Raw genomic sequence first — 72,089 nt, forward strand, 5'->3', positions numbered from 1 at the left:
TTTAGGAATAAAATCACAGAATAAAGTTTTATAGATTCATCATAGCTTCCTTCACTGAAAAGCTATTTTAAAAATACCCTGAGGAATGGGGTTAGCTTTTAAATTTAGCACTGTTCTAAAACTCTGGCCAACTGTAAACTGGATTAGGATATCATACCTAGTCATTTAGGTCCTTAGTCAAAAAGCAAAAAAGTAATCAGGTTAGGTAAGTATTTTTATAATTCAGAACAGAATTTTGACATTGGTGCCACAAGATCAATTTGTTCATAATTTTACAGGAGATGTCTTGCAGACAGTCTTATTTCAGTGGAGACAGAACTGTCCATTTTTTTGTGTGCTAGTTTCTTTAAGGAAATTGTAACAATTAGCAGGCTATCTAACTCCATCTTAATATTTACCTAGAGTCAATTTTTGAGAACACAGAGTCAATTCCTGGGACACTGGCTATAAATAAACTGCTAAACAGACCATGACCATGGACTGACCCAAGGCAAAGAGGCATTTTCTGACTTCCACCCACCCTGTAGAGAATGAACCCACTTCGCAACGCAGCTGCCTGCAAAAGAGATAACTGGAACAGTCTAAAACAGAGCCAGGAAGAGAGTGAGTAATCAAAGAGCACTGGGAAGCAGAGAGTTGGAACAAGAACTCTTAATTTAACAGAATACACATACCCATGTGTATATACCTAGAACTTGCATGCTGATGCTTAGGCGAAGGACACTGAAAATAGGTTGCCTACCTCTATTTCACTGACCACTCCTATGCTAGCAGTAGTGTAAATTATATCAATAAGAGTTTATTTCAATATTTGCCCAGGTTGCAGTAACAAAAATTTCTCGGAGACAGTAGCTGCTGCCCAGCAGAATGATGACTCAATATATTAAACTGTCCAGGGCATTTACATTATGTGGGCTGAGGATATTAACAGAATAACAAGTTTTGTAGAGTGCCTTCAAGCTGTAATTTGACCACTGTTGCAAGTAAGAAAATAGGCATCATGGCTGTAACTCCTTTGCCACAGCAGGGAAAGGGAGAGCCATCTTTCACACTAGCAGTTAAAAGCTATGAAAGAGGATTTGAGTCATTTTACAATAAAATCTTAAAACCTCCAACTGTAGATTTAAAGCCATAACTCAACAACAACAAAAATTAAAACAAAACCAAAGCAACAAAGAGGCAAGTTCATTCCAATTTTTTCCTTTCCAATAACTAAAGCACGATGAACTACTAACCCTGTGAATTATTCCATTTCATGGACCATGCACTTATTTGTACTCCTATGAGATGAAGAAGAATCAGAAAACTTTTTCTGCAAAGTAGTCACTTCAGAGCTGCCAGCTTTCCACCATTAGAGTGCTAATGGAATTGTTCTGTCCACCTGCAGGCATGGGAGATGCTTACCAGTTTCCCCAGGGATTGCTTAAACTCAGCAGCCAAAAAGATTCAGATTCACTCAAGCTTCAACTATAGTCAATGGCAAGAAGATACTGACTCTCTGAGGAGTACCAAACCATTCAAAAGATTCCTATTACAAGTGACTGCTCCTGCTATGTGGAGGTCATCACAAATTAAATCATCTTTGGTAATGCTCAGCTGTAATCTACCTAGAATCCATTAAACAAGAAAGGGATTCACCTGCTGGAAAGGTATAAGGAAACTGCTTCGGTGAGCTGTTTGCAAGTAGAATTTCTGAACAAGAGATCAACAAATATGCTGATTTACTTGAACTGTGACACTAATGCTCTTTAAAGTCTCTCTCTGAATACATTAAAGCTCTAGTTTTTTTCCAAAGGTGAAAATAGATGCTTTTGAGGCAATTATCTGCAACATATTGAACAGTAAATGCTTTCTCACTTTCTAACCTAAACTGAATTGCTGCCAGCTCATGGACTATTTTCAAGTTTTTCTTGAAAAACTACTGCAGCAGTTTGAGTTAGGAGGATCTCACTTTGAGTTTTTCTTCATTTTCAACAAAGTGTAAATTAACATTTTCTTTTGTTCTGGAAAATACGACAACTATTTAAGCTCAAAACAAGCTAGAAAAATGTATTCTTCTCCTAAATTAAGAAAAAAAAATCCTGAGTTTTAACTAATCTAAGGAGCTAATCCTACCAGGTCTATAGCATTTGTTACCACACTGCCTGCTGTTTGTCACACTGGGTGTGAGAGCATGCAGGAAGAGTTACATGAAAATACATCTTGTAATCCAAAAGTTCAGGGTATACAGTAATTTTGGAGGAAGAGCCAAGCAGGCAGGAGGTAAATACACTTAAAATAGAAAGAGATAGAAAGATGGAACCATTCAATGGTTGGGGTTGCAAGAGACCTAAAAGATCACAGAATTCCACCCCCCCACACACCCACTAGACCAGTTTGCTCAAAGCCATCCAACCTGTCCTTGAACACTTCCAGGGCAGGGACAGCCACAGCCACAGCTTCCCTGGGCAACTTGTCCCATTGTCTTGCCACCCTCATGCTAACTCATTTCTTTCTAATATTTCACCTAAATCTACTCTCAACCAGTTTAAAGCCACTACCCCTTGCCCTATCACTACATGCCCTTCTAAAAAGTCTCTCCCCAGCTTTCCTGTAAGTCTGTCAAGTACTGTAAGGTTGCTATAAGGTCTCCCCAAAGGCTTCTCTTCTTCAGGCTGAACAACCCCAGCTCTCTCAGTCTGTCTTCATAGGAGAGGTGCTCCAGCCCACTCATCATCTTCATGGCTCTCTACTGGACTTGATCAAACAGCTAGACACAAAGCTGGATAGAGGAACAGCACTTCTCCTATGGCTTATAGCATGTGTTCATTTCCCATTGAAGTGGCTCATAAGCATATTCCCCAGAAAGGCATGTCTCTAATACAGACCTCCCTAGATCCTTGCTCCCACAAATCTTCCTTAATTTATAAATGCAGCACTCATCTTATTTATAAAACAATCAGTTACCTATATATCTAAATATATGTCAAAGTTTGGAAGTTTAAACAAAAGTTTAATCTATTCCTTTAATCTGTTCCCTTCTAACACATGCTGCCTGTGCTGTGCTCCCAACTTCCAGATGGTGAGCCATTTCCTTAAACGTACTGTTCTTTCTGGATGTCTCTCTGAAATACAGCTCAACCAGAAGCTACAAGTTTGGTGCAGCTATTAGTGGCTGGATTCTTTGGCTTGATTTATGCAGAAGATCTGATTAAATTATTATAATGGCCACTTCTGGCCTGAAAACAAAACCAACACAAAACAACGCATCATATAATATCTAATTCCCCTTTTTCCCTTCCAAAGACCACAAATAGCTCAGGACTAAATTTTTTCTACAGAAAGAAACCTAACAATATATGTTGTGGGTACACCAACCCGTGCCAATTTAGTAATCTTATTTGTTTCAACCCCATAGAAATTGCACAGTATTTCTGGGAAGCAGAGCTCTTGGCTCACAAACCAGGACCCACAAATGCTATTCTTACTCTTACACGAAGCTCTGTGCCACATGTGGTGCTCAGTGTGCAGAACTTAATGCTAGCAGAATGGTTTACTCATGGTACCTCAACCTTCCCTTTCACAAATGTGGCCCAGTCTGGATGCTTTCAGGTCTAACTCCAAGTGTGATGCAGCTGGGTAAAAATACAGAGTCTAAAACTTGGGAAGGGGACACTTCCTGGGAGATGGGCACTTATTTTCTCTGACAACCCACCTGAGATGAAGTATAAAAGGTGACAAGCTTCAGCTGGTTTCCTCCCCCTATTTTCTTGGCCTAGGTGTCATTAAGTCTGTTCATAGAATCAGAAAGTCACTCCGCCTGGCATTATTTAGCATCAAAAATATCATGCATGTGGTAGTTGTGCTATCTAGGGATTAAATATAATATAGTGCCTTAATGCATGCTATGTGCATGTTTTGTCTCAGACAGAAGCATTTGGATAATATCATAAAATGTTTTTAAAAGCCACAAGCCAAGCTTTGCAGAGCAAATAAAAAATTAACCATTGTGTAGTGCAACTGGATTTCTTGATTCAAAAAGCCAGATTTTAATTGGGCAGAAATGAACTAAACTCCACTTTCTGGCCCCAAGCCTCCTAAAGACAAAATCTCACCAAGGCATTTACCTCTTAATAGGACTGAAAAATGCATCCTGGCATTTGTAACATGGGGAGAATACCAAACAAGCCTCCTGCTCTCCGAGTCCAGCTCTGCACTGGCTCCAGACACTGCAGCTACTAATCAATGTCAATTTGATTTCACACTAATACTGCAGTTAATCTTCATGATTTCAGTTGCTGCAGACTCTAATAACACATCTCTAGTGTGCAAACAATGGCTGCAGAGACATAAGATTAATAAAACTATAGGATAAAGACGAAGATGGCTGCTCATTATAATTCGTTTTGCCATGCACATAATAAAACATGGCTTGCCAAAAGTAAATGTGCATAGCAGTAAGTCTGCAGTATCTTGCAACTGATTTTGGGTTTGCTAAATCTCATGAACCAAACCACCCCACAAGAACAAGTTTATTACTAAAAATTATACCCCAGAGTAAATTTTCTTCTTTATACTGGGTGCTGACTGAAGGAAGTGTAGGAATATGTTAGCAGTGAAAATGTTACTTTTTGTAGCACCTTCAGATTCAGCACAACTATTTGGTTGAGAAACAGAGATAATTCTTAGTTCACTTTGGTGAGCTGACACTGAAAAAAATAAGCTTGCATAAGCTGTTAGGTTTATTTAGTCAAGGGAATAGATTTATCTAACAAATGTTTATAAAGAAAAATCTCTTCTTGCCATTCTTCAATCAATATTCTATGCCATCCCTTTCCTGTTAACTAGATTTCTCAAGTCAACAAACATTTATTAGAGACTAAAGGAGTAGACACATGCTTTTTACTTGTAAAGGTGCTGTGGGATGCTATGCCTGATGAAACCAAAGGTGATCAACCCACAACCTTATAGAGGGATATGGAGATTTTGTTCTTTGAACCATAGTGAGAGAGACTCAGGGATTTTCTGTTGGAGCAAAAAAAGTCTTGCCCAAGTGAAGTATCCATACCAATGGGAAAATAAAGTGGACATCAGGTGAGCTTCATAAAATGAGAAAATAGGGTAAAAAGGGAGAAATGTTAACACCATTCATTGTATTAGCCAGTCAGATGTAAAGAAACAAAATGTTGTGACTTAGATATAGTGTCCTTCAAAGTATATACATATTAGCAACAGCAGATCAAGCTGGCAATTTATATCATGCAGAGCTGGTTTCCTCAGCTCTGATGTATGGGATTAGTTGTATGTGAGAAAATGAATTTTTAAGCTCTCTTTCATCTGAAGTTGCCTAGTGAAGTTTAAGTGAAGTACGTTTACATTTAAGTAAAATCTCTGCATGCAGATCATCATGTTGGTTGCAGATCTCTCCATTGCTTGGATAGCCCCTATGAAACATGTTGATAATGTGTCTACTTTGTCAGATTCCTTACAAATACTATTAGTACACTCAGACTATCCTAATCTTAAGTATTTGTTTATAATCTGTATTATGTTTACTGATGCAGGTGACAACATTGCAACTGGAAAGAGAAAGGACCTGGTGCCAAACAGAGAATAAAAAAGTTTAACATTTAGCAAAGTCATTGGTAAGAAATAACCATGTCTCTTTGGTGCTGATCCTGTTGGTGTTAGTAAAGTGCTACGAATGGCTGAACCTCAACAGGCAAATTCAGGACTGATCGATCCTTTTCCACATCCCTTTCATGAAATCCAAGATTAAATGCTTTCAAGGTTTGCTAAGAGGGACTTGGTTATTCTTTCACACACCCCTTTCATTTTCACATGCTTCTCTGATTTCTTGGCTCTGACTCGAACCAGAAGCAAGGGCAGGATGCTCTCATCTTTCCAGCCTGACTAGAAATAGGAAATACTAGAAATCTAATGAAAACCATGGCCCTTGGAGATTTCTAGCCCAGTTTTGCAGATGCAGCTGTGGTTCAGATGATCAACAAGAATTCTTCATGCTTACTTGAATGAATTATTTGGTTGCTTTGCAACACTAATTAAAGCATACACAAGATAAGGTTGTTGCTGTGGATTAATGGCACCTCTCACTACCTGCAATCTGTATTTTCAGTTGTTTTATGAGGTGCAAATACTCAACACACTGATGTCCTCAACTCTCACCAGCATCACTCATTTTCTAAATTATCTGATCCCTAGAGAGCAGTACTCAAGTAAGTTTGTTTTACTTAAATAGCTCCACAGTTCAGAGAAACTGCTGTTCAGCAGGCATTTAGCCTATGCCATCCAGCTTGTGCTTTGCTACAGCTTCCTATGTCCCTGTCTCTTTTACTACTGCTGGCTGGAGAAGCTCATTGCCTGGGTACCAGACAAGCCCATATACCGGCTGGCCCTGGGGAACAAGCTGCTTCCCCCCACTTTGTAGCAGTCTCCATCTCAGGCAGCTCAGTATCAGTTGCTCTGTCCATGGGTGCCTTGTACAGAGGGCTCCCACTGATGTCAGGATGTGCACCAAACACAGCATGGAAAGGAGTGGAGAATTTTGCCCTTATTCGGTGAGAAGAGCTGGGACACATGTTGAACTGATGAGCTCAACTGGGTGTATAGCAAACAGCTACAGTCATTTGCCAAGCTTTATTTAACACCCTCAAAGAGGTTTATTTTGTTAAACTTGAGCCATTGTGAAGCCTTTTGACTCTAAGCTGGAAGCAGAAGAATGTGTGAAGGGGAAAGCCGCACAAAGTATCTGTAAACAGATCCTGGTGGTTACAGTGCGATCTGGGATTATTCAAATGGATTCTCTAACACATTCTTGTTTGACATAATTGCTTCAACTTGTTATTCTGTTGCACTACAGTAGCTAGCCATATGGTAGCTCACTCATTTTCGGAGTGTTTTTGTTTTGTTTTGGGTTTTGATTTGTTTGGGTTTTTTAAATTATTATTGCATTATTTATTTTTTATATCTAGTACAGAACATGCATTCCATGATAAATTACCCATGCATTACCTTAATGAATTGATATTTAGATCTAGTCAAGACACAGCCATTTTACTAATTAAATGTCAACAGGTGCCCAAGAGTGCAGCTCTTCAACATTGTAAATGTCACCAATTAGCAAACTGGCACAATCATCTACAGTTACATTTCTCCAAATTACCAGCAAATCCTGCTATGCATCTCCTGTGACAGGAGGAAGGGAGAGGGGAGGTGGTAGGACTGGCCAGCAGAAAGGCAGCAGCCAGGGGAGCCTGTTCCTGGAGCACTCCCTGGACACTTGTTTCTTCCCTGGCATTCCCAGTTGGTCATTTTTGTTGCCAACTGCAGCACAGAAAGGAGGGAGCCAAACAATTTGAACGTGGGTGTGCCATAAGGGGATGCCACCTTTGAGCTCAGCGTAATCAGCCAAATGAGACTGCCCAGCATTAAAGGTCTCACATAGTGGCCCCTAATGTAGCCACCAATCTTCATTTTAGTGGGTTTGAATTAATTCTTTGGTCCTGTTGCTTTGAATGGTTTTGACAGAGTAAGTTTTGTAGCAAAGAGAAAAGCTTTTGCTGTCTGTCCCTCCCTCCCCTGAAGAAGAGTGAGCACTTTCCTAACAGAGTTCAATAAAATACACATTGGGACCCAGAACCACCAAAGATTTTCCAAGTGAAATCAGCTATTTCTGGTCTTCATTCCCTTAGGGCACTTTATCTGCAGCAGAAATAATCAGAAATAATCAGGCTCTCCAGCCTCTCTTTGTACCTCCTGGTCTTATGCTGCCTGATTCCACTGATGTTAACTCCCATCGTTTTAACACCAGCCCAAGTTGATCTATCAGCCCCACAGAAATTAATAAAAATTATTTCAGCTGCCAACTCTGAGCAAGTAAGTTGATATAGGGAATTATTGCTTACTCTGGCAATGTTGATCAGATTCTCCACTGCCATTACTTCTCTGCTGAATGCCTGTTGTTGGTTTTGGTTTGGTTTTTTGTGGGGTTTTTTTTTGGTTTTTTTCTATCTTAAACATATCAGCAAACACTGCCTCTATTAAAATAATAAAAAAATAGACTTGTATAAGAAAATTTTCAAGAAAATATAACTTCATGCAGTAACTGTAAGCTATCCTCAAGTTTTCCATTTTGCAAGACTGATTCTGGGGAAAATGTAGCATCTGAAAAGTCACCCAGCAATTCCTCTTCGGGAAAAAAATTTGCCCTTCAACCCTCCCAGAAGGCTGTCTTTCCAAAGCTGCTCTGCACTGCCATCTTGTGACACAGAGAAGTCTTCAGTGGCTCTGCGAGCTCAAACCCATCACGCAGCGACTGTCAGAAGTCAGAGAGAGAAATTCACTGCAAGGACCTCAAATCAAACACTGGTTTGCATGTTGTGAGGGCATCTGAAAGCACTCTACGGAAAGCCTCCATTCACACTGCAGCAGCATCTTAAGAAGGTGTTCACAGAAGGGCACTGTAGAGTTACTCTGGATCATCTTTCTGATGTTGATACTAGCTATTATTAATTTGCAAATTGAACCCTGAAAAAGTCACCTTTTGACTGGGTTTGCCCCCCCTCAAAGAAGGTGGATTCTCCAATATATATGTCGCCAATATATACATACAGAAAATTTTCTCAGCTGCTGCCTAATCCAGTAGAACCAAGGTTAGAATCATAGAATCATAGAATCATAGAATCGACTGGGTTGGAAGGGACCTCAGAGATCATCAAATCCAACGCTTGATCCACTACTGCTGCAGTTACCAGACCATGGCACTGAGTGCCACATCCAGTCTCTTTTTAAATATCTCCAGGGATGGAGAATCCACTACTTCCCTGGGCAGCCCATTCCAATGTCTGATCACCCTCTCAGTAAAGAAATTCTTTCTAATATCCAACCTAAACCTCCCCTGGCACAACTTGAGACCATGCCCTCTTGTCTTGCTGAGAGTTCCCTGGGAAAAGAGACCAACCCCCCCCTGGCTACACCCTCCTTTCAGGGAGTTGTAGAGAGTGATGAGGTCTCCTCTGAGCCTCCTCTTCTCCAGGCTGAACACCCCCAGCTCCCTCAGCCTCTCTTCATAGGATCTGTGCTTAAGTCCCTTCACCAGCTTAGTTGCCCTCCTTTGGACCTGCTCCAGGACCTTGATACCTCGTTCTGTAACTTTAGATCTCCTGTGCTCTTCCAAAAACCATTTCAGCTGCTCCACCTATATCCATTTAACACCCAATAAGTTCCAATAAAACAGATTTTCTACCCATGTTCCTGGATCCTGCTGGTTTGCAGAGCACACAAAACACAGTGAGCTCTGCTCCAGTTTTGAGAAAGTATTGTCCCTCCTATCCCATGTATATTAGAATATTTTATTACCTCCTGTTTGAACTCTTCTCCTTAGCACAATTTATTACTCTGACCTAAATGAGAAAGTTACCGTGACTTTTGTCAAGCGATTAGAGAACATACTTGGTACATAGGAGGGCTGTGTTGTAGTTTCACTAAATAATTAACCCAAAACAGTGACATCACAAGTCTCAGAACCACTCACGCGAGGCAGGAGTTCAAGCATTTTTGTCAAATCTAGCGCCAAGATACAAAAGTGACATCCACTTCTTCAGCCCTTAATTAGAAACAATTTATTCTTACGAAGAAAGCTAAGCAAACCCATGCAAGTGCCCAAAACAAAAAAAACCAAAACGCCAACCAACACCAACAAACCAACCAAAAACCCAAAAAAACCCAAACAAGAAAACCCCACAAGTGGGGGGGGAAATGCCTAACCTTCCCAAATTCATATAGTAACATAAGATAGCAGCTACTGTGTAGTTTATTTTACTATACAACTAGTGTTCTGCTATTAGAATTTATTCTTATTTTTGTAAATTATTTCTGTAGGCAGCTAAAACATCTAATTTGTGGAAATCCTTCACATCCAGTTCTGGAATACACATTCTGCTAGACAGCCAGATGACAAAGCAGTGACAGTCTCTATGCTTTGCCATTATTGTGACATTTGCCAACTCCCCCAGCTATAGATATGACCTCGTAATGTTCTTTCACCACATCCAAGTATAATATGATTCCTGTCTTTATCACTAAGCAGACTTTGAAGACTTTAATGAAAGATGGTGTTTAAATGCCAGTCACTCCTGAGTGTATAAAATAAAAAATACAGTTTATTCAGAATGATCTTTAGGGGAAAAAAAAAAATCTGAGATAAATGTTTCAGTCCTTGTCCAAAATCAAATGACAGAAAAATAATTAAGGTTTGGCCTTTGGAAGGCCTTCCTTGCAAGAATCAAACTGCAACAATGAGATTTAATGCTAAATACATTCTAGGATAAATACGCATTTCTTTGATATGATTTCTGTAGTTATAGGAAAGAAAACTAGTATTGATTAGACAGTCTGAAAGAATTTAATACCTTCTATTCTCAAGAAAAAAAATCATTTAACTCTTCCTTTACCATAATTCTTTGAATAAATGTCAGCCATCTGTGCTTGGGAGATTTATGCGAGTAAAACACCCTTAAAATAAAGTAAAACAAGAACTGCAGGCCTGAGCACAGTTGCTGGAATAAAACATTTCTACGGAAGAATCAGTGCTCATCATGGCAGGTGGCAGAGTTTTGAGGATGAGGAACCAGAGCAGGAGGGTTTTCAGACTCTGAGAGGGGCAGAACACAGAGGGGCCCATTCCCTTCTATCCCCTGCCCCACTCCCTTTTTGTCCACTCCTCGCTTCACTTCTGTTCCCCTGCGCTGCTTTGCCACCCCCTCGTCCCCGGCTCTTCAGAATCCGCATCCATCGGGTGCTGGGCAGAGCCGTCGATCCTGATCCTGAGCTGGCCCTACTGCTAGGGGCCCTCAGGCACCTATCCCTGCCAGCATCGAGATGGGGTTGTGTCTGTATTTAGACATTTCTTCCTCATCCCTTGTCTCACCACCTTTTTCCTCTGTTCCAGTAAATCAGTTTTAATTTCCAACTTTTAGGTCTCTCATCCTTACTCCCCTTTTAGCTTCCTTTGGGAGGGTGGAAAGGAGGGGGGTAATAGAAAAGAATTTTGTTCTGTTCTTTTTAGTCAGCCCAAACTCCTAAACAGTGACATCAGGTTACTGCAACTTATCAGTGGAAAATATTTCAGGTCCAGCCTGACAAACAAGTAGCCAGCTACCTGATCTAGCCACAAATGAAAGGTGCAGGCTTTCCAGACAAAACCCCTTAGATTTAAGGCACATAGTTTCCAAGGCACCATGCTTAGTATTGGTTTATTACTCAGCTCTACAACTATGCATATCAAAGTTCACAATTCCAACATGTTACACTGCTTTGGGGGCTACATCATCCCTGATGTACACTTTTTCAGTGTCTGCGGTAGCTTACAACAGACTTAATTTTCCACTACTTACTATTGACAGGAAAAAAACCCAAATAGACCACCCCTTCCTTAATCACACCCTCAAAAAAAAAAAAAAAAAAAAAAAAAAAAAAAAAAAAAAAGCATTCGGCAGTGGATTTTTAGATGTAAGAGAGACTACCAGACAGTAATTCATCTAAACAGAACTTTTTTCTCAGTAGAAACAGTTCTTAAGCTGTTGAAAATGTAAAATTTGTGTGGCCTGCTCTGCCAGTTTTATATTTAGTTACCTTGACCATAAACCATTACTCACTCCTTAGATTTATGTACATCTATGAAGGCCCTGACATTTCTGGCACCTTAAATTCAATTCCTCATGCAATTCTGATAGTTTTAAGCAAGCAAAACTTCACATAACAGTGGTGTTGGATAAAGTAACCACGATTTGTGAAGCTTCACTGTATGTATGTCAGAACTCCTGAGGGTGGCCAAAGACAGCTTGCCAAGAAGTAAAATATAAATAACGTTCAGATTCTCTTTACTTGTAATCAGAGGGCAAAGCTAGGCAAAATTTATTTGAATTCTTACCATTTTATAACAAAAAGAACACTTATCTCACACTCTAGTCAGTGCTGACAGTCTTAAAACTATATACATAAACAAAGAGAGCCATTAAGCAGCTTAAGTTTGACTCAGGCAACCGAGCAGCAACAACATAAATACAAGAAAACCAATTACACTATCTCCAAGCCTTCCACTGTTGCTTCTGCTCAGTTTTCTGCTCTGGAATTTCCCTTTCTCTATGAACTTTGAAGAAGATCTGGCTTCCTACTGCTGGATCCTAAAGGGATCCATGCATCTACAAAGGAACATAAAGCTGGTCTCTCCTTCATCTGAGCCTCCTTATGAAGCAAAATGATCTTTAACAGATCTGTAGAGATCTCTAACAGTTCCTCTGCCAGCAGCTATGACTAATGCCAAAGAAATAGGGTATAATTTTTAAAAAAAATCTCAGGCTCCTAACAAGTGTCCCAGCATTCCTTCCTGTTGTATAATACAAACTATTTAAATTAGAAGATAACCATGGATATTTGGTATATTTTGCAAACATTAGAAGATGACCATAGATATTTGGTATATTTTGCAAACAGCCTTTTGCAGAGGTTTAAAAAGAAAATTCTGCCTTCTGACAGTCAACAGACCAGGAAAATTCAAGAAAGTTTAAAAACAGTTCCCGTTTGCCAAAGGATTTCCCATGTCTTTGACATCCCTGACTGTCTCAGCTTGGTTTGGAAGCTTGGTTTTCATCACAGAATGCCTGAATTTGGCTTTTGCTCAGCTTCTGTCTTTCAAATTAATTTTATGGTCAGATGTTTCCCTTTCCAACAGTCTATGCTGTATTTTCGACTCAGATTTATTTTCAGCACTTGATAATATTCCATCAGAAGTCCTAATTCATCCTCTTTTTCTGCTGGTGTTTGTCATCATCAGGCAACTGCTTTCAAAGCTTTAAAAAAGCAAATGCAGAAACAAGCATATCCTGGTACTTTCATCTAAAAGAAAAGTGTGTTCTCCAATGACACCAAAGTTACGGTAGAAATTCAAAGAAGGTCTTTCTGTTTTTTATTTTTCTGAGGAACATCAAAACACTCCATCATGTAGGGAAATAAATCTCACAGTATAAGTCGGAGTATTAACTAGCTAATTCACAACGCACAACTATTTTTTAGGATTTTTTTTTTCCCAAAACTCTTAGGGAAAAAAATCTTTGCCCAGTGGTTTTGGTGAACTGGAAGGACTTTTACCCCTTTGCACCTAAGAAACAAAATAAATAACTTCTGTCGTACAGCCTACTGCTTTGTTCCTTTAAGGATGTTTTGCTTAACAAATCTATATTGGAAGTAACTTTTTCTGTCTTTAATCCCTAACGTTTTAATTTGAGAAATTTCCCATTGTGCCCTTCAATTCTATTTTTAACTAATATGTCGTTCTCAAGAACTGCTCCCTATTCAGAAGCTTTTCTCCCAGGTGTATCAAAGTGTATGGATTTGTCAAAGGAATGAGATAGTGAAATAAATGAGATACTTAAGTGCTGATTTCCCAAGTCTCAGCCAGGACGTGTGTATAAAATTCCAATATATGTTTCTGGCTGTTGTAGAAGCTGTCAGGTGCACAGTGCTTGCACATTGCACACAATTTTAAATGTCAGAAGAGGGTAGTATTTCTTAAAAGGGATTAGCTAAATGTTTGGGGAAAAAAAATAAATTAAAAATTGGTTTTCCTTGCTCTCTGGTCAGACTTTTATGGCATACAGTGATCTTTGTTACATCATGACAGATTCTCAGGCTGTACTTGGCAGCCTCAGCATGATGAGGGGGTTGCATGGAAGGCATCACAAGACCCCTCCTCCAGGAGAGTCCAGGACACCCAGATGGTGGAGGTCTAAGCCCTCAGAGGCAGAAAACAAACCAAAATGAGCAAGACAAACCAAAATCCTTATGAGCAAGACCATAGCCAAAGGATTTAAAGCAGGGTGGAGGCACAGACCATGTGTCCCAGCTAGGACACACAGAGTGCATCTTAGGCCACACACCAAACGCTGAGTTTAGGAGACTGATTTTGATCTTGATTTGGGGCATTTGGTTACACAAATTTGTTTTATTGTTTCTGTGTCAAGCATCTCTGGCATCAGTTACCTTCAGACAGAGCAAATTTTCTTCCTCCCAGTTTCAAACAAAACTGAAATAATTTCCTTAGGATAGAAGCAACGTGTTCAGGTTGCTGATCACACAGCTCTGGCAGTTGATTCTTAATATGCAAAGTGATTCTTACAGTCACTACTTATGAGAAACTTATTCCTGGCACAAAGCTCCTTAGCAGAAGATGAGCACCATACTGACCTGATGGTAAATGGGAATAAAGCTTGATAAGAAAGCTAAATGCAATAACTGTCTTGTTCATGCACAGCAGCAAGTTTTGGATAAAATAATGAGCTCCATAAAAAAGTTGTTTTCAAGAAAGACTGACTTAAATATACCTTTAAAAAGGAACTCATTGCTCTTTTTTTTTTTTTTTTTTTAGCCAATGAGAATGGGAATAAGATAGGAAGCATAAAAGGAAAAGATAAATAGCTAGCTGCTGTGTAGCTTTCTCCTTTTAATACATTAGTTTTAGAAAAATTAAGTTATCATTCTGATAGTCCTAAAAATTTTAGAGTAAATCCAATAGACTCAAATGACAATCTACAGCAGTCTCATTAACAGTCTGATTCACTACATTTAAACCAGGCTGTTTCTGAGAAGAGCTCAGTAGAAATTGAAGAACAATTGAGAAAAAATATTTTTGTTTAAAAAGAAACAGAAAATAGGCTCGTTTATCCATCTTGACAATTTAGTCTACCAGAAAATCATGTAAAACTATAGAAAATTCTTATCTTGTCATAATTTTAGTAAATAAAAGAGAGATGTATCTTCATTGTGGGCTTTTCATATCCTTATTTTTAATCGAAAAAATTACAGTTGAAAAAATGAGCAACCAGATATCATGAGGTGTTAATTGAACAATTTTTTAACTCATCCTAAAAACAGAGGCTTAAAATTAGCAAACTCTTAAAGGAAATGGTTCAGAGATTTCCAATCCAAAATTAAAACAGTAAAATATAAACAGAAATACTACCCATCAGAAAGCAAGTGTTTCAGAAAAAAAAGAAAAAAATTCAGGGAGCAATAGAAATCCAGCAAGATCTATCTGCAGGCAAGTCCAGATAGGCCAATTCTTCAAGAAAATTGGCAAGGAATTTTTTTTTTGACAGTTTCCATCCCTGCTCCTCCACTTTGCACTAGAAACAGACACAATTTTTCAAACTAATTTAAGAAACATGTTGAGATTCCATCCTGTATTTCAGTCCCCTATGATTAAATGCCTGGGAGATGCTCTTCCTGGTGCTGTCTGCCTCTCTGCAATGCAACTACATTTTATGACCAGTAAACTGAGAATAACCATCCTTCCCCAGTCAGCAGACTTGAAGGATAAAGAGAGAGCAGGTCATGTATATTCAACAAGGGTGGAAACCAAGATATACTGGTGTAAGATCTTGTTCATTTCTGTCCTGCACCCAAGCATTTAGCACTTCTTCCTCCTAAGCACCTGTAGAGGTGCAGTATTTGGTTCCTAGCACGTTTCATCTAAACTTTAAGTAGATTGAATTTGAAGTAAGTCTTGGTAGCTTAGTTGAACTGAAACATATGAGGGGATGTAGTGAAATGAGGCAACCAGGTGCCACTAATTGCCAGGTAGTGGGCGTGAGCTTGTGTTAAGCCCACCTGTGCCTGATTAGGGCAGGCCCCCACTGCGCATGAGCAGGACCAGGGGGCCAATAAAAGGTACTCTAATCAGGCACAGGTGGGCTTAACACAAGCTCATGCCCACTCCCTGGCTATTAGTGGCACCTGGTTGCCTCATTTCACTACAAGGGGAGGGTCATATGAGCCCATTGGCAGCAGGCAATGGGCTGCTGGGGTGGTGACTTCTTCCAACCAAGTCCTGAAAGAGGCTGCCTGCTGGCCACAGCTGTAGCCCTGGGACAAAAAGATGTCAAGCAGGTCTGCAAAAAGCATGGAGGATCCTAAAAGTAGTTGGTTTTCTCCTGTGCTGTGCTGAAAGTCCAGGATGGGCCCCGGGCATACCCTGATGAACAACCCCACAAAGCTGCATGAAGCACCTGCTAAATAGCAGCAGGGGGGGATTTGTACAACATGTTCAGCAGGAGGTCAAAAGGTTCTGGGAGCTGTAAGCACAAAATTATTTGCTGCAACAGTGATTTTCCTGAGGTCTGTAGTAAACCTCAGTGCAAGCTGTGGTAAATCACAGAGCGTTGCAAGAACCCCAAATGCAAGGAAAAGCAGTGTTATTCTTAGCTTTAGCTATTAAGGGAAACAGGTCAGATTCATTGCAGCAGAGAGCTCTCAAAGTTCCCCTCCTCCTGGGGTGTCTGATAACCCCAGCAGACAACAGGACGGTGTACTGAGACTGTGCCTGATGCACCAGGACCAAGATGCCCTTAAGGGCACAACAGGTCTTTTGGCACACAAATAAATAACATTATTAAGTCCACCACAGATACTGCTATTTTCTTCCCATTCCTAGTTTTTGAAACATGTAGAAGCAGAAATGATTTGGAGACTGACAGTGCTGTAAGTAATGCAAACCAGAGGTAGAAGACAGTGTGCAAGGTGCAGCTGAGCCAGGAAACAACAGCAAACAAATGAGCCAGGCAGACATGGTCTCCCTGCACTGCAGTCAAGGAAAGGAGGATTCTAGAAGACCAGAGCCCAACATGCATTTGGTTCAATTGCTTATTCTTCAGGTGGCTCTCTGAGCTTCAGTGGGTTCTGATGCTGCCTCTAAGGCAGCCCAGTTCACTTTTTTCCTTTTCAGATTTGGACACTCAAGCTTGAGAATACCTACAGTGCATTTTCTCAGAAGTGAAAACACTTGAGGGTAAATATTTTTTGCTAGATCCCTAATCATCACTCACTGAACACTAATGTGGTCTCATTCCATGGGAGATGGAAGGAGTGAATCAAGTGATGTTAGTTTCAAATATGAGGACATCTTTGTACTTTCTTTGAAACATAAGTTAAGGTATTGAGTGCAGATCCTTACTCACTGTAAGGCAGTGTGAATACTAACATTAATGGAGTGATACAAAAAGATGCAAGCTGGTTGATGGCACTAAACAGAAAGCAAGGAGAATATTATAACCAGCCTGTCATCTCCAAGCCAAACCTGACATTTTAGCAGCAGACATCATGAAGAAAATACAGTGCCTTAATATACAGCACCAGGTACTGGGTTCAGCACTCTTTTGGAAAGCAGTGGAAGTGGAGGAGATGAAAGTTGGAGAAAGAGCAATTGTTTGGAGGTGGCTGCTTATTTGTTGTACAATCTTCAAAAATAGAGTAATATTTATTGTGCTGTGCAAATCATCTCTCAAAATACTACATGAAATGCCTTATAGAAAGAGTATTTTGATTTTTAAGTTTTGGCCCAGAGCCCTAGGTAGCATCCTGTTTAAGCACAGAAAAGGTTTTTGTTCGAGACTTCAGAGCTTAGTGACATTTTTGAGGTCTGTGTTCCTTCTCAAGTTATGCTTCAAAGAATGCCTGTATTTTGATGGTGAGATTATGAAGTTTGGGAATATGAATAGTCAGCTGAGGAGGAAAAGAAAAGAGAGAGAGGGTTATCTGTAGCAGTGACTCTGCAAACTGAGACCCTGCTGTAATCCAGCATCAGGGCGAGTGAAAACAACAGGGGGAAAAGGATTAATAGGAGGGCTAAATAACAATCTAGGGAAAATATTTTGTTTATTGAAACGAAGACTGGAACAGATAAGAGATAGAACTTTGCAGGGAAATTAATAAAACACAAGATTGTTTCAACTTAGAAGGAAGTAAAATGTAGAAGCTGTGAATTCCAGAAAATATTATGTCTCTATTGCTCTAGCTGCAAACTTGTTATCTTTTTTTCAGGGCACTGATGTCTTTTCACTTTTCCAGCCTCAATTAACCTGTGTCTCTGCTCTCAGGTGTTTTTCACTAGGCCACAAATCTCAGAATAAACTAGAGACATTGGGGAGGGGAAAATGGCACCACTTTTTCCAAGTACCATCATAATTTGCTAATTCAGGCCTTTTAGAGCCTTAAAAGGTCATCACCATCATCCACTGAGGCATTTCAGCAACCATTCAAGCCCATTCTAAGACATAATCAGAGGTCCATTGAGGGAAGTCTGAATGAGTCACCAGGTAGGGCACCACCACCTCCTCACAGTGAACTAAGCCAGCAATTACCCCAAGATAAAGGATAATCAGGTCCCAGTTTCCCCACCTATTAGACCTTGAAAATCAGTGTCATTTCCTTCAACATATATTTGGAAAAAAAAGAAAAAAAAAGGAATTTTTTTTTTAAAAAAGGAAGAGTAATTGCAGTTCTCTCTCTTGATCTCTTGGTTAAGAAAGAGCATGAACTTCTTTTTCTTTTTTGCCGTGTTACCCACATCAGGGCTTGAACAGCGTTTAGGAAAGGATCTAGAAAAGCACAATTCAACACATCTTCCACAAAGAAAAAGCTCCAAGCCCTGAAGATACTGACTTCTATGAGAAGAGTTACACAGTTGGCTCAGTTTTTATTGACATCTTCAGAAAAACTGTGCGAAATTCACACAATCCTTTGATGCTGGTGAGGCTTTAGAGGCACACAGCAGCCAAGCCTATAATGTGTTTTCTATAAGTAGCCAGGAATTTTCGTATCTATTCCAAAATTCACTTCTCCAAATTACATAAAACACTGCCAACCTTGGAATCATGTTGGCTCCAAATGTTAAGCTTCTTAACTGTGGTACTAAGCAGCAGACAAAATGTGTGCAATGAGATTTACCTCACAACTCTTCAAATCCCTGGAGCTTCTGGAATGAGAATAAAACCCTCGCTCAAAATTATTTCATTTTACAGTTCAGCTCAAAAAACCTGGCATTGTTCTCAGTATCTCAATACCAAAAATTTTATAACAAAGTATTTTTGAACACAAACGTATGTGACTTTTGTTTGAATTATAAAAATATATGCCTCTCACAAGCCTTCCCCAGAAAAAAAAGCAAAGGTAGTATTACTGAAATAAAGACAGTAACAGTGGGACTTCCTAGGCACTATGTTGTTTGTTCCCTCTGTTACAGTCATGTTCCAAATGTAATCACTACAGTTGTCCTCTGACAAATTATCCTTGATAAATAATTATGACCGTAAGGAAAAAATGCCATCTTACTTCTCCGTCGACATATTCAACAGGAAAAACACAATGATAAACAAAAAAAAAGGCAAAAGAAGTAAATTCTATAGGATTTTCCAAAAAGAGGAAACACAGTATGATAGCAAGAAGAAAAATAATTCCTTAAATCTGGATCTTCCAAGCCAAGGAAGTCTGTAAGCCCTAATGCCAAGGCTAATGATGATGAAAGTTCAGTGAACAGGAATTTAGAAATTGTGCACAAATATTGAGCATGTTTCTTTCAAGGAATAGCACAAGCAAGCAGTGCTAAATTTCTGTTCTGTTTGGTTTGCTTCCTTACATCATTAGAGAATCTGGACACTTGTTCTGCAAAGGTTTGGCACTTATTTTGTGTTGAAAATGCAATCTACCTTGATGGGTACTAGCCCTTTCTAGTCAACATTGAGGCTTGCAAACAGCCATATCCACATAGAAACATTAAATTACAATCAGTGTGAAAACAAAACAAAACAAACAAATAAAACCAACCAAAACCAAAAAACCCACAAAAAAACCCCACCTGAACCAACCAACCAAACCCAAATCCAAACAAAACACAAAATGTACAGAAGGTCTTGGATGTCCACAACCACAAATAGCCTTTTTGGGTTGCACCATTACTAGTCTCTCCCACACGACCAGAATGAAAGCTTGATCCTTTCAGCTCCTTAGCAACATGCAGCCTTTCCTCAGAAGAATAAATACTAGAAAATGAAGCCTTGCAGAACTGCAACACCCCTTACACACATGGTACAACTTACAGTCCTCAGCAGCAGCCTTTCCACAGCTGTCCAGATGCTGGTGTTTGGCCTTTTTTCTCTTTTCCCTTTTTTTCCCTGCCCAGCTCACATTTTTAAATTTTTTTACTGCTAAGTTTCCTTCAGGATGATTTTAGTGTCCCATCAGCACCAGGTATGAGAAAGTCATATTCAGCTTTTCTGATTCATAGATACCTTCCCCTCTTGTTACCCTTCCTCTCCTGTATCTGTAGGGGCAGCAGCAGCATTTCATCCCTTGACCTGTTAGCAAGATGCTTTCATAACTGGAAAGGAGATGAAAGTGGCAGGACATTTTACAGAAGTTGGAAAAAAGAAAGGAAGAGAAGTCATAGAAAACAAAGAGAGAGAAAAGCAAAAAGAAAACAAAATGTAAAAATAAAAAATACAACTCACTAAAATGTTGCATCCTTTTAAAAAAGGTTGGTTTTTTTTTTTTTTTCCCAAGTACAGGCAAACTGAAGGAAATATAGGACAAAGCTTGTGATTTTGGCTAAGAAATTAATTTCAGAACTAGACCACCTAGCCAAAAAGCAGCATTGCCAGTAGCAAGATCTGATATGTGCTTTGGATACAAATTTCTGAAAATACTACTGGACAGCCAACAAAAACACTTGATTGCTGTGCAGAATTTCATGAAATTAATTTTCTTGCAATTGAAAAAAAAAAAAAAGAAGTTGGGATTTCAGGACTTCTAGAGCTAGTCTAATGCATCTACTGCATGCTTGATTTTTATTTTATTTTTTTTTTTTTAAGTTTGAAAACACTCTTAATGCATGTGTGCAAGCCCAGGACTAGAGAGCACTTTTGGAGTTAAATATAGCAAGGATACACACAATTCCTCTTTAGGCCTACATGTTCTCCTTAGGACCCAAAAGCATTGTGGCTTAGAAACTACCAAATTATCATCAATCCACATCACCCTAAAGTCCCTTCTTATATCAAGTAATCACTGGAAAATCCAGTGAAGTCCAAAGAAACTAGCATCCTAATAGTCCAAATTTCAGCCTGTGTTTTTTACTGTGGTAGGAAGCTCTATCCTTGATCTTGAAGCAAATTGGCTGAAAAAATACATGCTTTTTAAGCTGAGTCTTTCCATGAAGCTATTGATTTGCAATTATGATTTTTTTTTTGTTGTAAATTTATTTCCAATAGTAAGTTGAAAAATATCCACTCTAAGAAGTTCATTTATGATCAGGTGATTGATACTGTAGCAATGCAATCTTCTTTATTCCATATCTTTGTGGAGGAGGGGCTGTAGCTTTGATTCTGGGTTGCACAGGGTGGAACAAGCCCTGCCCCTGTACTCAGCCCTGGTGAGGCCACACCTTGAGTACTGTGTCCAGTTCTTGGCCCCTCAGTTCAGGAAGGAGATTGAGGTCCTGGAGCGGGTCCAAAGGAGGGCAACCAGGCTGGTGAAGGGACTTAAGCACCTATCCTATGAAGAGAGGCTGAGGGAGCTGGGGCTGTTCAGCCTGGAAAAGAGGAGGCTCCAAGGAGACCTCATCGCTCTCTACAACTCCCTGAAAGGAGGGTGTAGCCAGGGGGGGGTTGGTCTCTTTTCCCAGGCAACTCTCAGCAAGACAAGAGGGCATGGTCTCAAGTTGTGCCAGGGGAGGTTTAGGTTGGATATTAGAAAGAATTTTTTTATCGAGAGGGTGATCAGACATTGGAATGGGCTGCCCAGGGAAGTAGTGGATTCTCTATCCCTGGAGATATTTAAAAAGAGACTGGATGTGGCACTCAGTGCCATGGTCTGGTAACTGCAACGGCAGTGGATCAAGGGTTGGACTTGATGATCTCTGAGGTCCCTTCCAACCCAGTCGATTCTATGATTCTATAAGCATTTCTTTCTGTTTGCTTTGCTGGGCCATAGCTGGACCGTAAGAGGTAGGTGACACTAGGAATCATTAATAACACAGTCAGCAAAGCATAGATTGAATAATCCTTATCAGAGAGTGATACAAGAATCACAAGGAATGTCTTTCCTGGATATCTTCACTGGTGGGAGATTTTGGGCAGATAGATAGTGTGTTACATGTGCCTCTTGGCAAGCTAAGAGGCTGTTTCATACAAATGAGCAAAGGAGAACAAACAGACCATGCCAATGCCATTTTTACACAGATATTTTCTAACTATAATTCGACTAGGCAGTTTAAGAGAGGTAGAAGTTTAAACTAACACCTGTTCAGGGAAATTTCTCACACTGACAGCATGTAGCTGCTCGAGACAGTAATGAGACTGGTCTTCTGGAGAAAAATCTGAATTGCTGAATGTTAAGCACAGACTTATCAAGGTAAATGAGAAGAAGCCTTATTTTACAAAAGACAAAAAAAAAAAGTAAAATAGTGGATTCTAGTAATAATATTTTGACACAGACTCAAATACAAATCTGCTCTTTTTTCCTCAGAGATAATATTTTTGTAATTGGTTGATCTTGCATAGTAATTATTTTGCCATAAATTTCACATGAAGGTCAGATTCAAGTTGCTGTCTTCACAAAGAATGAACCAATGATTAGGGCAGGACACTGAAAATCAGGAAGTCTGGCTACAAATTTTACCAGACTTATAAAGCTATCTATATTGATTTCATTCATGACTACAGTGAGATTTATGGATGATCTGTTGCCTTTCTGGAATGATACAAAGCGATAAGGCGCCAGCTTGTGAATGCTTACAAATATTTAAATTGAAGTTTACTGCATGCATAAAACAGTCCTGCCTATTTCTAGTCTGGTTTCCACTATTTCAGTGTGATATTGAGAAATCCTATTATGTAGCTTAGCAACAGTTTTGTTTCAACTGGTAAAAGAAATGATACAAACAAACCACAACAAACAACAATATAAAAAAGAACCATCTTAGATGTTCCCATTAGCACAAGTTCAAAGAGATTCAAGTCCAGGACAAGCAAAAATCAAACCATCCAGAATGGGGGGAAATTTTTATCCAAACAGACTTGAATTACAGACTATAATTTGGCCTGCATCGCGTTTTCAATGTATAATTTTTGCTACTTCAAACTGTCTTCAAAGCCAAGTATGTTTTTTAAAAAATGGAGAACATTAATCACCAACCATGACTAGACTTCTACACAGCTTTGTTAACATAATGCAAACAGCACATACAACAGAATACCCAAGTACTTGGGTACCTGGTACCATGGCTGGATTTGCAGATAACCATGCATTCAATTGGTATTGGAAGTTGGTGAATCTCTCTGCCACCAGCTGAGAATGCCAGAGCCCAACCATACAGTGATGAGCAGACAGGAGCACACTGCAGGTTAGATATTAGAAAGAATTTCTTTATGGAGGGGGTGATCAGACATTGGAATGGGCTGCCCAGGGAAGTAGTGGATTCTCCATTCCTGGTTATATTTAGAAAGAGACTGGATGTGGCACTCCGTGCCATGGTCTGGTAACCGCAGTGGCAGTGGATCAAGGGTTGGACTTGATAATCTCTGAGGTCCCTTCCAACCCAGCCAATTCTATGATTCTATGAAGCCTTTGCTGATGTTCTGTGCCCCTTCCCAAGGCCCAGCACCAATTGCTAATGTACTTGACTACATGCATATATCCTGATTATTCAGTTGTATTACTCCCACACTCTTGTAGAAGTCAAATATTTTAATGAAATAATTTAGAGAAAAAGAGAACAGTTCAACAGAAGGCAGAAGTTATAGAAGGAGGGTGTCTCGCTAGCCAAGCTCAAAACATTTTAAAGAAATTAGCATTGAGAAAATTTTTTTATGGATCTACATTTAAAAATGTTTTTCATCTTTATTGTTATTATTCAGTGAGCGTTTCCAAAGGTCACTGAAGTCAGTGAAAGTCTTTCCCTTTACATCAACAATCCCTAACTCATTAGAGGCTCTATCACATTTAAGTTATTTCAAAACAATGCTGAATGTACAATGAAAGAAGGTGGTTTACTTGCATTTGGTGGAGAAGTTACCTAGGATTTTTAGGGAATTGCTACTTGTCTCAGTAATTTTATCCATGTTTTACCAGCTGTTAATCTTTGTAGTGAAAGACAGTGTGGAAGGAATTTATTTTTTCAGCTGATGACTAGGTGGTAATTTGTCAAAACACCCACATGCTTGACAGAGAAGATTATGAAGGGGAGGGAGATCCAGGTAGCACATTCGTGCTAATAAAAATCTGGAATGTATTAGTTCAAGGGAGTGGAGGAGAGAGAAATGTTAAATGGCAAGAGGACAAGAACATCCTCAGCAATTCTATCTCCTTCAGAGATTATACAGAAAGACCAAACACCTAGAAGTGAGGAAAATTGGCTCTTTCTTTCTGGCTGCCTGAGAATTATACCCTGGAGTGCATTCCCCTACCTCCATTTCCAGATGCTGTTTTGGGAAGCTGCACCACTCAGACTTTTGTTTGGATCATCACAGTTCCCAGACGTTACTCCCCATGCTACTCACTTCACTGTCTTCTCTTGCACTTTCATCACTTTCTCACCTGGCCGTGTGCTGAAGTTTCCTTGCACAGCCACACACCACAGCAGCCCCTTTTAATTGCTGTCTTGGGTGGCAAGCAACTTCCTGACTTTTTTACCTCCCACCATGGCTGAGGAATGATTTGGAGCCCTGCTGGGAGGTACCAGTGTGTCTGCTTCCTCAGACCTCCCACAGGTGAGCAAGAGGAGACCAGCCAAGGCAGCCACCTTGTTGCAGCAGGGGCAAAGTCAAGCATCACTGCCTGTCCCACCAGCAGCACGCTCAGCATGAGTGCACACCATGCCAAGGGGACACTCTGTAGTGCCCATAAGTCTACCCAGAGGTGGTAGTCTGTCCCACACTTGTTTCTGTTCTACTGCACTGACCCACTGGCACTCTTCTGTGAATTTCTTTCTAGGACCTCCACATTTCTGGAACTCCCAACACAGGGACATGGAGCTTTTGGAGCAAGTTCAGAGCATGGCCACGAAGATGATCAGAAGGCTGGAGCACCTCTTCTATGAAGAGAGGCTGAGAGAGTTGGGGTTGTTCAGCCTGAAGAAGAGAAGACTGGGGAGAATTTATAGTGGCCTTCCAGCATGTAAAGGGCTTACAGGAAAGCTGTGGAGGGGCTTTTTATAAGGGCATGTAGTGATGGGACAAGGGGTAATTGTTTCAAACTAAAGAGGGTAGATTTAGGTTAGATACCAGGAAGAAATTCTTTAGTGTGAGGGTGGTGAGACACTGGAACAGGTTGCCCAGGGAAGCTGTGGATGCCTCCTCCCTGGAGGTGTTCAAGGACAGGTTGGATGGGGCTTTGATCAACCTGATCTAGTTCAAACTGAACCCACGGCAGGGGGGCTGGGACTAGATGGTCTTTGAGGTCTCTTCCAACTCAAATCATTTAATGGTTCTATTGTTTCAACCACAAAAGTCATTGTACTCTTGCATTTACCTTCATTCTTTGCAAAGCTCTCCTGGCTGAGACAACCCAGCACCCACACCAGGGCTCAGCATCCCTCGCTGTGCTCCATGGAAGGAGGAGGCTCTTGGGGAGGGCTGAGAGCAGAGCAGGCAGATTAGGCTGGCTGTGGCCCTGCTCTTGGCTGGGTAGGAGAGAGCCAAATCCTACAGCCTACAAAAGCAGGGAAGGGCCAAACTGCCTCAAAAACACCCAGCAGGGAAATCAGGAGGAAGCAAACCCCTGGGGAATTCACTCAAGGTCAGATCCCTTGGAGGAAGGGAACTTGAGCACAGAAAACACAGATCTTTAGAAGCCTTAGAAATTGATTTGAAGAAACTGAAGTGAATTTATAGGCAAAGTATGTCAACAAATCTTGTTTTAGTGCTATGAGCATGGCTTAACATTCCTTTCTAGCACTTCGTTCCCTAGAGCATAATCATGTATCAGTATAGACACTGATGCAAGCTAATCCAACAGAGTTTGGAAAAATAAATGAATAACTAAAGGGACAAGAGTAATGTTTGCTGACTGCTTCTTTGTATCCATTTTACAGATTCTTTTTCTTGTCAGTGCTTATGAAACTGCTACCCATGAAGAGTTTTTATATATAAGTGAACTCACTTAAATGCAATAGAAAAGCACAAGGGAACACTGTCCTGAGGAAATGCATATTGCCAGATAGCTTTTAATAATTCATGTCACCACCATTTCATAAAAGACATTCTTAACCTCAATAATTTGAGTTTGAATCTGCTTACTAGATTATTGAAAACTGGCATCTGATCAAATATATTCTAAAAGCAAATACCTTTCTTCCTTTTTTCCTCTAGATAAGCAAAGAGATCTAGAGGTATAACCAAGGTCAGCTGCAGGCATAGACAAGGTAGGTGATAAAAAGAGCAGTAACCTCCTAGGGACAGCAAGGTGGACATGACTTTGGTGCCTATTTTTCCTCCTGCAGAAGGCAAATCTGGTCTGTCTGCTTTTCATCATCCAGAGGCCAGAGCATGCTGATGCTTACAGGAAATACTTTTAGACACCTCAAAAGTTCCAGATGTCTTTCTTCTGGTCTGTGGTTAGGTGTCTTTCCCCACCTGGCTTCTCCCTCAACCAGGACACCACTCCAGGTGTGGATGAGCAACCCATGTTTCTGGTCAGACTACAACATTTGGAAGAATAGAGGGCACCTTCAACATGTGTCTCAAAATGTAAAGACGTTGTGAATAGATACACAATTTCCCATCACAGCATTTTAATAAAGTTATGAGGTCAGAGGGATCGTTTCTGAGATTTTTGGAAGTGTGAGATACACTCCAGTGTTCCTGGGCTGTTTTAAAGCTGGGGCTACTAAATCAAGTAAAGAGTAAGAAGAGATTCATGCTGGAATTTAATGTACACTGCTCGATACAAACAAGATGACAAGATGATTCTTGTCATCTAATTTTTCCCTAAAAAAGGAGGAGCATGATTTTATATAAAAAAATAAATAATACCAAGTTTTTATGCTGAGGAGCACAGTGAATTAACATGCTAGAAGATGGCAGTCACATTTGGTTCCACTTAAATGTCTCAACCTCAAGTTTCAGAGTTTCTCAACTCTTAATTTTCAGAGCTTTGACTTTGAAAGTACACTTTCCCAAGAAAACAGTTCCACAGCATCAATGGTGAATTTTTTGTTCAGACTCAAAAAATTGACATGAATGGTAGCAGATCTACATCAGGTATAGCATTACAACCTAAGAAAATCAGCATAAACTCAGACAGGCTTTTTCCAGTAACTAACAATTTGGAACCTTTTTTGGAACTTAAGTTTATGCTATGTATTCATATATTCATGTTCTCTGTGTAGCAAGAGATTACTGGATGTGTCTCAGCACATAAATCTAACAGCATAAGGAAGAGTTTTAGAGAATCATAGAATGGTTTGTTTTGGAAGGGACCTTTAAAGGTCATCTAGCTCGACTCCCCTGCAGTGAGCAGGGACATTTTCAACTAGCTCAGGTTGCTCAGAGCACTGTCCAATCTGACCTTAAATATTTCCAAGGATGGGACATCTACCACCTCTCTAAGAAACTATCAGCACTTCAGTGTAAAAAATATCATCCTCATACCTAGTCTAAATTTAGTTTTAAACTTATTTTCAAGACCATGCTTTTAACTGCATCTGAAAGAAAAAACAAGACAAAATGAAAATACAAAACCAAAAAAAACCCCCCAAAATCCCAGCAAATGTACCTGACATCAAAATGTAATACTGCATGCTGAAAATTCTGCATCCATGAAGTTTCTGTTCCTTAGGGTTATAAGCACTTTCCTCCCTTTTGTGTTAAACAATCCTATTTTTGTTTCGAATCAGATGACTACTGTAGTTGTATAATAAAGCTAGAGAATACCTCACCTTTCCCAGCTGTATTCCTAGCCAAGGATGATAGCACATCTTAAGATGACAAATAAGGTAACTTAATCAGGGAATGAAGCTATGCTGACATTTATGCCTACTTTACAAGAAAAAGAGAAACTCAAGGTAGAAACACAGCAACTCTCCTGCTGTCACCTAGCTATCAGCTTTTCCACACAGAAGGCAGCACACTCCATTCTTTATCCTTTGTTTCGAAGTTTGCCTGGAATCCAACACTCTGCTTCAGTTTCTATACCCGAGTCCAAATAAGAACAGAGTTGATGCAGCTCCACTCTGAGGAAGAGCAGCTCAGGTCAGTGAGAAAGCAGAGGGATGAAGGGGAGAGTTCTGGGGATTGTTGGTTGATTGATGTGTTGTAAACAAAGACAATGGAAATCCTAGGGCTGGCTCAATGCATAGGTGTTAATAGCAGGCAAACAGGGAAATATCTTCCATGACTCATTTTCTGTCTGCATTACTGGCAAAGCTCTATTATGTTTTCAAAGACAGAAAGCATCTTCACAGATCTGAGAGACTGTATAAAGAAAGAAATCCGTAGATAAAAGATTATTTGTTTTTCAAATCTTAAAACTATCAGAATGCCAAGATTTAGCTTCTTTGTTATACCAGGAAATAGTGAGAAGACATGGAATTGAAGAGAGGCACCATGAACATCTCAGCCATGAGGGGAGTAAAAGAAAATTTTTTTTGTTTCCTCCCTCTCGTCCCAATGCAAGGTTCACAGTGATAATGCTGCTATTGAAAAAATCTCTCTCAGTCTCCACTCAGCTTATAGTCCAAATCTAAATCATGGCAAGCATTTTAAGAAGACTGAAATATATGATTTTTCTTGTTTTAAAAAGGATCAGAAACTTTGATTTTCATATTAGAATGCAGATAAAATGAAGGGGATGAGGGAGGGAATGAAGGAAGAAGTGAAGCCATTCCCACTCCCACTTGGGAAGTGCATTATGCCCTTAAAAGTTTAAGGATTATAGACACAAATGTGGGAAGATGGTTGGGATTAAGCTTGACCACTTGCAAGAAACTTGCAGACAAAGCCCTTCAAGACAGTGTGTTCTACAGATTGCAAAGCAGTGGTAGGTCCAGATGTAAAAGCTGACTGTAGTGTTCATCTGGGTTGAGCTATTCAATTGAGAAGCCAAGCTAACTGCATCTTCTGACTACTACCACCATGCTATTGAGACAACCTGGTATTTTTGCTCTAAATTTGACTCCCTGTGTCGTATTTTCTTAGTACTCAGTCGCTGTACTTCATTCAAAATCAACAGTTGTCTGACTCTCAGTATTTGCTCAGTATTTTTGTAAACAGTGGCATTTATCTTCAAGGGTCTTTCAAACCTGAGGATTTCACGGAGAAGCCTGGTTTTGTATATTTCCAATGGAAAGGTTTCAAAGTCAAAAGCTCTTGCATGGCACCAACACCATACAAGCGCCTCCACTGAATGTTTCAATGCCATTCTGTTTCGTAAAACTGTATCACAGGTTGGGTTTGGTTCTAAAGCAAAATAAGCATGTTTGAAACCATTCAAATTCCTGCAAAACATCCAGTCCCCAAGTGGTCAGTCCCGAGGCCACGACAGCACCAACAAGCAGCGGGTAACTGGCTTCTACTAATTTGTCAACTCGAGTGCAGCAACACGTTGCTGGCTCACACCCAAATATTCAGATCATTATCTCCTTTACCAAAGCCTAAGTTTCATCTGAAGATAACAACCTGCTTCTATTTTATATTCTGCTGCAAAGATTCTGGGCAGATACTGCTGAAAAACAAGATTAAGAAGCAAAAGGTCAAGTAACAGAATAAACAACAACATCCTACACCCTAACAAACTGAACAGGAGCAGAAGAATACTAAAGAAACACTTTGTACTTATTATCATAGCATCTACAAAAAATAAAACTCAGCCTGCTCTAAATCAGGCTGCCAAAAGTTTTTAGCATGGGGATCTAGCAGAACTGGAGTTGAAATTATTTGGAGAAGAAAGAAAACAAATATCAGTCTTTATTCAGAATTTCTCTACAGCACATATAGTAACTGATATATTTAGGGCATATCAGAGCAAAGTGACCCCAGAAGTAACTTAACTAGCAGCATTTTTTTTTTCCTCACATGCACCCCCCCAGTCCACAGAGCATAACAACAGCTTCTTCTCTATAAGTTTAGAGTTTTCTTTGCAGCTTCAGAGATGAGGGGGATAAATATTATTTCACATCTTTTTCTCAAGACAGAATAATTTTCTATGTATATAAAAAAAAAAAAAGACAAGCATCCCCCTACACACTACCAATTGCACGTGTACTAAATAAGGAAACTGTTCAAGTGATTCTTGTTATGAAAGCCAAATATAAAACCCCCTTTAATTATAAATTCTAAATGCTGAATGCCTCTGTAGCTCAGTGAGCTTAAATGCATTATAAACAACTGAGACAACAATAACAGAGTCAAACCATTTTAGAGAAAATGCCAGTTAGAAACAGGTCTCTCCCTGTCTTATATCAGTTATCTATCTGGAACATAAGAAAAACAAGAACATGGGGATTTTTTTTTTAAAAAAGAAAGAAATATGGAAGTACTGATACATAATATGCTATCAAGATGAGTAGCTGGATTAGCAGATAAAAATCCTGAAGACTGGAAAAATGAAAAAAGATTTCCTGACATCACATGGCATTTTTCTTGATCATCTGATACACTGACTCACAGTCATTATATCAGTCCCTCAGTCATCTGGAGTCAGCTAACATCCATTGCATGGTGCATATACAGAATAATACTAATTTGAAGTTTATCCTGCTGTCACACAAAGGGCAGACACTGAAGGAGTGTTACTAATTTCCACAAGAAACAGCTTTGCATGATTTGCAGCTAACAATAACCTGTCATAACTCAGGTATCCTTGAATAGTGACTTTGTATGGTTTGTAGCAGGGCAGGAATACAGATTACAGAATGATAACTTATTTTTACTGGACATTACAACTACTTGCATTGATTGACACACACACACACCCCTCCATCAATGACTCTAGATCTGCAGCTATTTGTCTTTCAAAGGGCTCCTTGGGTGTGTCTGATTGTGGACAAAAGTCTTGGCCTCAGTTGAACAGAAACAAAATCAGCTATAAGGTTTCATGGGAGAAATTGGAGACCACGTGAAGAGAATATCAAGTTGTCCTTGGAGCAAAGAGAGACTGTTTAATAACTAAAGTGGTTTAGTTTGGGCTCAAACTTGTAGCTGAAACACCACAAGGATAGTTCCTTGTGCCAGCTAAGGAAAAGGTCTGAGTTTAAGTAGCAACTTAGGTCAAGACCTTAAGAAGGACAATATCTGTAGATCAATTGACCAAAAAATATGACTGGAAAAATTAGACAAGTTTTTAGGTATTTAAGCCTAAAATAAAACCAGCAGTTTTCTCAGCTAAAAGCAAGCTGAGAAATGCATTTCTAGGGGCTCAGCTAGAAGGACAACTGTAAGATCATTTTTAAGAGCAAAGGTAGTTAGCATCCACACAGGATAACATGAGGTGAGGAGGGTGAGAAAGAAAAAAAGACTGACATGGTAATTTCAGCCTGGGGAGAACAGAGGCTGGTTGTAAAGACAAGCAATATATCTCTGGTGGACCACAGATCTTCATGTGCCATAAACCACTCAATAGACCCCATACTTTTGGAATCTATCATAAATTTTAGCTTTTAGACTCATCTTCACGTATTTCTGTAGTTAGGGACCTTACAGGTCTTATGGCAAGGATGAGAGAGTCAGCTCTGTACAGAACATCTACTCACTGTCAGCAGGATTGGTTTGGGGTTTTTTGTGTTCCTTTATAGATTTACAGTGGAAGTTTATTTTGCTGAAGAATGTTTGCTTAGCTTCACACCTACTGCAAGAGCAGCTTACCTACATTCCTGGAGGGGCAGATGCAGAATCTGGGGATGCTGATAGTGTTTGTGTACAACATATTTGTTGTTGTAGAATAGTAGAGATGAACAGGAAAGTTTTATATGTTTGGGGTTTTTTCTCAGGCATATTTTAGGTGTGTGAAGAAGTATATAGAGTTTTTGCTTGTTTTGCTTAGATTAATTCAAATAGGGATTTGTATGAACTCCAGAACACATGGTTCTGAAGTTTCTTTTAATAGTTAAGCTTCTCTGATTTAGTTGTGAATGCTTAATGAGTTTTCATGCAAGTACCAAAGAAGGTACAAGTGGTGCAAAACATGAACTTTTTTATAGTGAAGTAGTTCCCTGTAATGAGCAAATAACTCTCAAAACCTTCCTCTAGGGGAGCATTCCTTATGGGTAAAAATCCTTTCGGATTACATCTGGCTGGCTTTTTGTTTTTTATTTTTGAAAGTTGCCACAAGTGGAGATGAATTGGATAAAATAAACAGTAGCTTTAACCCAGTAATCTGAACATGATCTCTTGTACACATGCAGACAATTTGTGTCAGTGTGGTGCAAGGTGTTAACACTGGGACTAATGGAACCAGGCTTATACAAGAGTAAAGGTATCAAGGCAAGGATGTGAGAGTAAAACTGTTGAGACAAGTGTGCATTAAGTCCAGTCTAAACAAAGTGACTTTTCACAAAATCCATAGTCATTCTTATGTACAGAGATAAGACTGGAGAGATGCTCCTCTCTTCTTCATATCAAAGAAAAGGTTCTAGAGCATGGCATGTTAGCTCCACTGTTGTCTCTCCAGTCCACTCAGCAGAAAGGGTCTAAAATCCATGTGCCAATGAGAGGCACACCCAATGAGGGCAGAGAAGAGGGCTTTATAAAGAACCTGCTAAATGGTAAAGCACTGCTTAGTTCAGTAACATGCAAGTCTAAGCTTTGCACTCACTCCTGCAGAGTTCCATGGGAAAACTGCCTCAGTATTTTCAGGAAGCTACAGTTCAGGGGCTTAATGGTACTGGTTTCTCATCTCAAAGGCTCACTGACACAGGCCTCACAAGCCTTGGTGTCTATGTGGAAATAGTTATGAGAACTCAGATTTGAATTCTTGAGCATAGGTACATTTTCACTAACATCATTCAATCTCAAAACATATTGATAACATCTGAGCTGGGAGTAGTTCTTGTTTCACAATTAAGGTGCATGAAGTGTTATCTGATCACTTTCTCTTGACTGCATTGGGATAGTGCTGGAGCAGTCTTAGAAGAAGCAGGCAATGGAGAAGCCAAGGAGATATCCTCCATGCATTCCTGATCAAGAGAGTCTGAATTCTGAATACTAGACCAGGTCACCACAAACTGTTGAGACAATATTTGCTAAGAAATTAAAAAACATTCTGCTTCTAGCTGTGTATGTCATTTCTCAGTTAGCAATAGTTACACAGAAAGCAGATCCCAGCTGGCAAGACCAAGGTGACTTTTCAGTCAGAGGTTGAATAGGGCTTAATGAAGATGTGGGGCCAATCAGTGAAGGATCTGTGTTTGCAAATGTAGGAACTACATCAATCAGCAAACTATGCAGCAATGGCATCCACAATTTAATGTTGATACTTGTCAGCTAAGAGTTTTTTTATTGTCTGTGTCTTCTCCCCATGTTCCTAAGTGCTACTGAAACATTAAATCTTCATTGCTACAATGAGCCCTATGTTCCTCTTGCTTTTGGGAGACTTCTGAGGCATTTCTGCCCTCTTTGATTCAACTCATCTTGGGCATCTTCCAGTCTCCAGTTGCTACTTTGAAGCTGTGATCCAAGGTATCAAATGCAAGAGCTAAATTATTCTCTACCTCCTGATGCTGTGATCAGACTGCTTTACACTTCTCCCCATACCTGGAGGCTACCAAATGATGCTCAACATCTAGTAAGTTGGTAGGCCCTAAGATTTTCCTCAGGGTCCCATAATACTTCATATAAGTGTTGCAAGTAGCAATCTTTTTCCTGAAAAATAAGTTGTAGGAGAGAGAGAAGCATTGTCTTGCTTCTAGGTGCGTGCTCATTTTTAATTTGACCATCAAACTCTTGCACTATGGGAGAAACAAATAATTCAGAACCAAGGTAAAAGTACCACAAAAGGAAGTTGATGGATATAAGATTCTGTTTCAGCCTCCCGTTTAGACTAGAGATTATGTACACTCACGGTGACAAATGAAAAGGAACCCAGGCACACAAAGTAACCCTTGTTTGTGCACAAGATACTTTATCTCAGATTGCAGCAGCTTAGCTGAGGGAACAGAAATGAAGTTGTCACTTTTAGTGCAGAGAGGTCAAACATAGGGGAAAAAAAGTGATTTGCACAGTATTATCTGTCTATCACTATCCAAATATTTTACTGAAGACAGATTTATAGTGTATATCCAGGATCACTTCACTCATGACAGTAATTGCCTTTTTCATAGCCAAGACAGTTTCCTTCTCACACACTCATTTTTACTGATGTGACTACTAGAAATCGCACACAATCACCCCTTCTTATGATCTTTCTGCCTGTCATCACTGCAAGAAATGCATTTATAACATCATACTTCCTTCCATCAAGACATCCTTGTGTCAAACTGAAAATGTTACAGAACTGGCCAACCTTATGGATGTTTATAGATTTGTGGGAGCCAAGAGATCAGAGCTTGATCTTAGAGAGTATCAACATTACCTATGATGGTAGACAGATAAGCCAAAAGACACCATATTATATACTTGCATAGGTCTTTTTTTTTTTTTTTTTTTTTTAACTAGAAAACAATAACTTATCTTTTTGTACTTATCTAGCACTGCTCCCTTTCCAACTATGGTGGCTTGTCCTGTTCTTGATTCTACAATCACATTAATGCTGGCAATGATCAGTTTGTAAGCTTGTAAATACTAGGCTGCACAGAATTTTCTTTTATATCTAATAAGACCATCTACCCAAGAATCAATCAATTTATGGCATGGAAAAATCAGCCATTGCTGAGGTTCTAACACAGTGACTTAAACCACTATTGAAATTCTCCAGAGAAGGAGCTTAGTTGCACTTACCTATGGATTTAAAATAGCATCTCCCAGCAGAGAAGGAATGATTTTTCTCCCCCAGAGGAATAGCAGTTCTCTCCAAAGATAGCAGATCACAACCTCTCAGAGCCAGGGCAGTATACAAGCTGAATCATAGTCATTACCAGAAAGCACAGTTTAAGAGGCAACTTTTCCATTTACAGTATTTGATTTGCATTATTGCTGTCAACAAGAGATGCTGGAAATTACCTTATCGGGCCTTTGCTGAAGAACTGGCAGATTTTCCTATTTGCTTAATAAAAGCTAAATAAAAAGCTTAATGGGCATAGTACCAATGGCAACCAAATACACTTATAAAGGGGTGGACAATCTGCTAACATGGGGATCAAGTTCAGTTTGTTGTAGATACATTTCAGTGCTAACCAAGTCACAGCTAGACAACAGCAGCTCTAGATCTATACCTTTGCATCACACACTGCTATTGTCTCAACTTTTCATCTTCTTTGAGCTTAATATCCATTCAAGAGAACTTCCCAAAACATTTGAATCTATCTCTGCATCTCAACCATTCTTCTTGAGCTGCTCTGGTTATTATGAAAAGTATCAACCATGTCTGCCAAAACAATCTTTTTACCTGAAACAGGCAGCTGCCTCCCCCACCCCTCTCTTGACACTCTGCAACTCTGAGAGATTCCCATCAGATATCCTGCTAAGTGATGCCAAGAGGGTGCCCAAAAATCTTCTTAATACCTTATCTACAAGTACCAGCATGCTCTTTTCGTGTGTTAGCAGCAGGTAAGCCTTCTGTTATCAAATAACAAGCAGAGACTATGGATGAACAGCCCTCACCAAGAGACTCCTAGCACCATCCTAAACTGCTTCTAGGCTGCAAAAACATTACTCAAAGCAATGCTACTTGCCTCAATTATTATTATGGATATTTCCTCATTCTGGAGACCAACGAGGAGCCAGGATAATCATTGAAGATGACAAATGGAAACTGCAGGCACCTTTAAAAGAGTCTGTACATAGTATGCTCATCCTGTGGATCCAACCTAACTGGAACTGATGGTGAAGAACCTTTCTCCACTGGTCAGTCTATACATGTATTAGGAGGTATGCAAGAAACAGGACTTACCTGATGCATCTGTCCACCCCATTCTCAGATGAAGCCCCAGACATTTCTTTTCCAGTGGAGTTCACCTTGTAGCATACACAAAACAGGGACAAAAGAATTACTTACTGCAGCTGTACTGGTAAGGGCCCAGAACCACCCAGTCAGGGTAGAAACCATGCAACCTTTGTTAACATATGCACACTCAAAGAAATTATTTCTAAGGAAGCAAAATAACCATCTTAATTTTTAGCCTGCAGTGCTATTCTTCAAGTTGTGGGCTCTTACACCCCCCTTTTATGCCTTTTATTTCCACTTCTGCCATTAAAGCATCTTTTTGCAAGTTCAGTTTAAACGAAGAAGCCAAGCACATGGAGAAAATAAAAATTTTCAAAAAGCACCCACACTCACCTACTCCCAGCTAAAAGACAAGCTCTTTTTCCAACCCAAAGGAAATGAATCTAGAAAAGACTAGCTTCCAAAGACTACCAAGCATTGCCCTAGATACAGCTTTTCAGCATTACAACTACATCACATATTCTCATACCTAAATACTACACAGAACACTGACCAAAAACTTTATCATAACAGAACTTAAAATACAAGCTACAGTTCAAGTGAAACTAATCCCCAACTCAATGCATCATTAACTGATGCTTTTGTTTTCTTTCTACGTACTGGCTCAGAATTTACATAGTCTTGATGATTATTGACATTACAGTGAATGTTCAGCAAGACAGTAAAATTTAGGTACTTTCTGTCTTAAGCAAGAAGAGAAAATAATTGGGGTCTCTTTATAGGCTTCATGACTTAGATATAAGCAATTCACTGTGATTCTAATTATTACCTCTGATTCCTTGATTAGCAGCAGTGTGTCATTCAGGTGACTTCACTTGAAAATCAACATTTTGGTAGTTAGCACTTCTAAGAAGGGCTTCTAAATCAAAGTGGTTATCCTTGATCCTTCATTAAGGTAAGAGGTGGTGGAATTGAAAGAGGTGGGGAAGATATTAAAAAAAAAAAATAAGCCCAACAAACTTGAAAAAATTTAGATTTAACTTCAGTATTTTTCCAGGAAAAAAAAAAAAAAAAAAAAAAAGGGTAATAAGTGCCAAGTCTGTGCTGTTTATTTGCAAACAGGTCATGTCACAAATTCACGCACCCTAGAGAAATCCTGCTGCCCTATTTTTCCATGCTCCACTAACATAGTGGATATATATCTGTCTTGACTCATGAGCTTAAAGATTAATGCACTACATAGAGACAGACTCCGAAATTTTGGTCACAAACTTTAAGACAAAATTCTACAGCTTTTTTTTGAAACCAAGGGAATTAGACGACAAGTAGCAAAAAAACCTCCACAACACAAAACATAAATTGAGGCATCTCAAGTCCTCTGTACAGCTGACTGCACAAATAATCTCATTGGACTTGTTTCTGCTTCATAATGGTGCGGAACCACCAGCGAGCAGGGACCCATTGTGACAGGTTCACAATAAACAAGGCTGAATTCCAAGCATACCATGATGTCAGTATTAGAACAAATTTTTAAATAAAGTTAGAAAAAAACCAAAAGGGAGAAAACAAAACAAACCAACCCTGCACATAGAGTAGCTGCAACAGTGACATCTTTGCCTGCAGCAGCACATGGCACCACAGGCAACCATCAGCAAGGTGTATGGCAAGGTGTATGGCAGCCACATGACACAGCATTCCCAACCTCCCTCCAGATGCCTGTGGGCTGGCCACGTCACAGAGTGAGAGAAAACCCATGTTTCTTTCTACAAAGGCTAGAAGAAACCTGGAAATGTTTAAAGTGACCTGGCTGCCACAGAGGAACAAAATGCAATACTATGTCAGTGTGGGCTTCCAAGGGGATTTCATTCAACTTATTTACTACCTACATTGTCCAGTTCTTGAAGAAATCAAATAACTTCCAGTGATGGAAATCTGTTATATGTTCCATAAGTAAAAAATCTTGAGTAAGAGGTCAGAAATTCATCGGGCTCTAAAGGGGAAATGTGTTTGTAATGTAGTTGCTCAAGACTTTCCCATAGATAGCAGCTTCTTTACCTCTGTTTTCTTGCACTTAAATTAATTTGCTGTCAGAACTGGCTTACCACCACTGAGATGCGTATCAGTCATGGCCTTTGCTTCTTCTTTTACTCAAGCAGAGACCTGATGTCTGAGCACTTCTTTTTGATGGCAGTGTATTTATAGGAAACCAAGTGACAGACTGTTGATGGAGGCCAGATCATTCACTTCCTCTGAGGTGTCCAGGTATGCAAAGCAAATGAAACTCACATTAAACTCTTGTGCTTGAAAAAAAGGAAAGGATGGTGCAGAGCAACATTATCCTGGGAGGTACTGTGGCATTTCCAGAACAATGGCCAAACGTAAGTGTCCACATGGCCATCCTATGCTTGGCCAAGAGTTGTGAGAATACCAGGACAGGAAGGTTCTCCTTCTGACTCTACAGACATGTCTTAGGGCCAAACAGATTGTTTGCTAATACAAATTGTCAGTCACTAACACATAACTGATCTAATTTGTATTAGCTGATGCTTGCTTCCCATCAAGGGAGAAGCAAAATTAACTACTCATCTTTCTTCCATTTGGGAGTAATTCCAGAAGCATTGGTTTCTTCTCTCCCACCACTCCAGACACGTTTGGATCTGTCTTCTTAAAAGACATGGAGCAGTCATTCATAGCAAAAAAGTACAAAGCAAAATACAAGGCAAAGCTAGATTAGCCTTTTAATGAAATTACATGAAAGTAAAAATGCATATCTTACTGTGAACTAGGGCATAAAGTGACTTCTATGGATCCAGATCCTGATCTTACTTCCAACAGCAAAAACAGAGTCACTTTGAACATCTGAAGATCTCCCTGCCCCCCTCTGAATGTGGGAGAAGAATTCTTTCTATTTAGAAATGAGGTAGCAAAGATGAGGACATGACTGGACAGGAGAGATCCTACCTCTGAGACTGAGAACATCTTAATACTTTTTGTGACATCCTCCCATCACTTCTATGTATTCAAAGGATTATGATGATGATGATGAAATGGCACAAAAGAAAGCAGGGCCCAAGACAGGACTGTACACCAGCAGGTGGGTTTTTCTTCTCAATTCAACAAACCAGGTAGCTGGAAAACAATTTTGCATTAAGCAGCCCACTTAAGCCTCCTAAAAAGTGTTCTGGCCTCCAAGCTGCTGCTCACAGACACTTTCATCTTGTATCTGGCTGCCCAAGATTAAAGGACAAAACTAGATGAGCACAAAAGGGTCTCTGCCATTTTATAATCCAGAGCCTGTCATCCTGCAAGGGCACACAATGAGCTGGGTGCAGTTCAGCACAGCCAGTGCTGTGCATGCAAACCCAGGCTGAGGAGCTTGGATACAGAGGGAGGGCCAGGGGGGCTGATCTGCTGTAATGTCACTGTTGCATGCCCAGCAGTTTATTCCCAGCAAAATAGGCAAAGGCCAAAGAGGGGAATATTTAAGTAAGTACCTAATTTGCATGCTGAATCTCACTGGTGTTTGTGGGCTCTGAGACACCATTATTTTCCACATTTTCCCACGTCTTTAAAAAGTCAACAGGCACATGAAAATTTTAACTCACACCTCTGTCTCCACTCTGATACTAATTGGACCAGAGCATGGGAACCTGTCTCTCTGAAGCCAAACTGACTTTGACAGCCCACATGCATCCTTTCCTACAAAAAGGATCATAACTTACAGAAACCTCCCTGCTTGGGCTGGGTCAGTACTCGACCTGACTTGAATAAGAAAAATCCCCCCTCTCTACTGATCCCCTGGTAGGTGCTTTCGGTCACCAGATGTTAATTCAGCAAGGCAATGACAGGAAAGGTGTTTCCCATATCTGCACATCCACCACCCCCCTGGGCCAGGTTTCAGCAGCACTCCCTGCCCCCAGGGTCTTCATGCAGAGCGTCCCACCCAATCCAGCTCCTACAGCAGTTACTTCTCTCTCTCTTCCCACCTCCCACAGCCCCAAAACTCCACCATGGGTTGGTCCCCTGACACCATTTGCCCATGGGCACAGTGGGGGTCTTGTTGAGGGGGCCCAGAGCAAGGGATTCACCTGCTGGTGGCCTCTGGATCCTAACATGGAAAGCACAAGCGAGAAGCAAGGGAATCATACAAAAGGGGCACGAGCAGGGAGAGGTGTCAAAGATCCAGGGAGAAGGCTGAGAAATGGAGTGTAAGGAGATTGACTGACTTAACTAAAATCACACAGGGCACAGAACTGGAGGCAACCTCTGAATCCCACAGCCCTGATGTAACACTGCATTCTTCAGTGAGAGCAACCAGCACCCACTGGTGCATACAGGACCATCACTCAGGACAGGGTGATGGCAGCCTTTCTGGTCTTCAGGTCTTCAGCATCCTCTTCTGTCAGTTGTCTTGAGCTGCAGAGCCACTGTGTGTTAACAATTAGTGTATCGTACAGCAACATCACCCGTGAGATATAGATATTTTGGCTCAAACAGAGCACCTTTTATGTAGTTCTTTCAAAACCCGACATCAAAAATAACAAAAAGCACTCATCCTGTTTTACATGGAACCTTATTTACAAGTTCAAGTATCAAATAATACTCTATAGTGAGACTTGGGGGAGTACTTTCACGTTTTGCAACTGTTTTTTTACTATCAATTTTAAGAAGTTATAATTTACCTTTAAAACAAATATGTATTCTTATTTGAAGATTAACAGTGTACCTTGGCATTTGAGTGTTTCTAGGCAAATGAATCAACACATCTATCAAGAGAAACCAAACCAGACTTATATGTCTGAAGTCCTGTTTCCTATCTCATGTCTGATTCACTAGCAAATTATTTCAGATATTATGAGCTTAATTGCTGCTCACACAAAATCATACCTATTCCTGAAGGAATGCCTTTATTCTTGTTGCTTCCTTCAAGAGTCAGAATGTACTGCACTGCATAAAAATGATCTATACTTTCAGCTTAAGAAAACAGTTTTTGAAATAGATCTAAATTAGGTTTAAGCAACCCTCGCACATCCCAGCCTGAAGGAGCACCCTAGCAACAACCTTTAGCATTTTGCAAACATTTGCTACTAATTATGGCTTCTTAGGACAATAATGCACGGCTCCATGCTTTACAGAAAGAGGCCAAAAGCAGCCTCAAAAGTAAGCCTTAGCCTTTAATTTAAACCAGTGCCATAATTCTTAAATATACATCGCAAAACATTCCAGAACACTGCTCTGATTAATGGCTCTGAAGACTTGTAAAAGCTCAGCTGTCAAGTATTAAAATGTAGGCTGAGAAAAAACTCATGTAGAGCAGCTAAGTAAAAATCCTTTGAAACATAATTTCCTTGTACCTTAAGCAACAGCAGCACACAAGAGAACTCCCAAGAGTCATAGAGCTCACTCCAGATGCCTTAAAAGGTTCCTCTACCTTTTTCCAGCAAGTGACTCAAGCCCCACGACAGGCCACTGCCCCAGCAAGCCTTCCCTCACCTCTGGTAAACCAGTCAGCCTTCCATAACTCATCCATAACACACCCATACACACAGCTGCCCTCTCTAGCTTAAGGGCTCCCCTATCAATTCTTGTGGTACTTTCAGCCTTCAAGTGTTCTTCCATTTCCCTTGACCCTAAACAAGAAGCAGAATGAAGGAGGCATGAAGAAACACTATATCCTTTCCAGATCCCTGTTGTTTTCATTCACAGATCTTTTCATTCTCAGATTCTTGGCCTTAATTATCAGCCCATCTGCTCTAGGTGACCCAGCTTAAGCAGGGAGGTTGAACAAGATGTTCTTGAGGTCCAGATGAGGCTCAAGATGAACTCTTGAGGTCCCATCCAACCTCAGCTCGTGTGACTCGTATTACCTGTGATCACAGTAGAAATCTGGCACACATAGCCCTTCCTGGGAAGCAGGGCTGGTACCCGGAGCCATAGCCCCTGTGAAGATGTATTGACTGGAATCCTTTAAACAAGAGACTTTGGAAGGCACAGCATCTGTCCAAAATTAACTTAGATCTTAAAGCAGAATATGAGCTGCTAGGGATGTCCCCAGCTGAGAAAATGAGAGGGTGGATTTTGACTCTTAAATATTCCAGTGATTTAAAGGATGGTAGAATTCCTTTTCCTTACAGCAAAGTAAATATCAGAAACATCAAGGAAATGAAAAAGCTCTATTGCTTTCTGAGGCATGGTCTCCTTCCATGGGCTTAACAGTAGATTTCAGCATCAAAGGCTTTCTAGTTCTCTGTGTGTTTAAAAGCAAAAAAGAAAAAGAAAATAGTGGGACTTTTAAGCATGTAATGCGCTGGGAAAGCAATGTTCTATTTAGAGGACCAGCTACTCTGTCACCTGACATGAGAATGAACCCTGTTCATACTACTGCAAAATTATTAATATAATAGACAAAACTACCCCTGAGTTTCCCTGGGTCTGATGGCTGATTTACTGCTAAATATCCAGCATGTCTCATGTGATTTCCATCAGTCAATGCTGACCTCTCACACCACAGTGCTTCTAATATCCTAGGGAAAGGAGGGATTAAGCCCTTTATCTCCCAGACCAGAGTACCATGTGGGACAGAACTAGCCCCAGCACTTTAAAAAGCTCACTGAAAATCCAGTATCTGTGTGGAGGGCCACTGGAGGAGAAGAAAGGAGAAACTTCAGACTTCCTAGAGACACAGATTTTGATGTTTAAATAAAGACAGACCAGGGTTTGGATCAATGTTACTGTGTCCTGTCTTTTTTTTTTTTTTAAGGATCCTTTGGAGGTTTTTTTGGACCTTGGATCCTATGAGGTCTGTGTTATCATGAGATCACACAGATACTGAGCTAAAATGATGGTAAAATAATACATTTTTTCCTTGTACTTCAGGAAAAAAATATTTTCTGAAGAAAGCAGGCTTCTACCCAAAGGCATCTCAAAACTCCATTAAATTATGGGCTTCATGAAATAAAAAGTGGGTTTTTTTACATGGCAAATAATTTTGCTTCTACAGCATATCACAAAACTGACTCATGTTATACCACAAAAGTTTCTTGCCAAATTGTTTGGGGATGATTGGGATGTCTAACCTTCTGAAAAATAATGGTGATAAACTTATTCACTCATGACCTTTGTGACAGACAGAGAACTGGCCTTTTTAATGTAAATTTTAATAAATGCCAGTAATGGATGTACTCTATCATTAGATGAAGGCTGAGGTGACACACCTATTACAAGGCTGAGATATCCAACTGGATATATGAAAAGGGATAAATTTTTCCATCAAATCTGAAATTAATGATAATGGGATCATTTGCTGCTGCATCATTTAAAACATATCTGATGGCACTAATTCTTAGATACAGGCTGGTATTTCTCTTAAATTTCAGCTTTCTCAGGCTAAAGGAAAAGCAGAACTTTTGTTACAGTCTTCTCTGTTGCTTGTGCATATGGCAACTTCAAGTTTACAAAGAACTGTTTCCTTCTCTGACATTCTCCATCCTCTGTGCTTAAGAAAATCGTACTTCCAAACAGTGTTGGTCAATATTCAAGCTGTGAGGCTTCCTGTTATTTGGAGCTCTTTGTAAATCTATTCCAGTGTTTCCAGGGTCTCTTGTTAATTAACCCAGTCCTGAGCCTCAATTAGCATTCAGCAACACCATGTGTTTTCTTGGTGTGACTCAGATGCAATTGGTTTGACATAGGATATTGAGACTGGAAACACAGACATCCATAGGGCTGAAGCCAAGTGCAGAGCAGGCAGGTGCCATTAAGTTAGTGGGAACAAGTGTCAATAAAGAGAGCTGAGGTACTGATGGCTGCAGCATCCCCTTAGGAGGGAATAAAATACCTAGCTCACAATAGAGGGGAGATTTAAAAAAAAGTATGTGCACTAAATGATTTAAAGGGAATTGATTTCTTTCTCATCTCCTAGTTACTATCCTTAAGTTTTGGAGGGTTTCTTTGGTTTTGTTTTTGTTTGTTGTTTTTTTTTTTTTTCCTTTCACCCAGAGGTAGTGTAGTCCTGCCACTGCAATGCTGAAGGTAAAGGGAGAGAGGAGAGGTTCTTCTCTTTGTGATAATTAATTGCTCTTTTCTCTTGCAGCCAGCAAGGGTTTAGGGTACAAATCAGGACTCGTATATGTTTTCTGGGACAAGTCCCAGTTTTCAGTCTCATTCATGGTATAAGGGTATATTTCTTCCCCTCGTATAAATAACATGGCATTGTCTTATGGAGCTGTATTGCTGTAAGCATGAGAACAGAAAGAAACAGAATGAAAACCATCTGCTACCTATTGCTGGGTCTAACTACCATCCATTACTTTGTTACATGTGGTTTATTTTACAAAAAAGTTTCTACCTTGAGTAGGAGCAGCAGGGTCAGCAGATGACTCACCTAAATGCTCTACAGTAAGGCATATCTCAAAGCCTTTAAGTGTCAAAAGCTCTATTGTTTTATTTATAAAGCAGTTCTAATAGGTATTTTAGAACACTGTGGAAGCAGGGCTTTAAAGTAAGGTCATCTCTCCCAGTTTTGATATCCACACCATAGGCACGTTCCTTAAACACTGAAGAATTAAATGGCATCAATGTCTGCATCAGTCTAAGCCATCCCAGGCATAACCTTTTGTGGTTCAGACTGCATAGATGGCTCTGTGAGTCATATATTACGTATTCTGGAAAGGAAATAGGTTGATGAAGCAGTGAAACAAAACATGTTAATCCCACAGAAGTTCATTACTAGCAGTCATTAATTAGGTAAGGAAGAAAAAGGAAGAAAACCAGTTATCCCTATGTGAAAAGGCACAGAGAAGTACACTTTCTGTACTTCCTTTATATTTCGCATGCTATTCCATGTTTTAGACTTGTTTTATATTACTAGTAATACCTACCTGGCTTGACCAGTGGTTGAAGAATGCAGGTACAGAATTTTCCCCTCAAGAACATATATTTCAGAGTAAAGATTTCAGATAAATATATTCCCACATTATTTTCTTTCCCCTAAGGTAGGCAGAGGAATAATTTTTTTTCAGCATCCTAAAAGGAAGAGTAAATGATCTGGTGATAAAATTTTCTGAAGCAAATGTTTTAGTCTTACTAGTTGGAGTCTGATTTTTTTTTTTTACATTTAAAAACTTATTTTACATAACAACATTGACAGAATGAAAGAAAAAAAATCTCATTATTAATAATTTACTTGGCATTGTTGTAGGATCTTGGCTTCTGAGTAATTTTAATGTTTTGCTTACGAGATCTTGCCAAGGCATAATGTTGCATCCAAAGTGAATGAGGATTTTCAGGTACTACGATATTTCACTTCTATGTTAATTAATGGGTCTCTTTAAATAAAAATAAGAAATGTTTTAATTTCCAGATATCTGCTCCATTTCAAAGCTAGACTGAATTTGATGGCAACAGGACTAAGTCTTGACTGTAATACACAGTTGAAAGCTGAATATAACAAAGTATACATCTCCATTCTTTGATGTCCTCCTGTAATAACCATTTCAGCTGTGACACACACTTGTCTGTACCAGCAGAGCAGTGTGTTTTCACAAGATCAGTTATTATCCTAAGTGCTATGAGGTCTTTGTTTTTGTGAACTCAGAAAGCTGCACAGTTTATCTCTGTGTCTCAATAATTCCTGCGTAGGCAATGCCCATGGCAGCTCATCACCCCCTCAGCACACCCAAACCAAACACAGGATCTCCACAGGGGAGATGGGATCGATGAGAGGGTTTCCAGGTTCTAGAGGCAGCCTGGGACCTATTGACACAATGGCCACTACAATTTTACAACAATTGCTTAGAGCCATTAGTTGAGAGACAGAGTAAATGAGGCTTATAAATCCTTAGTTGTACTCATTTTGAGTTTTTGGCTCCCTCATCTGTTTCCCTTTTTTTGTGATGGTATTTACTGTCTATTTCTCCCTACAAAGTTCCTCACCTCATTTTAAATATGCATTGCTCCATGCATCACAAATATTTAAACAACCTGCCATATCAGATTCCTTAATACATAATCTATCCGCAGTGCTTAGTCTCCCTTTGACAGGTGAACTTCAAATAAATGACAATATGAAAACTCACAGGTAGAATTAATCTTTTGCAGTTTTCCCTTCAGTTCCAGCTGCTGCTACAAAGCTGCATTTGTTCTCCTGTGAGGTACCACATCAGACCATAAATCTGCAGTGCTTTCAGGTCAGTCACGGGGGAACAGAAGCAAGTTTGTTGACATGAATAAGAGCCTGCCATTAGCTTCAATCCCATGACTCAGAGATGCCATCTTCAAGGAGATACCTGACAACTTTTTCTGAGTTGTAACAAGAAATAAAGGAAAGTTTTACATAGAAGTAAAAGATTTCCAAATAGAAGCAAGGTAAACATGCTTGAATACTTTTTTCAGAACAGTGGGCCAGGTGAACAAAAGAAACAACCTTTTCAATATATTCCCTGTGGACACCATGTATTTCTTTGCTGCGTTTTCCTTACATACATTTTCCATAAATTACAGAATGAGACAAGATGGATTATACAAGATCTTTTTGATGTGAGCTCCTCATGCCTCTTTGTCTTCATTACTGTCACAGAGCACTGGCTCAATCCATTCCAGTACTGACCAGATACCACTCAGGTTATTCTGTTACTACATGAGCCATGAAGCTCACGTGGGCACCAGCTGAAAAATCAGAAACTATAAAAATACCTAGGTGCTGGATAACCCCCAGAATAATGCCAACTAATGATGTGCAACAACAATACACCTTTGCCAAAAGGCCCAGAAAAATAACATCTTTACGGGATGGCTGTTGCTCACCCACTTGCACTTTCCTCGAGTCTCAAGTAGCAGGCCTGAGAAAAGCTTGTCATGTAAAAGGGAAAAATTTTAAAAATATGAGGTGAAAGCTTTCTGCAGCTAAGTCCTCCAAGAATTTATGCTTCCAGAAATCTTCAATCCACATGCTGGACTTTATCCTCTTGTAGAAGAGTTACCACTTCTATTGACACCTGTGCCACCTCTTTCAGAAGGTCATCAGGATCAAGGACTTGTGGAACTCTGGTATTTCCAGCATGCAAGAGGAACCCAGAGGAGACAGAACACCAGCAGGAGATCATAGAGTGATCAATCTGAGAAAATTTACCTGATAAAAAGAGATGATGAAACACGGAAAGTAGCTCCTACATTACAGGAATTTGCAACGTGAGACGGCAAAAGCGTTGACGCAGTTTCAGAGACTTTGGTACTTAAGCAACAAGGTATAAAGGGAGGAGGTAGCAGCAGGGTTCATTTCTTGTGTATGTTCCCACATTACAGTGAGCTCCAGACAAAAAGGCTGCTCTGTGGGGGATCTTACTGAATCAGTAGGACTAAAGGCACGCACAAGGCTCTACCCCCATAGACATCATTTTAGACACAATTTCGGCATTGCCACCCTTGGTGCAAAGTGTTTAGTTCCAAGAGCTTCAATTCCCAGGCAGGAAAAAAAAACCACAACTGAAGGGATTTCAGAGAAAATAACAGTAACCATATATTTATACTTGAAGTATGTAACAGCAAAAATAAAAATAATAAAACCTAAGAACAGTTTGTCAGAGGTGCACATTGCTTTGACTTCAAAGAGGCAAAAGAGCTAAGAGAAGTCATACAAGATAAGTACCCCCCTTGGTAGAATTGCAAAGGGGAGCAAAGCAAATCTGGCATAATACTGGGTAGGTAGAAAAGGAGCTGGAAAATAGCAATAATAATAAAAAATGGTCCAAAATGGAAAAAATTTAAGGAGGGGAGAATGTGATTAACAACAAATGACTCTGGAAATAAGTGTTTGAAGTCAAATGTGGGTCTTTGAAATTATAATGGAGGAAGAATAATCTTACAAGCCCAGTGCCACAGATTGGATGAACAATGAAGTCCCTTCTTTCTAATTTCTCTGAACTTCTCAGAATTCCCCTGGGTTTAGAAAATAAAGTTCTTCTGTAGCAGGTATAAAAAGACAAAGACACAATCTTCCTCCTGGTCATAATAAAGAAGCCACTGGACAGTGTGATCTCTAATGAGTGGAAAGGGCTGAGTGGAAAGTAGTTTAAAAAAAAAAAAATCACTTAAATGGCTGAAGGGAAGTAAGTCAATAAAAATTATGTAAGGTTAAATACAAGGAATTGGGATCAATAGATCCCAGAAAAATAAAACTGATCCAATCTTCCTGTGAAAAAGAAAAGAAAAAAAAAAAAAAAAAAGGAATGCTCAGTGGCTTTATAACCCTCACCATAGTAGAAATGTACTGAGTTATTGTTCTCTTGAATCAATACTTCTCCTCCCTTGCCCCTTTCTCATCAATGGCAAAATAATAGCAGTGGTAAACTGAGACCCTTTTAAGCAGTATTGTCATTCCTGCAAAAAGCAGTAATAAACTTATATTCTCTTTAAACAAGTCACAACAGAGCTACTAACAGAGTACAAATCATAAAATAAGCACAGATAGAAACATCTGTAAATATTTTTCTATGCTGCAATGCTTTTCCAAGAAGTGCCCAGGACAGCCTGAAGAGCAAGGTGACAACATTCATTTAGAGACCTGTCAAACTGCTCAGTGCACATCTGAGCTCAAACTTGCCCAGAACCTGAGCCAAGGCACTTCAGAGGTTATCTGCTGGCCCATTGCTACGGTTCATTCTGGCTCACATGAGGCACTTAAGTAACTACTTTAACACATTTAATCCCCATGTGATATAATAAATAACTGTGCAATAGCTAGAAACAACTACTTTAGTCAGCCACAAGCAGCTGAGTTTGACTTATGGGAAACATCCAACTGGAACTTGTTGATGCCAGTAAAACTCATTACAGTTGGAAAGGTCTCTGGTGTTAATTTCAGGATTTCAGTAACAATGTGCCTGGAAGTGATGCGGGGGTTGGAGAAGAAGATAATGCAGTGCATTGTAGAAAGTAGACATAATGATACGAAAGGAGATATAATTTACATGACCAATATGTGCATGTATCGGACAGTTTAGCTAAAAGTCATAAAGACTCCTGACCAACAGATAAAGATATTTGTGTATCAAATCTCATCTTGTTTGTCTACTGGTTTTTCCAAGAGGAAAAAAACTTATAAAACTGTAACTACTCAAGCATTATTTTTTTCCCCTTTAGTATGCATCACCTTCATGCACTGAATTAACAAGCAATTTTTTTTTTTTTTTTATCAGTGCATCTCATTCATCATTTTGCTTAGAAGAGTCAAAAGAAGTCCAAATGCCCTTCTTGGGCTTACACATATATTCCCCCAAATATAGCCTATTTCATAGCATTGAATATGTTTTCCTCAGACACATATTAGTGTGAAGGTTTGGGATACGGAACATCAGGTTGGAGATAAGAACTCCAAGACCCACCTTCTGCTAGCTTGGCTCTCTAGTTTCTATTTTTCTTCATTGTTCTCAATCGTAAGATGGAAAACCACAGACCCAGCCTCAGGTTCGATGCAGTCAGGAACATCCATAGGGTTCAGCCTAACTAACCACAAAGTTAGAGACTGACTTTGGATTGCATGCTGAGGATGCTAGGCATCAGTTTCATGTTTGGTAAAACCTCATACATATCTGCAGCTACTAGCCCAGCCATCAGCAAGATATTCTGTACACAATGATGCTCCTCATAGCAGACTGCACATGTGAAATACTATGTATTTTAGTACTGTTGATATAAACCAACACATCACTAATTATATGCCATAGGAACTACGGTATATGAAATACTAATACACTTATAAAAGGCATTATAACAGCTAATATGATCTGTGTTGTGTTACACTGATGGCATACATGTAATTTTTATTACTGTAGCTGTAGGGTTTGGGGTTTTTTCAGATCATGGTAACATTTCAGGAGCTTATTATTACAAAAAATAGGTAGAATCTAATCTGTCCATGCACTAGGCAGCCCTTAAAAGATTATTCTCCTTAAGGGAAATTTTTGAACTTCGCCATTAAAATATGAATTGTACAAAGGAATTAGTAACTTAACAGAAAAAGCTATAAGAATACTTCAGATTGATTTCCTTACACTGCTAATGTCTCATGCAGGTGTGTGTCCAAAGCAGAGGTAAGCAACAATCCATAACTGGAAAATATATAGTGGGTTGGTGGCAGTGGTGGAGGTTTTGTGGGGAAGTTGTTTGGCTTTTTTCAGAGGAGATACAAATTTAAATTAGAATCCTCAGCACTACATGAGATTTTTTCCAGTACGCTGGATTTATAAATCAGTTTACTGCATTTGAAACCTGATCTTCACATCTTGTTCTAAACTCTAGTTGTAAGAGACAGAATTGCAATAGTGATTACGGAGAGTTGATGCCAAAAGCAGGTTATGCTGCTGGTAGGCATCATAAAACTAAATTCCACGCCTGGCACTTCAGTTCTGGTAAGTGCATCCTGCATTCAGTGATGCAATTTCCAGATGTCATTACTGTCAGTTCTTTTGTTATTCCCTTAGTTCCTCCACTTCAGCCCTGTCTGAATGGTTCTTTTTTTTATAACATTGTCAGGGGCATTCTGGTACTTCGAAACCAAGTGCACAACAGTTGTTCCCAGAGATGTTCAACAGCAGGACAAGCATTATAAACACAAGTACCTCCACTCTGTGTGGCACTGGCCCATTACCCTGACCAACAAAGCAAGCCAGATCATTTTTCTCAGTAATGTCCCCTCACACTGATTCACCACCACCTTCCTTTTCAGTGTTGAGCGGGATGGAGAGGCAAACTGAGGCACTGCAACACAGAAGCCCATCGCATCCACAAGGAAAAAGACAACTTCCTTGTGTCACCAATGGAAAAGTTAATCCCATTTTGGAATGAACATGCCACTTTGAAAGCTCAGTGAAAATGTATGGGTTTGAGTTGAATTTGATGTGACCCTCCATAGGCATAGTTAGCCACAGAGCTACAGCAGTTGACGCCCTCTCCAGGGTGACAGGATAAGGGGGAATGGCTTCAGTATGAAAAAGAATTGGTTTAGATTGGGTATTAGGAAGAAATTCTTCAGTGTGAGGGTGGTGAGACACCAAAACATGTTTTGTTTCCCAGGGAAGGTGTGGCTGCACCCTCCCTGGAGGTGTTCAAGGCCAGGTTGGATGGGGCTCTGAGCAACCTCTTTTAGGGAGAGGTATCCCTGCCCAAGCAGGGGGGCTGGAACCAGCTGGTCTTTAAGATCTCTTCCAATACAAACCATTCTAAGATTCCATGACACACATATTTGGAGCTCACAGCATTATCAAATAGTGACATTTGATCTCTGTTTACACTTCTTTTAACTGGCAATGCCAATGTCAGAGGGGCACGGCCTTGTCCTATGCCCACTGCCACAAAGTGGCTTTAGGTCCTGAGATTTCATTGGTAAGCCAAATTTTTATCATCTATATACCAGAATAACTTTCTAAACACAGAACGTAACCAAACCAAAGAAGATTGTTGCCTTACATACCTCACCACAGTGGAATTCTGAAATCTAAGATTATTTTTGGATGAATATTCTTTTTTATTATTATTCAGCATTTTTGCAATCCAAACTTTCTCTGGCACTATCCCAGCTTGCAAAATCCTAAATGCCCTACTCACAATTACATTTCTTGACAAACACAACCATGTAATTATGTGCTGGCAGTTATTCCAAAGTATTCTATGTACCAGAAAATGTGGAAACAACATAAAATAAATAGCATAACACAAAAAAATAATAATATGACTCACAGAATACATTTTTTTTCTGTTAGCTAGGTGAAAATGCTACGGTTTTAAGTTTATTTAAGAAGTTGTTGGAATATCTTCATTTTAACTGATCTGGACTGCCATCAAGAATAATGTGTCCTCTTACAGACCATAGGTCAAAGTGAGATAAATGATACAAAGCCTTAGATTCTATTCCTGTCTGTGATTCTCCATTTTGTTTTTCATCTCCCCCCCCCTTTTGGAGGGGTCTGTTTTGGCCAAGCATAAGTTGTCTTTTCCCACAGCCTGCACTAGTTGGGTGGAGGTTACTGCATCCTCTCCAAGAGGCCTGAACTCCAGAGGTTTGCTGATTTTTTTTTATTTCACCTGATTCGATGGGACTTCCAGCATAAACAGCTCTTAGTTGTAGAAGATACACAGTATTAAAGCATTCCTTGTTATGACTTTACTGTTTTGTGAAACCTAAAGCACATAAACCTTCATACTTAGGTGAGATTGGCATTTTTAATTTCCATACCTGGACATTGTCTCATTGTCACATATTTCTCCAGAACCCAAAGAAGACTAGTAACACTTGTAATCTGTATGGAAGACACACAGTACAGACCAAAAGACAGAGGGGCACAGATGGAGATGCTTCTCTGTGTATACATGACACTAACTGAATGCCAAACTTAAGCAGCTTATTTAGTTTGCTGAATGCCTTTGAAATAAAAAGCAGCTCTAGATTCAGATTTCAAGTTGCAGAGTATTCAGGGATGTTCAGACTGTGGATTAAGTTTAGCTCTTTTGCAGGGAAGGTAAGGCAGGAAATAAGCATTACATGAAAGAGAGGAAATCAGAGCACATTAAATGTTGAATTAAAGATCTAAGCTGGGGAGACCAATAAAGCAATCTTAAGCAGTAGCTTCGTGACTGATTGCTATTAGTGCATATCTGAATTACACGTGCACAGAGAGTGCCCAAAATGCTGCACAATGTCAGGAACACCAGGAAAGAAGTAGACCAAACAGCAGGGTGGCCAACCCCTGCTGTGATCAGAACATGGAGCTGAAAAACAGGTGCCCAGGAAGCTAAGAAACCCTTCTAAGTGAAACAAATAACACCTACTGCCAACTAGTTACTGTGGGTAACTTGCTGATAAAAATGCAATATCCCACTGTACTTTTGGAAGGATTTATCCCTTTGCTAAGTGATACGCAGGCAGATGCTGGCTGGAATTCAGCTCACCAAACTACAGCTCCGTAGACCTTATTTGACTAAACCCCATTTGCAGACTAGAAAGGAACAAGCTTGCACAGGGTTTTATCTGCAGAATAGGGCACAGCAGTCTATACTAAGGCAAGATGAATCACTGTGAGGGAGTACTCAGGGCTCCACTGCCTGCTGCAAGAGTCTGCACCAGCAGCTGAGATGCACCGTGGTGATGCCTCAAATCAGGGAGGAGTAGTTACACTCTTGTGTCCCATTAATCTGTGTAGCAATTGAGTGACACCAGCAGCATGAGAAGCCAGTGTATGCAGGACCTTTTGTTTTCCTTTCCAGGGCCAGGAGCCAGCTTCCACCCCAACCATTAAGTGTAGCTGTCACTTGCAGAAAGCCAGCATTATAACTGGCTTAAAAAAAGCACACTCAACCTTCTCAAGAACTGCTGCAGCATCATTCCCCACTCAAAAGCTGTTCACTAAGTTTGTGAAAAGAGCAAAGACTGTTTGCAAGAACTCTCAGAATGCTGTTTAAGTTACTTAATGCTTTGCCAGCCTTTTTTGAGAGAAAGGGCAGCAGAATTCTGGAAGTGCTTTGCCATATGTTTATGGTTGGGGGTAAACATAAGAAAAAGCAAGAAAAAGCTGCTCTTTCAAGATGCCTCTGCTTCCTTTCTGCCATGATAACTATGGCAGCCGAAATAAAATTAGGAATGTATGATTTGGCCCCCACAGCTGGGGATGTTCAGATCTGAGACAATGATTGGCAACTGTAGAGCTAAAGTAGACCTACAAAAATAGGAGCTAGGTTTTTGCAGTGACGTCCATCACTTAGGTTTACTCCCATGCAGAGCTCTGTCTAGGGATGTCTTTAATCTAGTCTTCTCAAGGAAAAAAACATCAAAAAACAAAAAGAGACAAGGCTGTCTTCCTCTAGAGAAACATCTCAACCCATTGCTTTAATCCTTTCTTCCCTACTTATTTTAGCCTGAAGTTCTTTTGGATTTAAAAATAAAAAATGAAAAAAACAAAGCAAAGTATCAATATATTTCAACATATCTGCCTTTTGCTTCTACCTCCATTCTCTACTCTACTGAAAGGCATGGAAGAGGTGCCAAAATAGCACAAAAATTACTGTTCTTCCTTCTATTCTCCCAGATAGACAGGAAACACTGTGGCCTCGCAAGAATATTTTTAAAAAAACAACTGTGCCTTATCCTGCACTGAGCTCCATGGAAACATCAATGGAACTCATTGCTGGACTGTAGCCTAAAGCTGAGGTTTAGCTCAGTTTTTTGATTTTGTTCTCATTTTGTCCAAAACAGCCTACACATCTCTGAGACAGCTCTGCTGGGCTGTCAGGAGCTAAGCTGAGCTCTCCAACTTCTTTTAAAACAAGATACCAAGCAGCCATGAAATGGTAATGACTTTCAGTATTTGACCCAGTAACCTACAGGAGGAATGCAGGTAAAACTTTGTTGTCTAATGCTGCATTATGTAAAGCCAGGATCAGATAAGTGCTGGTATTTTTCTATGCTTGCCATGATGAATAAAAGCACACAAAGCTTTATTTCAAAATATAAATGAGGTTGGGCTCAAAAATTCCTGTAGCTCTTTTAAAAATTACACAGTTGGAAAAGAATTGTCAATCAATTTTATAGGGAACAATGGATGCTAAATCTCATTCAAGACTGTTTGTATACTGGTCTTATTTTCTTAGCATAGAGCAGGTTATTGTGATCCACATATCAGATGGTATCTGCATGCCCTCTTTGAATGATTTCATCTTTCGTGCATAATGCCACAAGAGAATCCTGAAAAACCTTTTCAATTTGTTGATCTGAAGGAGTGTTTGAAAACTGGGGAACTCTAGTCATTTTATAACCTTGATTTAATTATTTTTACAAAGTACAGCTACATGTGTTCCATTTTAACCAATAAGTAGGCCCCTGTAAAATATAAATATGCCACTCAGTATGCAGGGCTTTTTTCCCCTCCATCTGCAACAAGATGTTCTGCCAACTAATTCACATTTGCATGACATTGTAATGTTTCCATTAGCATGGCTGATAAAAGTTTTGAGAGTCTGAACACACTGGCAACCTCCAACATTTTTAAAGAAACTTTTGCCCTACGTCTTCTTAAGTAGAGAAGAAATAAAAAAAAAACAGTCAGGCTAAACGACTGAATCATCATGACTTAGAAAATGTGAATTCTAGAAATTAGCTTCTTACAGTTATTTTAGGTAGGAGAACATATCCATATGTTAAATGTTCTGCTGTTTAAAATAGTTTGAGGAAATCAACATTATAACTGGAAGTGACATCCTGTAAAAGTTAGGCATAAAGCCGGGAGAATAGGTCAGACTCATACTGAATGTAGACCAGAAGTCCATTATCCACAAAGACAAGATATGAGTCAAACACAGAAAGCAGCCAAACGCCATAAGGATGAGATAAAGGATAGCAAGGAGACAACCCTAAGCAGTTTTTACATTATAAATACTAGGAGTAGCTGGTACACCTTGGCCAGAGAAATCCTACCTTGGAAGAGCAAATGGGGTGCACCAAAGCAAGTCTCCTCCCTCAAATGGCAAAATGCCAGAGCCAGAAATCCATGTGACACAAGAGAAAAATCAGGAAAGATACCCTAAGCTGAAAGTAAGCAGGATGCTAAAGTCACTGTTGCTTTAAGAAACAGGGGTCAAAGAAATCTCACAGAGACCTAGAAATCAAAGGGAGAAGCACTGTCCTGTTTCTATCCTTAGAAACCCATGTGAAAGTCAAGCACCCTTCCTCTCACCTGAGAAAAGGTCACTGATCCTGGAACAGGGAAGTTACCTTTTTTTTTTTTTTTAATCAAGGAGAAAAAGAAGATTAAAATACAGAGGTTGAAGTATGAGTATGGAGAAAACAAATTTAGATCAAGGATATCAATATCAGACAAGAACCCACAGCTCAAGACGTTGCTGCTGGGGGCTGGGGGAAAAGAATAGAACTGCTCACCCTTCTATTGGTTTCCTGTTGTCAGGAAACACTCCTACATACTTTGATGCACTGATTAACCACTGATTAAGGAACTCAACTTAACCTTTCATTAGCTCATCAACATTTTGCAATCAGCAGTGTGCAGCAGACACAATTCTAATCCACACAAATCTAATTCCTCCACTCAAAGCTTACCTGATCCTGCAAAGTGTTTTGTGCATCACTGTTCTTAAGTGCAGGCTGCTTTAAAACTGGTGTTATAAGTCTTGCTTTTCAGGAGAGCTGGAGAGTTTCTTTCTTTCCTGGAGGGTTACACTGGTATCATAGTCATTCCTCATACAGATGAGGAATTCAGCCTACCCTGTCTTATAGCAAACAGGTTTTTTTAAACATTTTAAGGAATTGACTTTCATAAATTCCTTCATTAAAATCCGTAGTGCATAGTGCTGCAGGACATTTTTCACCTGCAAATTCTTGTGCCCATGTACAGCTTCACGTAGCAGAGGCTCATATAAGAACAACTGAACCTGCCCCGCAGTTAGGTCCTATGTAAGTCAATCTCTCTGAGCCTCAAGACATGTTTTAACTTAAAAAGAAATTACTGGTCTGCAGAGGTCCCTAGCCAGTGGGAGCAGTATTCCTTTGCATCTTTTCTACTTCCTCTCCAGGACAAACTTTGCACACATTGTAACTCTGGAGATGTCACTGGAATCATCCCAGGGATGAATCTACTACTACTGAACTGGATCCTTAAGCTGTAGGAATTGAAGGGTTGCCTTTGAGTGCCCATGAGAAACACCACTGGCAGAACAAGCATCCTACAGTAGATCTCTAATTTGTGGTTATGTAAAAGCTCCTGCAGGAAACTCTCCCAGAGGCTCACATTCTTCTCCTCACTGTGAGGAAGTATGATGACCCTGTAAATTTAAGCCACTTGAACCTTTGGGTTTTCAGTTCCTCATGATCTTGCCACTAATTTGTTCACAAGAGCTGGAAACGAGCCTTTTTACGAGGCTTTACATTTCCATACTATTAACTCAGAGAAAGAATGATTCCAACCCAAATCAATGCAGTTTTTAAAATCTGTAACAGCAGCAGGTGAGAAAAAACTATGTCTAATGAGCTTCTTCTCACTAGAACGTATGTTTCTCAGCATAGGATTTATTATGTAAATTATGGTACAACCATATCTTAAGTCTCCCATACTAATGACTTGCTGTGAAAGCAGATCACCTGCAGGGAAAAAAAAAAAAAAAAAAAGAAAAAACAAACAAACAAACAAAGAAAAAACCCAAGAAAGAAACCATGTTACTCATCTCTGACTGCTTTTATTTCTGCCATCTACCATCCATTCTCCAATGTCAACCAGACTCTTTCTCAGGTTAAATCTTTTAATCCAGCAGTAACTGCCAATGAATTTCTGTGTTTGTGTCTGCAAAGAGGTCTAATAATAATAGAGACATTTTGGTACACACTGAGAATTAGAAAGCAAAATAAAAGAACATCTGACCTAAAAATCATTTTATTTTGCACCCTTTGGATTTAACTGAAAAGTGTTTTTACACAGTTCATGAAAGATCCTAATTTTTTTTTCCTCCACAAAATAGGTAAATTCATTCACCTGGGATTCTGTGACACGGTCTGATGTTCCACTGACTCCTGTTCAGAAAGCTCCTCTTTAAAGGAACAAATTCTGAAGCTTCTTGAAATTATTTGCCAGAAATAAATGGTTGGAAATACATATTCATTGTGACATCATTTCCACAAGTGTGTGGCACCTGATAGGGAAACAAAGACAGGCAATATGAGAAATCACGGGAAGAATACCTTACAGTGCCAGAACTTTTTTAATGTGGAGCCCATCCTTCACAAAGCACCATAGTTATATATCTGCATCAGAGATAAACTACAACCAGACTCATCCTCTTTATTGTTTTAGTTTTGTAGTGCAGAACTGACTATCCACTATAAGTCTCAGCTGCCTTCATTTAAAATAAAAAGGAAACGATTCAGAAGAAACATTTTTCAAGTGAACAGGCTGTCTTTCAAAACCATTTATGTTGCACTCTTAAGTCGTATAAAGACAGGTGGTCCCCAGATCCCTGTTAACTAATTTGAGGCACTTAACTAGAGTTACCTTGAGTATCCTAGGAGATAACAAGGAACCTACTGACAACAACTGAGATCTTAGTGGTACAAGCAGTTTATTTCTTTCTACACACTACAGGGGAGACTTGGGACAATTGTGTTTCTAACTGAAGTGCATCAATTATGTACCTAAACTTAGACAAGATGAATACAGATCTAGAGTTACATTTACAGAGAATCAGAGCACCTAAGGTGCTTCTGTGGAGAGGTAGTTCTTTTAAAAGGCTGTTAAGCCCCATGTTATATTTTTAGGTACCTAATTCCCACTGAATTCACTGGGAGTTCATGAATAACTCCTTTATATGGACTTTTTTTCCAAAGCATATTTGAAAATACTACTTCCATTTGGAAAATATTAGTTCCTTTTTTGTGTGGCTGTGCACTGCAACAGCAGCTGAATGCTTAAAGAGAGCAGCTAACAAGTTATGGGAGGAGGTAAAAGGGGGGAGAGTGAAAATTGAATTACCTTGTTGGTATTTTCGGCACTTCAAGAGGCCACTGGAGGAACCTGCTGGCTTGATGTGGTTTATGAAGATCAAGAAGCCAGAGGCAGCAGACCTAGGTAGGTGCCATGGATGACAGTATCCCTGTTTGGTAGGAACACAGAGAAGGAAGCAAGGCAGTGACAGCACGCAAAGCTGAGCTCTGGGATAGGCACCACTTTAACACTTTATAAAAGGAAGTTTGCTGAAGGCTTGTGTATTTATTTGCAAGACAAAAATATTTTGACTAAAAGAATATTTTTCAGTCCAAACAAAGCCTTTGTTAGATGTAAACAAATGGACAGTCAAAGGAGAAAAGTAGAACACACACATAAGTTGGTTTTATTTAGCTTGCAAAATTCCAGAGAGTTGAGGATTTACCCAAGCAGATCTGATAATCTCCCACATATAATCATAGAGAAAAAAAAAATCTTGGTTGGAAAAGGCCTTCAAGATTTTTACAATTATTTTCTCTCTTGAGGTCGACAATTTAAATATGCAATATGTCCATTTGATAATATATTTTTTCATGATTATAAGAGGCAAAATACAAAAACCTCAAAAATATAAGTAAAAAAAATAAGTAGCATATAGGTTCACACTTTCCACTACTTCCATCATGAGAAGAATAAAATATTTGCAGCTCTTTTCTCAGAACTGATTTAGAAAACAGTATTACCCCCTTGTGTGATTTTCCTATTCATTTCCACTTAATCTGCCCAGTAGCTCTAAAATACCCGGTTTCCAAGTGTCAGACTCCTTACTGAAGACAGGGCTGACAAACTCGAAGGTTTTGCATTAGTACAATCCTCTTGCACATAATATTAGCTGATGCAAACCACAGGCCTTGCCTGGGCTATGTCATCCACTTGGTGATTTTCGTGAAGCCAGAGACATTGTAAAGTTAAAGCAGCTCCTTTTCCTAACACTGCTCTGCTTAGGTAAGGGAGTAGGTGGAAGAATCGTCAACAAGAAGAGCTATGGGGAAAGACAACAGAGTCCGAAAAAAGATGGCACTTCAGTGCAAGGCTGTTTACTGTATTAAATAAAGACTGACTTTTAAAGGAATTGTGTTCCATTTTCTTCATTATAATATATGTAACACCCGAGTCTCGTGATTAAAAATGTTATATGAATCTCTTGTCCAGAGTAGGTTACGTTTTTAAAGCAAGAATTAATAATCATATCTAATAAGCTGTACAATTCTTTTAACTTCTCTGGACCCAATATTTCCCCTTTATGAAACAGATGATGTGTATTACCCTAAAAAAAATCACTATGTGATTAAAAACATTTCTTATACCTACTCCCTCATCCCCATGAAAATTTCCCTTGAGAAAAAGATTAAGAACCTGATGGATACAGGAGCCTGATGTCAGTGCAGCAATATTTTCTTTTGCCACGATAATTAATAATTAATAATACAAAATTAAACATCTTTCACGAGGGGGGGGGGGAAAGGCACGCCACAAAAAAGATTTGGGGGGGGGGGGTTGTCACGAACACGACGCGGGGACAGAGGTGGCAAAGCTTGGTCACTGTGAAGGGGTTGGGGACACCGGAGCCACCGAGTGGCACCGGAGCCATACGAGGCATATGTTCACATGGGACACAGGTTATGGCCTTGTTTCTGGTTTTATAGATTTGCACCCTACTAAAAATTAGGCCTTTTCATTCTTTAGGGAGGTTTGTGGTGGCCTCTGGTGGCCATGGGGTGAACGAAATGGAGGCTATGAACAAAAAGCTGTATTGGAGTTGTGGCTCTCACTCCCATAGAAAGAGCTAGCAAGGGCAGCTCTTGGATAGTTCACACACTGGGATGATAAATGTAGACTACTTGACTGTGAACAAATAACTTAATTTGTTATCCAGTTCTTTGCAACCAGCTAACCTAAGTCCTTGCCTAATGTTTGTTAATGTTTCATCCTGCTAATCAAAAATATCTCCTCCTTCCTAAAGTTTCCCTCGAAGTCTTAAAGCCCTATGGGTTTTAAGGTGTGCCCAACCTCACTTTTGATTCAGTGGGAAAGAAATCCAAGAATGGTCATTCCTAATGGAGAAATAGAGATTAAATTTCAGCACTCTTGGAACACAGTCCAACCATCTGCAATAACTGCCAGCCATAAAGATGGATCTAGGGTCTGATTTTCTCCTAGCAGAAATCCTTTTGGACTTCATTCTTTAAGCTGCCTTCTAAATATTCCTCAGTTTCATTTCAAAAGCATGGCACTGTCCTCTGGTGAGGGAAGCACATGCATCTTTACTCACACGTAAAAACTTCTGCACGTACTGTCAGTCCCTAATGGCTTCCTTGTCATATACCATTCATTTCTCTCTTTCCTACCCTGAAACCATTCTCATAACATAACTTCATCATTCAAAACAGAAGCCTCTTCACTACACCACTGCAAAAATCTTTCAATGCTTTCCCTCTTTCTTCCTCCTCTTCCCCACTGCAGACCCTATGGGCAGCTCTTAGTACCCTGAGAGGCTTCTACACCCAGCAGAGCACTGACCCAATGGTGCAGCAGTAATGCCAGATCAGACACCACACTGTGTTTAACAGATCCGAGCCAATCCATTCATGACACACTCACTGGCAGAAAAAAAAAAGCTCTACAGAGTGCTTGTCAGAGATGCTGGTACAAGATGTGCTCAGGAAGGGCCCTGATGAAAAGTAAATATTTAAAACACAAAGGTTGATTTTTTGTCTCATTTCTTCAAAAGCTTGTATAGAACTCTCTCATTATTTAGCTTTTAGTTTCATCTGAAATAAAAAAAATTAACTGTAAATTAAAAGAGACATTTTCTCATCCAGCTTTTCAGATGGGTCCCCAGAAGAGACTGAGCCTCAATAGAATAGTCCACAGAACAGCTTTGAAGTGATCATTTATGTCTGCAGGGAAACTGAGGCACAGACAGACAATCATACAGATAGGACATGACAAGGTCAGAAATAAAACCCAATTTTCCTAATTCCTAGGAACCCATCCTAATCCCTGAACACATTCCTTTCCTTGCAAGGGGTATTTCAAAATGAACCATTAAATCCCACCACTGTTCTCATCTTTCTCTGGCCAGATGATAACACATGTTGCTTTCATTATTGGTTTGTGCTATCCTTTGGCTCTCCAGCTCTCTTGGCTTGGCCCACAGTCTCTTCAAAAGCACAGTGCAAGTATTATTTCTATTTCATGCAAAGCTTGCCTGAATTTGTGGCAGGGGAAAGGCTGCAGAACTGTATCGTGTGACTCTCAAATGAAACCAGCTGCCTACTATTCCTATGTCTGTAACTTCAGATCAAATTATGTGAGTTAGAAAGCTAATTGCTGGCCACCCCTTGACAAAGAGTGTTGTCTGTATTTATTTTTATTTTTTCTGCTCTTAGCATAGCAATTCAATCACAACAGTGTCCTTGTTGTTATATTCTTTTGCACAGCCTATTTTTCTGCTAATTACAGAAGTGATACGGAACATTTGCCTTGCTGTGTCTTCAAGCTGTAGTTGTGAAATCTACTAATTAGAGCTCATGAATCAGTGCTATCAACTTCCAGAGGTTATCATATCTGCTTGTGGCAATCGATAACAATTGCAAAGCTTCATGCAGTCTTTACCCTGCTTCCTGATGGGATGTTAAGACTTCACACCAAGCACCTTGCAAGTATAGATTGCCCGTGCCTGGTACTTATAATACCTAATCTGGAGTTAATTTGAGAACACCTAGAAAGGCCAGTGCAAGTATAACATTAGAGTAGGGGCAATTGGCACCATGGGGTCACTAAAAGTAGCTGGAAGCCTATGATGCTACAAGCTTATCTGCAAAGCAAAGATTGTGTGTTTTTGAAAAATCAGTTCTCACTCTGAAACAGTGAGACAGTGCAGAAGCTGTCCCATGAAACACTATGGTCAGCACTCTTTAAGGTGTAAAGTAGGTGATCATAATTGTCTCTGGTTACTAGAACATTTGCTTTTCTCTTGAGTCCAGATGTTAATCTTGCAGCTCCCAGTGGGGGGGGGTGCCCTTACTTATTTCACCTCAGGCCTTTCAAAAGTTAAGTTTCTCCTTCAAGCTTCTTTATTCTTATGGGGAGGCAAGAATGGGAAGAAATAGACTTTTTTTCAGATGGTCTTTCTGCCTTACTTCCTACAATTTGTTCTTACTCATCCTGTCTGCTTGAGGCTTTGCAAGTAAATGACTCTGGTAGGTGCAAGCTCTAGCAAGTGTGAGGTTGAATGCACGAAAGTACTTTTAACATAGCACTAACTACTGGCTTCAGACAAAAAATTAATTTTGCTGCATAGCATCTCTTCCTTGAGTACCAATTACAAACCAAACTACCTCTCATATCTTTTACCACCTGAGCTCTGAAATGCAAAAATTATGTCTATGGCACATCAACATTATCTGATCTGCATGTGAATTCTGTATTTTGAACTTTTTCAGACCTCAACATTTCAAAAGCCACAGTTAAAAACCAAAGAAAACTTCAAAGACCCACATCATCACCCCACAAAAATTAAAATGGCTTATGCAACCTCTTCAGAAATATATAATCATTTTCCTGAATAAACCATCAGAATTTGGAACTCTAGATAGAAAAAGTACATGGAATAAGATATCTTCTTCCTTTGAAGGAACTGAGAAAGCTTCACTGGAATAAAGTGTAGTAAAATATTTACCACTGATGTGAAAATCTGAAAATCCTAAAATAGAATGTGGCAGAAGCAGGATGCCTCAGTGCCAGTTCTGAATTGTTATGGTCTATTCACAGCCAGCATCTTGAGACTCAGAACAAATCCTGCAATATGCTTTCTTCTAGAAAGAATTTATGGTCAGGAAGAAAGATGACTAGTGGCATGAACTCACTGTAAAACAAACACATGCACAAATCCTAGTACTCTTCAAAGGGTAATAGATTCAAACCTACTTCCATCCAATTATTTCTTCATTTTCAGAGGGCACAGAGGAATGAAAGTATTCAAGCTTTATCATAACCCTGCCAGATCTCCCTAACAGAAACCGGCTTATAGCTTAAGGCAAAAACATACTTATTTGTAGAACCTTTGGCTTCCTGGCTGCACATCTCATGGGCTATGAGCATCCCACATTCTCAGCCTGCTTAAGTCTCCACTTTAGTAGATCTTTGGTGTAACACATTAGGGAAAGTGAAAAAAACCTAATTAACGAGTAACTTAGGCACACAGTGAGCTCACTGTCTCCTTTGGCAACCTGAAGGTACAGAAAATGTCCCTGGTCTTCCCAAACCTTATTTTTTTTTAATTTCCAGAAAGAATTTTTTAATTTAATTTGAGTTCAGAACAGCAGCAAAAAAACCCAGATGTCAAAATCCTAGACCCTGTGCAACATTAATGTCACCATGTCCAGAGCTTTTGTCTTAGAGATGACTGAGAAGAAAGTTTCCAACTCCTCATGATTCTAGAGGATTTTTAGACTCTGATTGCCAGCATATGACTCTTGGTTATTCTACATAATGAAATTCTCCCTTGTAGTTCTAAATTAATATATTTACACACAGAAAAGTGCAAATGTAGATATGTTTACCTAAGTCTTAGCATAAGCTTATAAATATGGAAAAAAAACCTGGAGGGTATAAATTATAGCATGCCTCTGGTAGAGCCAGTTGTAGTTGGGTTTGCCTACTGATTGCCATTTTAACACCTCGCCCTTACATGCTCATTACTCCTAAAAGGCTTGCTTTTATTATTATTATTGTTACTGATTGCTGTTGTAGTAGCACTTACAGACTCAAGCTTTTTCTTTTAGGTATCATGTGTTAGAGAGAAGCATTCTGTGATCAGTGTCAAACCTATCTCTTAGCTTTTGATGTCACCCACAATCTGACTGAGCAGTGTAGGTTCAGCAAAGCCCAGACAATCCTTCCTACTGGTCGTGCAGACCATGAAAGGGACAGGAGTATGCTGAGGTGCTGGCAGGATTTTGGTTGTTCATAGTGTCTAGAATATACATGCTACTGCAGAGTTCACAGATTATTTTTAAGGCAATTTTCCAAGTTTTTCTGTATTGTTTACTTCCAACTACGACTTCTTCAACCAAATAAATTTGCTTAGATCTTCAAAAATTATTTTTCTTCATACTTTTTTTAATATTGGAAAAAATCATAGCAAGTCCTTTGATTAAAAAATGTATCACTAAAGTTACTGAAGCAGAACTATTTTTCATTGAAAGGTTACAATGATTACACACTTTGAAAACACAGGATTTTATTTACATGGTCTAACATGATCTATTTGATTTCTGCATGAAGCTTTGAGGGCCTTTTCCTCAGGTAGGAACAATATAGTGGGCACAGATTTAGTAGGAATTTCAAAGGTAAAGCAGCCAGCATCTTGATGGCACCAAGCTTCCAAGCCCTCCTCAGCATCAGACCACCCTCAGTGCTATCTTTGATGGGATGTTAGACAAGCAGAAGCTCCCTGCACATTCATTCTTCCACGTAAATCATGTACAGAGAAAGCAAGACACTGCTTATCACCACCTGTATGTGCTGCCATCTAGATGGCCAAGACACACGAGTTGAGTTTGCTGCACTTTCTATGCAGTAATGTACATGATCTCTCCCAATAGACTCACATACTATGGAGACCATGTGCCCATATTTCAAAAGTTTCCAGACCAAAACAAATGGCAGTTTGTTCAGTGCTATATGATGCAGCCATGTGGTTTCAAAGCCTTCCCCCATCTCTCTGTCTCCACCCACCTTTTTCCCCAAACATGCTACCTGGAACTGCATCTTCTCCTCTGTACTCACCTCCTTCTCACCCTAGTGTATGTCAGGTCAGCTCTAAAACAGACCAGAGAGTCAGTGAAAAAAGGAAAGCCAGGCAGGCAGAGAAAACAAAATTGCTGGAGCAATCCAAAAGACAGTACTTCAAGAATAGAACTTCACCTGAAAGGATTTTTGGCCCTTCTGCTTTCATATTAAACTTCAAGACAGTAATTATGGCCCAAGTCATAAGGCTAGAATTGTACCTGCTTAGGGGTCCAGAGTCTGAAGCTCCAGCTGGCACAGGGTTTATAGCCAAGAGTAAACAGGTGACAGAGTGTGACATGAAAGTCACAAAGGACTTTGCAGAGTGTTGCCACTTCCCATCACTGTAGCAGACAGAATCCAATATTTTTTTGGTGAGACAGCCATTATAAAATCTAGCAGCACTATAATATTTCATAGAGAAGAAAATTCACAACAGAACTAAAGACTTCATGCACCTATAACTAAACTTGAAATTAAAAAAGCTTGTCTAATTCACTTGAAAACAACTTGCTTCTCAGAGCCTTACATGTTACATACTTTCTCATGCAACTACATGTTTTCAGTTGTTTTGGGGTTTTTTGCCTTTATTATTCCTATTATATCATTTCACTAGAGTGAATAAAAATGTGGTTTAGTAGCACATTAAAATGTTCCTTCAGTTTATGTCTGTATTAAGCTAACCTCAATATACAAACTTGCTATAACCCATGCAAGGTGAATGCCAAATTTTATTTTTCAGTGTGCCCATTTGAACAGCAGAAATGTTAAAATCAGTTAGACTCATTAGAATGCTTTAGAGTTTTCTTTCTTGGAACACATGCAAATGTTGGCTCCATTGGTTTCAAAATCACTAAGACATGGCTCAACATTTCTAACTTGGTTCTGCTGGTACTGTAGCATGAGAAAGTTCTGCTTTTTCATCACCATCATCTTTAAAGGTATCTTATGCAAGTAGGCAGGAGCCTTTTGGTGCAGACTCCTGGATGATACAGCTCAGCATACCACCACCTCAAAGAGATATTTTTTCAACATATTAACAAAAAACAAAAATTACAAGCAAAATGCAATATTAACTATTCTATGAGCTTACAGTTAGAGTTAGAACTTTTTCAGGCTACTTTTTACAAGAGCACTGAAGCAAGCTGAACATTTCCAGCAAATATTGGCAGTGTTTTCAAAAAGTTATGCGAGCAATTCTGTAACACTTGCTATTACCAATTAGACTGCCACAAAGAGACTTTACTTCAGCTAAAGTTACTCTAAACACGAGTATTTTCTAATCCCTACTGTTGCACATAACCAGAAAATGGTTTTGGATCATCAAGTTACTCTATTTTAGAGATTCAAGATATTAAAAGAGGGAGTAAAACTCTCTGTAATTCCAGTGCTGTATGTATACCAAGTTTATCAATTTCAATCAATGACAGCAAATTATGAAGGTCATGAATCCTTACTTCAATGTGATATTTTTGGTCTGCCAGGTTGCAGGAACTAATCCAATTAATAAGATATTTGCTCAGTTAATAGGCTTGATTTTTAAGCCTTAACTCACCCTTGACACAGAGCTGATTAAGTCTTGGCAAGCGCTAAACGTTCTAGTGTTATGTTTTGCTGTTGCTCCCAGCAGAGGCTCTTATTTTAATTTTAATAACAATTAGGTTTTGATGATTATGGGAGGAAGCTTCTTAGTATATGGATTACAGGTGGATGATTCAGATGAACCCTACCATTAGGCAAGCCTTCCAGCTCAACATGACAAGAAATCAAGACCAACTTGTACTACATAGAGGAGCCACCGTTCTCCTTTGCTCCTTCTGTAGGATGGAGCTTCTGAGAGCCCATAAGCCAAACTGCATCCCACATATTTGGAAAGAAGAGGAGAACTGGGTCTGCCTACTACTAGATTCAAAGGCAATTTCATTGAAGCACTTATAGGCAGTATTTGACCACAATATTACTTACCTGAAACCTCTGGCCTTGCACTTAGCCTCCCAGCCACAGTATCACTTTAAAATAAACTTTCAGTTTGCTGGTTTCACCTAGGAGTGCAATGGAAGTAATTTGCTGCAAATCATTTATCATTCTTAAGCTTCAGTGAAGCTTACTATCCTAAGTCTTAAAGGTATTAATTTCCTGCATCACCCTGCATAGAAAGATGGGTCCTTTAAGTTGCTAATTTTTCAAATTCCATCCAAGGAGAAGTAATCTTCCTCATTTGCACACCTGCTGTAACTTTCCAACATCTACACCTCACCAGGTCCCCAGGCTTCTTGCCCTCACAAACCCACACAGCCCTACCTAGCATTCACTGTTTAGAGCTTCTCATCAGAACCACAGAGCCAAGGACTTTGACCCAAACCCTGAAAGGGTTTTGTGGCTGCACACATTTAGTTCAGTCTTTGCAGCAATGTCACTTGGTGCTGTGCACAGCACAGGTGCTTTCTTGGGTTTTGTTTCTTTTTTAAACTTTAGTAAAAATCAGACTTTGTCAGGCATAAGAGAGAGCTTCACAGTATGTGACATAGGTTGCACTGGGTGAGTGCATGTGCTTTGTGAGATATATTTCCCATATGAAGAACACTGAAACTCCTCACTATTTTGACCCAGAGATGAGTTGGTGACTATGGATAAACAGAAATCATAGCATCATTGCTGCACACAAAGCTGGGGTAGCAGTTTCTACCAACTCTGGTACCCAGGCTGGGGTAGATGTGGAACCTAGATGTTGCAAGAGCACCTGGACCTCCAGGACTTGATAGGGATTTCAATATATTTTTCTGGTGTGAGACATCCTCTGTACAACTCCACGCCTGCAGGTTCCATGACAGTCTACACACCAATATTTACTGTAAAGCAGTGCAGCATAGGATCACAGCTTATAGCGTGGTTTGAATGAAAGAGAGTAGAAGTATATTTCCTGAAAACTCATACTACTAAAAAAAGTTGGGACTGCATGACTGAAAGGACTCATTTAGCCTGTAAATTGAGATATTAAGCAATGTCTTTAAAATTATAAATACTAGGGTCAAAATAAAAATAAGACTCTTTTACAACTTATTAGAATAAACTAGGTGGCTTATTGGAATAAACTAGAAAAAAGGATGGGGCTTTGGGTAAAACTCCAAACCACCTGAGGTCTTAATAAGGCCAAGTATTTTCCCCATTTCCAATTTAATTTTTTATTATTTGTTCTACTTCCCTTTGAGCCCAGAAAACTAATAAATGCATTTTTAGCACAGAGAAATAAGGTAGCACTGCTGAAATGTGCAAGAGCAAGTGAGCATGGAAATGCCCTTCTTCTTTTTTTTTTTTTTTTAAAAACATTTTAATAAAGATGTATATACAAGCCTTGCAGCTTTTCAATAAGAGCCTGAGCCTGCATGTTGCTTATAGACCTTAACTTCCCCTGAAGTTAGTGAACTGATTACAGGAAATAATTTTGTGCTGGCCCCAAGGCAGTGAACAATATTATCTAATGTATCTTTTCCATCTTGAACCTCCATGATTAGGTTTTTAATTATATCAGTTAGAAAATACCTAGGAACACAGAACAGCAGATATGCAGCTCCCATCTATTTCCTCTCCTGGTGCAAGAGGGGTATGTGCTTCCTCTTAGCCTTGCACAAGGAATGCTGAAAGCTGCTCTATCCCACCACAGTTCCAGACCCAGCCTGAACTTATTCACTGCATCAACACTCCAATTTCTGGCTTTTTTATAGAAATATGGCAGGCAAGGTCTTGTTGGCCAACAGATCTGACTAGCTAGCAACAGTGCCAGGACCCAAGAGTCATAAAATCACAAACTCATTTAGGTTGGAAAGGACATTCAAGATCACCAAGTCCAGCTGTTGAGCTAGCACTGCCTAACCCGCCACTAAGCCATGTCCCTAAGCACCACATCCACATAGCTTTTAAATACTTCCAGAGATAGTGATTCCAATCCTTCCCTGGGCAGCCTGTTACAGTGTCTGACAACCCTTTTGGTGAAGAAATTTTTCTTGATACCCAATTTTTCTTGATACCCATTTCCTCCCCCATCCTATCACTTACTACCTGGCAGAGGAGACCAACACCCACCTCACTACAAACTCCTTTCAGGTAGCTGTAGAGAACAATATGGTCTCACCTTAGCACCCTTTTCTCCAGACACTACCAAGTCCAACACCATGACAGCTGGCAATTTTTCATGAAAAATCATAGCCTATAGGAGCTGACATCTTAACCTGGATTAAGCAATGAGAACATTTTAGGAAGAACAGTGCAAAAATAAATTTGGAGGCAGTGATTCAACATTTTTTGAAGTTAAATAAAATTGATTAATACTGAAAACAAGAGTTTTCTGTTTCTAAAGAGGAGACATGATAAATTAGAATACCAGTTAATAATATGAACTTGACCAGTCAAGTAGACAGAGAAACATCCGGATCTGAATACTTCCTTACATTTTCTACAAGACACATAAACCCATAAATTCAAAGCAAGTTGGTAACACTCTTCATAAAACATGGTACCTGCAAGAGCAACAAAGTGAGATGCTGTGAGATCCTGACAGACTTACTCTCCTCCTTTTTTCCAAAGCATCCTTCACGATCCAGCCTCCTGAAGTGCACTCTCAGACCTCCTTGATGTTCAACCACCAGCCCAGCCAGCTTGGGCACAGGTATCCCCAACACAAGGAGCAATTCTGGCTTTAAGCCAGAGGAACAGTTGGAATAAATCCGGTCCTGTCTTTATAGTTTTATACATGCTCCATTTGAAATGCAACACCAGAAGATACAATCTACATTATGGTTTTTTTTGAAGCTTCTCATTTGTGTTTGTACTCAAAAATAAGCTCAGAGTTGATTTACATTGTAATAAAGAAATATCATTCCTTTGGCAAATATTACAACTACTTAGATATTCCAGGGAGAGCATTGCTTTAATGAAAGCAACAAGACTGAAAAAACAAACAAATAAGTGATTTTCTCTGCCTGTTGAACTGTGGCAACTGCTTTGCCTCTTATCTACCTTCATTAACAATGCAAAAAGTTTCCCCCAACAAGTATATATAATAAAAGCTGAAAATGGTTCCAAGTTTGTGGAGATTAGCACTTTGAAGTTATTTGTGAATGATTTCAGATGCCTTTTAGCAAAAAAAACAAACAAAAAAAAAAACACAGCCAAAAAACCCCCAACAGAAAAAAAAAACCAAACCAACCAAACACCCAAAACAAACAAACAAGCAAAAAAACCCCCAAGCAAACAAAAAAAAAATAGAAGTTGAGTGGTACAGGATGCATCCAATTAAAGAATACACAGACCAGTTATTTATCAGCAGAAGGACCAATTCTGTAATAGCTGCAAAATTTTACAACCTAGGACACCCAAAATCCCCATCTCATTCATGGGAGGACACATGTGATGTTCACACTTTAAGTCAACACACAGTATAGCAACAGCACAGTTATTATAGAAGCAATTACTGGAGAGGAAAATGAAAAAATAGTTACTTACTTAACTGAGGGCCCTAGTAGTTTCAGCAGACACTTTCTGTTCCTGACCAACCTTAGTCCCCCAGGAGCCCTGTGCTTAAATGGGCAAGGACATAAGACAGGCCCCAGGTGAGGCTGGTCAGAGAACCATTAAGACTTACTTTGCCCACAGGGCCCTGACCCAAATGTTGCAAATGACCTCCCCCCATCTGGCTCATCCTAAAATGATTGCAAAGGAACAAGTAGTGTATTTCCTCATTTCTGAAATTAAAAAAATCTAGAATCTAGTCTGTATTACAGCAGAGTAGTCTCTGTGTTCCCCTGGTAGAGTTTACTTGAGTGTCACAGTTAGGAAGGAACACATTTTTAACTTGTGCTGTGTGAAAAACCCACCCATGATACACACTAAGTCATTTTAGCAACTTTGGTGACTCACAGCAACAGGAACTGCAAGTGACGTATTTGCTGAAGCAATTTGCATCTTGGGAGCCACAGCAGCCAAATGAAAGGAAAATTATACCCACTGGAGACCCAGACCAGTAATTAATCTTTAGAAAACATTCTGCATTTCAAGTAAATTCGTTCTAGAAAGTGAGTAATTTCTCAAGTGTTTGTAGAAGCTTAGGGACAGGAGGAGAACTAGATGGAAGAGGCCAAATGAGTCTGCATCTGGAGTACTGTGCCTGGTTCTGGGCTCCCCAGTTAAAGGACAGGGAACTACTGGAGAGGGTACAGTAAAGGGCTATGAGGATGATATGGGGATGATGATACTTCTTAAAAGAGGAAAAACTGAGGGACCTGGATCTTATTTGTCTGAAGACTGAGAAGGCATCTTATCAATGCTTGTAAATAATAAAAGGACATGTGTTAGGAGGAGGGGAACAAGGTTTTTTTCAGTGGTACCCAGTGACAGAACAAGAGGTAATGGACACAAACTTGAACATAGGGAGTTCCATCCAAACATGAGGAGGAACTTCTTTGAGAGTAGCAGAGCAGTGGAACAGGCTTCCCTGAGAGGTGGTGGAGTTTCAATTTCTGGAGATATTCAGAACCTCCCTGGACATGACCATGTGCAACCAGCTGTAGGTGAACCAGCTCTGGCAGGTGGGTTGGTTGGAATAGATGATCTCCAGAGGTCTCCTCCAACCCCTAACAATCTGTCATATTCTTTGAATGTGACAGAAAAGTTGAAGTTTAAGACACAAAGACAGGTGAAGATTTGGTCTCCACACCAGGTGAAACTACTCTCGTACATCCAAGCTCATAACATGGCTGTTATTTTCATAACATGTTGCTCTTTTTCAGATTTATGTATGTCAGAGTCCCTGCCCTTAAAAGCTTATAACTGGAAAGGAGAAAACAATAGCAACAAGAAAAACTGAAAAAGAAAGGAAAAACCCCCAACAAAACACCAACAAACACAACACACACA

Source organism: Calypte anna, chromosome 1, assembly GCF_003957555.1.
Source record: "Calypte anna isolate BGI_N300 chromosome 1, bCalAnn1_v1.p, whole genome shotgun sequence".
In the NCBI taxonomy this organism is placed as follows: Eukaryota; Metazoa; Chordata; class Aves; order Apodiformes; family Trochilidae; genus Calypte; species Calypte anna.